The sequence below is a fragment of the Ranitomeya imitator genome, chromosome 1, assembly GCF_032444005.1.
Source record: "Ranitomeya imitator isolate aRanImi1 chromosome 1, aRanImi1.pri, whole genome shotgun sequence".
NCBI lineage: Eukaryota > Metazoa > Chordata > Amphibia > Anura > Dendrobatidae > Ranitomeya > Ranitomeya imitator.
The window spans coordinates 507,077,887-507,149,975 of record NC_091282.1 but is presented as its reverse complement, the minus strand read 5'-3'; positions in this window follow the sequence as shown (position 1 = coordinate 507,149,975).

The following is a 72,089-nucleotide window of genomic DNA, read 5'->3' as shown; positions in this document are numbered from 1 at the left end:
AAACCTGGGAAACACACATTCGCCAGAAGACTCGCTACACTCATCAGGAGGGCGTTAAACTAGAAGAAGAGGGGACGGGAAGAAAAACATTAGACTCGAACAAAGACGACCCAGGAAAACATACTCAGAAGGGAGGTAAGAACATTTCTAAAACAATCCACAGTGAGGAGATTGGAACAAAACAAAATCCTCTAAACTGCATGCTCGCAAACGCCAGAAGCCTGACAAACAAGATGGAAGAACTAGAAGCAGAAATATCTACAGGTAACTTTGACATAGTGGGAATAACCGAGACATGGTTAGATGAAAGCTATGACTGGGCAGTTAACTTACAGGGTTACAGTCTGTTTAGAAAGGATCGTAAAAATCGGAGAGGAGGAGGGGTTTGTCTCTATGTAAAGTCTTGTCTAAAGTCCACTTTAAGGGAGGATATTAGCGAAGGGAATGAGGATGTCGAGTCCATATGGGTTGAAATTCATGGAGGGAAAAATGGTAACAAAATTCTCATTGGGGTCTGTTACAAACCCCCAAATATAACAGAAAGCATGGAAAGTCTACTTCTAAAGCAGATAGATGAAGCTGCAACCCATAATGAGGTCCTGGTTATGGGGGACTTTAACTACCCGGATATTAACTGGGAAACAGAAACCTGTGAAACCCATAAAGGCAACAGGTTTCTGCTAATAACCAAGAAAAATTATCTTTCACAATTGGTGCAGAATCCAACCAGAGGAGCAGCACTTTTAGACCTAATACTATCTAATAGACCTGACAGAATAACAAATCTGCAGGTGGTTGGGCATTTAGGAAATAGCGACCACAATATTGTGCAGTTTCACCTGTCTTTCACTAGGGGGACTTGTCAGGGAGTCACAAAAACATTGAACTTTAGGAAGGCAAAGTTTGAACAGCTTAGAGATGCCCTTAATCTGGTAGACTGGGACAATATCCTCAGAAATGAGAATACAGATAATAAATGGGAAATGTTTAAGAACATCCTAAATAGGCAGTGTAAGCGGTTTATACCTTGTGGGAATAAAAGGACTAGAAATAGGAAAAACCCAATGTGGCTAAACAAAGAAGTAAGACAGGCAATTAACAGTAAAAAGAAAGCATTTGCACTACTAAAGCAGGATGGCACCATTGAAGCTCTAAAAAACTATAGGGAGAAAAATACTTTATCTAAAAAACTAATTAAAGCTGCCAAAAAGGAAACAGAGAAGCACATTGCTAAGGAGAGTAAAACTAATCCCAAACTGTTCTTCAACTATATCAATAGTAAAAGAATAAAAACTGAAAATGTAGGCCCCTTAAAAAATAGTGAGGAAAGAATGGTTGTAGATGACGAGGAAAAAGCTAACATATTAAACACCTTCTTCTCCACGGTATTCACGGTGGAAAATGAAATGCTAGGTGAAATCCCAAGAAACAATGAAAACCCTATATTAAGGGTCACCAATCTAACCCAAGAAGAGGTGCGAAACCAGCTAAATAAGATTAAAATAGATAAATCTCCGGGTCCGGATGGCATACACCCACGAGTACTAAGAGAACTAAGTAATGTAATAGATAAACCATTATTTCTTATTTTTAGTGACTCTATAGCGACAGGGTCTGTTCCGCAGGACTGGCGCATAGCAAATGTGGTGCCAATATTCAAAAAGGGCTCTAAAAGTGAACCTGGAAATTATAGGCCAGTAAGTCTAACCTCTATTGTTGGTAAAATATTTGAAGGGTTTCTGAGGGATGTTATTCTGGATTATCTCAATGAGAATAACTGTTTAACTCCATATCAGCATGGGTTTATGAGAAATCGCTCCTGTCAAACCAATCTAATCAGTTTTTATGAAGAGGTAAGCTATAGACTGGACCACGGTGAGTCATTGGACGTGGTATATCTCGATTTTTCCAAAGCGTTTGATACCGTGCCGCACAAGAGGTTGGTACACAAAATGAGAATGCTTGGTCTGGGGGAAAATGTGTGTAAATGGGTTAGTAACTGGCTTAGTGATAGAAAGCAGAGGGTGGTTATAAATGGTATAGTCTCTAACTGGGTCGCTGTGACCATTGGGGTACCGCAGGGGTCAGTATTGGGACCTGTTCTCTTCAACATATTCATTAATGATCTGGTAGAAGGTTTACACAGTAAAATATCGATATTTGCAGATGATACAAAACTATGTAAAGCAGTTAATACAAGAGAAGATAGTATTCTGCTACAGATGGATCTGGATAAGTTGGAAACTTGGGCTGAAAGGTGGCAGATGAGGTTTAACAATGATAAATGTAAGGTTATACACATGGGAAGAGGGAATCAATATCACCATTACACACTGAACGGGAAACCACTGGGTAAATCTGACAGGGAGAAGGACTTGGGGATCCTAGTTAATGATAAACTTACCTGGAGCAGCCAGTGCCAGGCAGCAGCTGCCAAGGCAAACAGGATCATGGGGTGCATTAAAAGAGGTCTGGATACACATGATGAGAGCATTATACTGCCTCTGTACAAATCCCTAGTTAGACCGCACATGGAGTACTGTGTCCAGTTTTGGGCACCGGTGCTCAGGAAGGATATAATGGAACTAGAGAGAGTACAAAGGAGGGCAACAAAATTAATAAAGGGGATGGGAGAACTACAATACCCAGATAGATTAGCGAAATTAGGATTATTTAGTCTAGAAAAAAGACGACTGAGGGGCGATCTAATAACCATGTATAAGTATATAAGGGGACAATACAAATATCTCGCTGAGGATCTGTTTATACCAAGGAAGGTGACGGGCACAAGGGGGCATTCTTTGCGTCTGGAGGAGAGAAGGTTTTTCCACCAACATAGAAGAGGATTCTTTACTGTTAGGGCAGTGAGAATCTGGAATTGCTTGCCTGAGGAGGTGGTGATGGCGAACTCAGTCGAGGGTTTCAAGAGAGGCCTGGATGTCTTCCTGGAGCAGAACAATATTGTATCATACAATTATTAGGTTCTGTAGAAGGACGTAGATCTGGGTATTTATTATGATGGAATATAGGCTGAACTGGATGGACAAATGTCTTTTTTCGGCCTTACTAACTATGTTACTATGTATGTTACTATGTATTTATGAAGGAGGGACTCAAAGTCACAAAGCCTATTTTTATAGGGTCATCAGGAGGCCTTTGCTGTTCATCCATCAACCGGCTATACTTCGTTGATCCCATTATTAAACAGTGGGTCTCCTATAATGTTATTAATGGTGTTCCCATTATTAGGAAGTTGGCTCTCCCATACTGTTTGCCTATGCAATGAATACAAGGCCTGTCCTTCTCCAAATTTAGACGCACCCCAATAACCCTTTGAAGCCATGAGTCTTCTGACACAAATGAAAGAAGATAGGCCGGGGTCAGACTTGCGTGTGCAATGTGAGAAACTCACGCAAGTCTCTCCTATCAATTCCTGGCACTGCCGCCGACATTCGGGACTGGAGGGGGCGGCTGCATGTATTTCTCGCATTGCAAAAGCAACTGTAACCCCTGCCATACAAGAATAATCTGCATCATCCAGGATGGCCACGAGTCTTCTGAACCAACTCAATAGTCTCATGTAACGGCTGGTCTGGACATTGCTTTCTGTCCCCAAGCTTTGGAAGTCGAAAGTGTCGGCCTAAGTAAGTAGCCTCAAGACAAGGATGTAATCGGAAGACATCCTGATTTTTTATGAATAATTTATGTAACATTACGAAACATTAAGTCTAGCAAAAATATAACATTACTCTGCAAAGTTTGGTGGCCGCAGCCAGAGTTAGTGTATGGTTATTTGGAATACTAGCATGTGAGCTTACTTTATATAGAGACAGCTATCACCGACCACATTGGTATTCCCAAAATACAATTTACATACCACAATACTACATCAGTTTGCCACAGTTTTGACAAGTGGTTAACCAAAGTTACTCTCAGCCTGGTAACATTCTTTGAGGAAAAAAAACAAATTCCTTAGCTTTAAAAATGTGAAATAATATTTGAATTTAGTGCATTGTAGCTAGGCATTTATGCTGGATTTATCTGTAGCTATAGCATAATATATCTTTAGGTGACTTAAACCCACTATTCATTAATGTCCAGTGAACTGCAGCTAATAAATAATATGACATGAAGGAAAATATCATTATTGCCATTAGTGTGATATGCCAGTGGGTCTTACTGAATTCCCTGGCATCTGGCTTTCATCAAACCACCCCTTGTGCATTCGCACCATTAAATGGATTGCTTGTATAAACTACATATTTACTTTCACTTCTGCTCTGAGCCTCCATTTTGCATTGCTGTACTGCATGTGCAATAATGAATGTTTCATTGTTCACAAATTCTGGAAAGATGTTTTAACTTTAGAAACAGCTTTGAAACTAAGGCACTGACGTAAGTCGGCTGCACTTTATACAATTACTTTGCTTTCTTGTTACATTTATGCAAATACATCCATTTTAGAAATCAGTTTTCTCGTTAAGCACTGTCATAATTGAAATCACTTGCGTTAAATTCTGTTTAATGAATATTGATGATATTTTCTTGATATAACTGTATATTATTTCAGGGCACATTAAGAAGCGCAGTTAAAATAGAATATGTTTATTTTCACATTTATATCCATTTATATAAAACTAGCTGAAGAGCACGGCGTTGCCTGGGCATAGTAAATATCTGTGGTTAGTTATAGCACCTCACGTCTCTTATTTTCCCATCATGCCTCTCATTTTCTCCCTTACACCTCTCATTTTCCCCTTCACTCCTCTCATTCCCCCCTAACACTTGTCATTTCGACCTCACATCTGTCATTTTCCGATCACTCCACTATTTTCCCTCACTCCTCTCATTTTGCACTCACACCATTTCATTTTCACCTCACACCCCTCATTTTCACCTCAGTATATACATGTTTGTCATCTCCCTTATATATAGTATACACCTGTATGTCTTCTCTTATATATAGTATATACCTGTATGTCATCTCCCCTGTAAATAGTATATACCTGCTGTATGCCATCTCCTCCTGTATATTGTATATACCCATGTGTCATCTCCTGTATAAAGTATATACCTGTATGTCATCTCTTCTGTATATACTATATACCTGTATGTCATCTCCTCCTATATATACTATATACCTGTATGTCGTCTCCTGTATATAGTATATACCTGTATGTCATCTCCCCTGTATATAGTATATACCTGCTGTATGTCATCTCCTCCTCTATATACCTATGTGTCATCTCCTCTTTTATATAGTATATACCTGTATGTCATCTCCTCCTGTATATAGTATATACGTGTGTCATCTCCTCCTGTAAATAGTATGGACCTGTAAGTCATCTCCTCCTGTATATAGTATATACCTGTGTATCATCTGCTCCTGTATATAGTATATACCTGTGTGTCATCTCCTCCTGTATATAGTATATACCTGTATGTCATCTCCTCCTGTATATAGTATATACCTGTATGTCATCTCCTCCTGTATATAGTATATAACTGTGTGTCATCTCCACTGTATATAATATATACCTGTGTGTCATCGCCCCTGTATATAGTATGTTGTTGTGAATTCTGTTGTTGAACTCCCTCCTGTGGTCGTGAATGGTACTTCGGCGAGTTCTGTCCATGGACTCCCTCTGGTGGCTGTGAGTGAAGCTGCTGCTTCTGAGGTTCCTTACACAGGTGACGTGGTTTATCCTTTGGTTGGCTGCTCTATTTAACTCCACTCAGATCGTTACTCCATGCCAGCTGTCAATGTTCCTGTGCTGGTTCAGTTCGCTCTTGGATCTTTCTGGAGACCTGTCTCTTCCTGCAAGAAGCTAAGTCCCCGTTTGTTATTTTCTGTTCATGGTTTTCTAGTCCAGCTTGCTTTCATGATTTTGTCTTGCTAGCTGGAAGCTCTGGGATGCAGGGTGGCGCCTCCGCACCGTGAGTCGGTGCGGGGGTCTTTTTGCACACTCTGCGTGGTCTTTTGTAGTTTTTGTGCTGACCGCAAAGATACCTTTCCTATCCTCTGTCTATTTAGTTAGTCTGGCCTCCCTTTGCTTAAACCTGTTTCATTTCTGTGTTTGTGACTTTCATCTTAACTCACAGTTGATATTTGTGGGGGGGCTGCCTTTTCCTTTGGGGAAATTTCTCTGAGGCAAGGTAGGCTTTATTTTCTATCTCAAGGGCTAGCTAGTTCTTAGGCTGTGCCGAGGCGTCTAGGCCTGTTAGGTACGCTCCACGGCTCTTTCTAGTATGTGTGATAGGATTAGGGATTGCGGTCAGCAAAGTTCCCCCTTCCCAGAGCTTGTCCTGTGAGTTTAACCATCAGGTCATTCCGGGTGCTCCTAACCACCAGGTCATAACAGTACAGCTGGCCCAAAGTATTAATGCATCTCAATAGAGGGATAAGAGAAGCACTGAGACCATTTTTTTTTCTTTGCACTGTGTTTTGTCTTTCTTTTCCCCTAGACCTTTGGGTGGTTCAGGACACAGGTGTAGAGATGGACATTCAAGGTCTGTCCTCTTGTGTGGATCATCTCACTGCAAGGGTACAAAACATTCAAGATTTTGTGGTTCAGAATCCTATGTTAGAGCCTAGAATTCCTATTCCTAATTTATTTTCTGGGGATAGATCTAAGTTTCTGAATTTCAAAAATAATTGTAAACTGTTTCTAGCTTTGAAACCCCGCTCCTCTGGTGACCCCGTTCAACAAGTAAAAATCATTATTTAGTTGTTGCGTGGTGACCCTCAAGACTGGGCATTTTCCCTTGCGCCAGGAGATCCTGCATTGCGTGATGTTGATGCGTTTTTTCTGGTGCTTGGATTGCTTTATGATGAACCAAATTCAGTGGATCAGGCAGAGAAAATCTTGCTGGCTTTGTGTCAGGGTCAGGATGAAGCGGAAGTGTGCTGTCAGAAGTTTAGAAAGTGGTCTGTGCTTACTCAGTGGAATGAGTGTGCCCTGGCGGCAATTTTCAGAAAGGGTCTTTCTGAAGCCCTTAAGGATGTCATGGTAGGATTTCCCACGCCTGCTGGTCTGAATGAGTCTATGTCCTTGGCCATTCAGATCGATCGGTGCTTACGTGAGCGCAAAGCTGTGCACCATCTGGCGGTATTCTCTGAGCATAGGCCTGAGCCTATGCAGTGTGATAGGACTTTGACCAGAGCTGAACGGCAAGATCACAGACGTCGGAATGGGCTGTGTTTTTACTGTGGTGAATCCACTCATGCTATTTCCGATTGTCCTAAGCACACTAAGTGGTTCGCTAGGTCTGCCACCATTGGTACGGTACAGTCTAAATTTCTTTTGTCCGTTACTCTGATTTGCTCTCTGTCATCCTATTCTGTTATGGCATTTGTGGATTCAGGCGCTGCCCTGAACTTGATGGACTTGGAGTTTGCCAGGCGCTGTGGTTTTCTCTTGGAGCCCTTGCAGTATCCTATTCCATTGAGAGGAATTGATGCTACGCCTTTGGCAAAGAATAAGCCTCAGTACTGGACTCATTTGACCATGTGTATGGCTCCTGCACATCAGGAGGATATTCGCTTTTTGGTGTTGCATAATCTGCATGATGTGGTCATTTTGGGGTTACCATAGCTACAGGTCCACAACCCAGTATTGGATTGGAAATCAATGTCTGTGTCCAGCTGGGGTTGTCAAGGGGTACATGGTGATGTTCCATTGCTGTCAATTTCGACTTCCACTCCTTCTGAAGTCCCTGAGTTTTTGTCGGATTACCGGGATGTATTTGATGAGCCCAAATCCGGTACCCTACCTCCTCATAGGGATTGTGATTGTGCTATTGATTTGATTCCTGGTAGCAAGTTTCCTAAGGGTCGACTGTTCAATTTATCGGTGCCAGAACACGCCGCTATGCGGAGTTATATAAAGGAGTCCTTGGAGAAGGGTCATATTCGCCCATCGTCGTCACCATTGGGAGCAGGGTTCTTTTTTGTGGCCAAGAAGGATGGCTCTTTGAGACCTTGTATTGATTACCGCCTTCTTAATAAGATCACAGTCAAATTTTAGTATCCTTTGCCGCTGCTGTCTGATTTGTTTGCTCGGATTAAGGGGGCTAGTTGGTTCACCAAGATAGATCTTCGAGGGGCGTATAATCTTGTGCGAATTAAACAGGGCGATGAATGGAAAACAGCATTTAATACGCCCGAGGGCCATTTTGAGTACCTGGTTATGCCATTCGGGCTTTCTAATGCTCCATCTGTGTTTCTGTCCTTTATGCATGACATCTTTCGAGAGTACCTGGATAGATTCATGATTGTATATTTGGATGACATTTTGGTCTTTTCGGATGATTGGGATTCTCATGTGAAGCAGGTCAGAATGGTGTTCCAGGTCCTTCGTACGAATTCCTTGTTTGTGAAGGGGTCAAAGTGTCTCTTTGGAGTTCAGAAGGTTTCATTTTTGGGTTTCATTTTTTCCCCTTCTACTATCGAGATGGACCCTGTTAAAGTTCAGGCCATTTATGATTGGACTCAGCCGACATCTGTGAAGAGCCTGCAGAAGTTCCTGGGCTTTGCTAATTTTTACCGTCGCTTCATCGCTAATTTTTCTAGTATTGCTAAACCGTTGACTGATTTGACCAAGAAAGGTGCTGATGTGGTTAATTGGTCCTCTGCTGCTGTAGAGCCTTTTCAGGAGTTGAAGCGTCGTTTTTCTTCTGCCCCTGTGTTGTGCCAGCCAGATGTTTCGCTCCCGTTTCAGGTCGAGGTTGATGCTTCTGAGATTGGAGCAGGGGCTGTTTTGTCGCAAAGAAGTTCTGATGGCTCGGTGATGAAACCATGTGCCTTATTTTCTAGAAAATTCTCGCCTGCTGAGTGCAATTATGATGTTGGAAATCGAGAGTTGTTGGCCATGAAGTGGGCATTCGAGGAGTGGCAACATTGGCTTGAAGGAGCTAAACATCGCGTGGTGGTCTTGACGGATCACAAGAATTTGACTTATCTCGAGTCTGCCAAACGGTTGAATCCTAGACAGGCTCGATGGTCACTCTTTTTCTCCCGTTTTGATTTTGTGGTTTCATACCTTCCGGGATCTAAGAATGTGAAGGCTGATGGCCTGTCAAGGAGTTTTGTGCCTGACTCTCCGGGTGTTCCGGAGCCGGCGGGTATTCTTAAAGAGGGGGTAATTTTGTCTGCCATCTCCCCTGATTTGCGGCGCGTGCTGCAGAAGTTTCAGGCTGATAGACCTGACCGTTGTCCAGCGGAGAGACTGTTTGTCCCTGATAGATGGACTAGTAGAGTTATCTCTGAGGTTCATTGTTCGGTGTTGGCTGGTCATCCTGGAATCTTTGGTACCAGAGATTTGGTGGCTAGATCCTTTTGGTGGCCTTCTTTGTCACGGGATGTGCGTTCTTTTGTGCAGTCCTGTGGGACTTGTGCTCGGGCTAAGCCCTGCTGTTCTCGTGCCAGTGGATTGCTTTTGCCCTTGCCGGTCCCGAAGAGGCCCTGGACGCATATTTTCATGGATTTTATTTCTGATCTCCCTGTTTCTCAAAGGATGTCGGTCATTTGGGTGGTTTGTGATCGCTTCTCTAAGATGGTCCATTTGGTACCCTTGTCTAAATTGCCTTCCTCCTCCGATTTGGTGCCATTGTTTTTCCAGCATGTGGTTCGTTTGCATGGCATTCCAGAGAACATCGTCTTGGACAGAGGTTCCCAGTTTGTTTCTAGGTTTTGGCGGTCTTATTGTGCTAAGATGGGCATTGATTTGTCTTTTTCTTCGGCTTTCCATCCTCAGACTAATGGCCAAACCGAACGAACTAATCAGACTTTGGAAACATATCTGAGATGCTTTGTTTCTGCTGATCAGGATGATTGGGTGTCCTTCTTGCTTTTGGCTGAGTTCGCCCTTAATAATCGGGCCAGCTCGGCTACTTTAGTTTCTCCTTTTTTCTGTAATTCTGGTTTCCATCCTCGTTTCTCTTCAGGGCAGGTTGAGACTTCGGACTGTCCTGGTGTGGATATGGTGGTGGACAGGTTGCAGCAGATTTGGACTCATGTGGTGGACAATTTGACATTGTCCCAGGAGAAGGCTCAACGTTTCGCTAACCACCGGCGCTGTGTTGGTCCCCGACTTCGTGTTGGGGATTTGGTTTGGTTGTCATCTTGTCATGTTCCTATGAAGGTTTCCTCTCCTAAGTTTAAGCCTCGTTTCATTGGGCCATATAAGATTTCTGAAGTTCTTTTGCCATCCATAATGTGTTCCATAGGTCGTTGTTGCGGAGATACGTGGCGCCTATGGTTCCCTCCGTTGATCCTCCTGCCCCAGTGTTGGTCGAGGGGGAGTTGGAGTATATGGTGGAGAAGATTTTGGATTCTCGTGTTTCGAGACGGAAACTCCAGTACCTGGTCAAGTGGAAGGGTTATGGTCAGGAAGATAATTCCTGGGTTTTTGCCTCTGATGTTCATGCTGCTGATCTAGTTCGTGCCTTTCATTTGGCTCATCCTGATCGGCCTGGGGGCTCTGGTGAGGGTTCGGTGACTCCTCCTCAAGGGGGGGGGTACTGTTGTGAATTCTGTTGTTGAACTCCCTCCTGTGGTCGTGAATGGTACTTCGGCGAGTTCTGTCCATGGACTCCCTCTGGTGGCTGTGAGTGAAGCTGCTGCTTCTGAGGTTTCTTACACAGGTGACGTGGTTTATCCTTTGGTTGGCTGCTCTATTTAACTCCACTCAGATCGTTACTCCATGCCAGCTGTCAATGTTCCTGTGCTGGTTCAGTTCGCTCTTGGATCTTTCTGGAGACCTGTCTCTTCCTGCAAGAAGCTAAGTCCCCGTTTGTTATTTTCTGTTCATGGTTTTCTAGTCCAGCTTGCTTTCATGATTTTGTCTTGCTAGCTGGAAGCTCTGGGATGCAGGGTGGCGCCTCCGCACCGTGAGTCGGTGCGGGGGTCTTTTTGCACACTTTGCGTGGTCTTTTGTAGTTTTTGTGCTGACCGCAAAGATACCTTTCCTATCCTCTGTCTATTTAGTTAGTCTGGCCTCCCTTTGCTTAAACCTGTTTCATTTCTGTGTTTGTGACTTTCATCTTAACTCACAGTTAATATTTGTGGGGGGCTGCCTTTTCCTTTGGGGAAATTTCTCTGAGGCAAGGTAGGCTTTATTTTCTATCTCTAGGGCTAGCTAGTTCTTAGGCTGTACCGAGGCGTCTAGGCCTGTTAGGTACGCTCCACGGCTATTTCTAGTGTGTGTGATAGGATTAGGGATTGCGGTCAGCAAAGTTCCCACTTCCCAGAGCTTGTCCTGTGAGTTTAACCATCAGGTCATACCGGGTGCTCCTAACCACCAGGTCATACCAGTATGTACCTGTATGTCATCCCCCTGTATATAGTATATACCAGGTTGTCCATCTCCTCCTGTATATAGTATATACCTGTATGTCATCTCCTCCTGTATAGAGTATACACCAGGTTGTCCATCTCCTCCTGTGTATAGTATATACCTGTATGTCATCTCCTCCTGTATATAGTATATACTTGTGTGTCATCTCCTCCTGTATATAGTATATACCTGTAAGTCATCTCCTCCTGTATATAGTATATACCTGTGTGTCATCTCCTCCTGTAAATAGTATATACCTGTGTCATCTCTCCTGTATATGGTATATACCTGTGTGTCATCTCCTCCTGTATATAGTATATATTTGTGTGTCATCTCCTCCTGTATTAGACCGCGTTCACACGTTATTTGGTCAGTATTTTTACCTCAGTATTTGTAAGCTAAATTGGCAGCCTGATAAATCCCCAGCCAACAGTAAGCCCTCCCCCCTGGCACTATATATTAGCTCACACATACACATAATAGACCGGTCATGTGACTGACAGCTGCCGTATTTCCTATATGGTACATTTGTTGCTCTTGTAGTTTGTCTGCTCATTAATCAGATTTTTATTTTTGAAGGATAATTCCAGACTTGTGTGTGTTTTAGGGCGAGTTTCATGTGTCAAGTTGTGTGTGTTGAGTTGCATGTGGCGACATGCATGTAGCGACTTTTGTGAGATGAGGTTTGTGTGGCGACATGTGTGTAGCAACTTTTTGTGTGTCGAGTTGCATGTGACAGGTTAGTGTAGCAAGTTGTGTGCAGCAAGCTTTGCGCATGGCGAGTTTTGCGCATGGCGAGTTTTATGTGTGGTGCATTTTGAGTATGTGCAAGTTTTGTGTGAGGCAACTTTTGCATGTGTTGCAACTTTTGTGCATGTGGCAATTTTTCCGCGTGTGCAAGTTTTGCGTGTGGCGAGTTTTCCATGAGGTGAGTTTTGCACGTGTGGTGAGTTTTGCGTGAGCCTAGTTTTGCATGTGGCGAGTTTTGCGCATGGCGAGTTTTGAGCGGCGACTTTTGTGCTTTGATTTATATGTGGCGAGGTTGGTGTATGTGTGGTGAAATGTGTGCTGAGGGTGGTATATGTGTTCAAGCACGTGGTAGTTTGTGGCGCATTTTGTGTGTGTGTTCATATCCCCGTGTGTGGTGAGTATCCCATGTCGGGGCCCCACCTTAGCAACTGTACGGTATATACTCTTTGGCACCATCGCTCTCACTCTTCAAGTCCCCCTTGTTTATATCTGGCAGCTGTCAATTTGCCTCCAACTCTTTTCCTTTCACTTTTTCCCCATTATGTAGATAGGGGCAAAATTGTTTGGTGAATTGGAAAGTGCGGGGTTAAAATTTCACCTCACAACATAGCCTATGACGCTCTCAGGGTCCAGACGTGTGACTGTGCAAAATTTTGTGGCTGTAGCTGCGGCGCCTCCAACACTTTTCCTTTCACTTTTTCCCCATTATGTAGATAGGGGCAAAATTGTTTGGTGAATTGGAACGCGCGGGGTTAAAATTTCGCCTCACAACATAGCCTATGACGCTCTCGGGGTCCAGACGTGTGACTGTGTAAAATTTTGTGGCTGTAGCTGCGACAGTGGAAATGCCAATCCCGGACATACACACATACATACATACATACATACATACATACATACATACACACACACATTCAGCTTTATATATTAGATGACTAGCTGAATCCGTGTAATCTTTATGTAGAACAGGAGATCAATATTATTTGCAGTAGTCATGAGTCAGTGCAAAGTCCCTGGCAGGGGGGAAGGGAGCAGATGGGTCAAGAACTGAAGAGGGGGAAGATAAATGCATGGACAAGATACTTCCTGTTTCTACATAGAGCAGAGAAAACAAAAGAATTAACTGTGTAGAAAGGCAAAATAAGCAATTGTAAGTAAACAGTGCTGTATAAAATGATGATTTCAATATATTAAGAGGATGAAAACTTTGATGTGAGTGCGTCTTAAATGAAACTATCACAGTTTCATAATTGACTGTGGCCTAGGAATGCTTTGACAGGTCAGCCACCTTATGAAATCTGAAGTGTGCTGAACTGTCAGTTTTGTGAGTGACAGTGAAGTCATCCATTCTGATCCTGGGGTGTGCTGAGCTGTCAGCATTTTAATTGACAGCCCTGCTGCTCAATATGGTCTGATCATTTGCGGGTGTTTTCCCAGGTGCCTCCTGTCCTCAGATGCTTTGCTAGGTATTTAACTGAATTGCTCCGAGCAGCAGATTGTCAGTTGTAGCTTTGCTTTAAGTAGGTGTGTGTTTTGTTCTGTGTCTGACTTCTAATCTTGTTTATGACCTTGGATCTGTTGTGACTAGGGTTGAGCGAAACGGGTCGTTCATTTTCAAAAGTCGCCGACTTTTGGCAAAGTCGGGTTTCATGAAACCCGATCCGACCCCTGTGCGGGGTCGGCCATGCGGTACGCAACTTTCGCGCCAAAGTCGCGTTTCAATGACGCGAAAAGCGCCATTTCTCAGCCAATGAAGGTAAACGCAGAGTGTGGGCAGCGTGATGACATAGGTCCTGGTCCCCACCATCTTAGAGAAGGGCATTGCAGTGATTGGCTTGCTGTCTGCGGCGTCACAGGGGCTATAAAGGGGCGTTCCCGCCGACCGCCATGTTACTGCTGCTGATCTGAGCTTAGGGAGAGGTCGCTGCCGCTTCGTCAGAAGCAGGAATAGCGTTAGGCAGGGTCCATTAACCACCAAACCGCTTGTGCTGTAGCGATTTCCACTGCCCAACACCACCTTGGGTGTGCAGGGACAGTGGAAGCTACATTTTTTTTTTCCACCCTCAGCGCTGTAGCTCATTGGGCTGCCCTAGAAGGCTCCCTGATAGCTGCATTGCTGTGTGTACGCCGCTGTGCAAACCAACTGCTTTTTTCAAAGCACAAATCCTCTTGTTCCTTCCTTTCTGCACAGCTATCTTTTTGGTTTGTACACACTTTTTATTTAATTTGTGCATCAGTCCACTCCTTATTGCTGCCTGCCATACCTGGCTGAGATTACTGCAGGGAGATAGTAATTGAAGGACACTCCCTGTTTTTTTTTTTTTGTGGGAGATTAAGATTGACATTTCTGCTAGAGTGCCATCCCTGTCTGTGTCATCTCTCACTCAGTGGGCCATAGAAAGCCTATTTATTTTTTTGCTTGATTTGGGTTATAAAATCTACCTGAAAAATTCACTACATCAATCAGTGGGAGAAAAATATTGGCCTCAGGGCTTGTGTGCCACTCTTGACTCCTGTGTGCATCATCACTCACTCAGTGGGCCATAGAAAGCCTATTTATTTTTTTGCTTGATTTGGGTTATAAAATCTACCTGAAAAAATCACTACATCAATCAGTGGGAGAAAAATATTGGCTTCAGGGCTTGTGTGCCACTCTTGACTCCTGTCTGTGTCATCTCGCACTCAGTGGGCCATAGAAAGCCTATTATTTTTTTGCTTGATTTGGGTTATAAAATCTACCTGAAAAAATCACTACATCAATCAGTGGGAGAAAAATATTGGCCTCAGGGCTTGTGTGCCACTCCTGACTCCTGTGTGCATCATCACTCACTCAGTGGGCCATAGAAAGCCCTTTTTTTTTTTTTTGCTTTATTTGGGTTATAAATTCTACCTGAAAAAATCAATAAATCAATCAGTGGGAGATTAATATTGGCCTTTGGGCTTGTGTGCCAGTCCTAAGCGTGCCATCTCTCTCTGTCTCTCAGATAGTGGGCCATAGAAAGCCTATTTATTATTTTTTTTATTGGGTTTATAAATTTTCCCTCTAACAAAAAAAAAAAAGTGGGAGATAAATATTGGCCTCTGGGCTTGTGTGCCACTCCTGACTCCTGTGTGCGTCATCTCTCACTCAGTGGGCCATAGAAAGTCTTTTTTTGTTTTATTTGTTTTCTAAATTCTCCCTGAAAAAATCATTTTAGTTTCTTTGGTTTCTAAATTCTTCCTGAAAAAATCATTTTATTCTATTTTTTTTTTCCTAAAATCTCCCTGAAAAAAAAACAAAAAAAAACAAATCAGTGGGAGATTAATATTGCCCTTTCTGCTTGTGTGCCAGTCTTGACTCCTGGGTGTGCCATCTCTCTCTCTCTCTCCAATTGTGGGCCATAGAAAGCCTATTATTTTTTTAGCTTGATTTGGGTTCCAAAATCTACCTGAAAAAATCACTACATCAATCAGTGGGAGATAAATATTGGCCTCTGGGCTTGTGTGCCACTCCTGACTCCTGTGTGCGTCATCTCTCACTCAGTGGGCCATAGAAAGCCTTTTTTTGTTTTATTTGTTTTCTAAATTCTCCCTGAAAAAATCATTTTATTTTATTTGGTTTCTAAATTCTTCCTGAAAAAATCATTTTATTCTAATATTTTTTTTCCTAAAGTCTCCCTTAAAAAAAAAAAAATCAAATCAGTGGGAGATTAATATTTACATTTGTGCTTCAGTGACAGTCCTGCGTGTGTGGCATCTCTCTCATTTGTTGCCACCAACAACAGAGTGTGTAACATTGTGCCTGATTTTCGTTGTGGTCTCACTCACCTGTAAAGGGGTAGCTAAATCATACTGAAGTTATAGCTCACCGTGTAAGTTGTGTGACAGCAACAAATACCGTTAGTTTGTTTACGTTTTTAAAACAATGAGGAAGTATGGTGGAAGAGGTCGTGGCCGGGGGCGTTCATTGTCAGCTGGTAATGAGGGTAGTGGTAGTGGTGGAGCATCAGCTGGTCGTGGGAAAAAAAATATTGCACCTAAGTCTGGAGCTGTGGAGCCAGGTTCGTCGTCTGGCTACACAAGGCCTCGAACGCTCCCTTTTCTGGGAGTAGGAAAACCGCTTTTAATGCCGGAGCAGCAAGAGCAAGTTTTGGCTTATCTTGCTGACTCAGCCTCTAGCTCTTTTGCCTCCTCTCGTGAAACTGGTAAATGTCAAAGCAGCGCGTCGTTAGTGGATGTTCACGGTCAGGGACAAGTCGCTTCCTTGTCCTCTTCAGCAAAAACAACAACAGAGAAGAATGCAGCAGGCGACACAACGGGTTACTCCATGGAGCTATTTACACATACCGTCCCTGGCTTAGAAAGTGAAGCATTTAACAGTCCATGCCCATTACAAGTTGAATCTGACATGGAGTGCACTGATGCACAGCCACAGCCAGACTACTATGCTGGTCCTTTGACTCAGACCACAACATTGCCCTCGCAGGGTGCTGATCAAGAATCAGACCCTGATGAGACTATGTTGCCCCATCACGAACGCTATACCACCGACCAACACGGTGACACAGACGAAGTTGCACACGAGCTACAAGAAGAGGTAATAGATGACCCAGTTCTTGACCCCGATTGGCAGCCATTGGGGGAACAGGGTGCAGGCGGCAGCAGTTCTGAAGCGGAGGAGGAGGGGCCGCAGCAGGCATCAACATCGCAACAGGTTCCGTCTGCCGGGCCCGTATCTTGCCCGAAACGCGTGGCAAAGCCAAAACCTGTTGGAGGACAGCGTGGCCATCCGGTTAAAGCTCAGTCTGCAATGCCTGAAAAGGTATCCGATGCTAGAAAGAGTGCAGTCTGGCATTTTTTTAAACAACATCCAATTGATCAGCGCAAAGTCATCTGTCAAAAATGTTCAACTACCTTAAGCAGAGGACAGAATCTGAAAAGTCTCAATACAAGTTGCATGCATAGACATTTAACCACCATGCATTTTCAAGCCTGGACTAACTACCAAACGTCCCTTAAGGTTGTAGCACCCTCGGCCAATGAAGCTAGTCAGCAACGCAACATCCCTTCCGGCAGTGTAGGGCCACCATTTTCCGCACCACCTGCAGTATCTGTGCAGGTTTCTTTGCCAGGCCAAAGCAGTCAGGGTCAGGGAATCACCAGTTTCGTAGTAGGAAACACTGCATCTAGGGCACCGATGGCAACAATACCATCTCCCACCGTCTCTCAGTCTGCCATGTCCACCGGCACCCCCGCTAGTTCCACGATCTCCAGCTCTCCAGTCCAGCTCACCCTACATGAGACTATGGTTAGAAAAAGGAAGTACTTAGCCTCGCATCCGCGTACACAGGGTTTGAACGCACACATTGCTAGAATAATCTCGTTAGAGATGATGCCCTACCGGTGAGTTGAAAGCGAAGCTTTTAATGCCCTGATGGACTACGCTGCACCACGCTACGAGCTACCCAGTCGACACTTTTTTTCCAGAAAAGCCATCCCAGCCCTCCACCAGCATGTTAAAGAGCGCATCGTCCATGCACTCAGGCAATCTGTGAGCACAAAGGTGCACCTGACAACAGATGCATGGACCAGTAGGCATGGCCAGGGACGTTACGTGTCCATCACGGCACACTGGGTAAATGTGGTGGATGCAGGGTCCACAGGGGACAGCAAGTTTGGGACAGTTCTGCCTAGCCCACGGTCTAGGAAACAATTGGCTGTAGCCGTTCGCACCCCCTCCTCCTCCTCTTCGTCCTCCTGCAGAAGCGAGAGCTCGTCCACAGACCGCAGTCGCACAACCACTCCATCCGCAGCTGCCACTGTTGCACACCAGGTCTCCCATTATGGGGCAGCTACTGGCAAACGTCAGCAGGCTGTATTGGCTATGAAGTGTTTGGGCGACAACAGACACACCGCTGAAGTTCTGTCCGAGTTCTTGCAGAAAGAAACGCAGTCGTGGCTGGGCACTGTAGATCTTGAGGCAGGCAAGGTAGTGAGTGATAACGGAAGGAATTTCATGGCTGCCATCTCCCTTTCCCAACTGAAACACATTCCTTGCCTGGCTCACACCTTAAACCTGGTGGTGCAGTGCTTCCTGAAAAGTTATCCGGGGTTATCCGACCTGCTCCTCAAAGTGCGTGGACTTTGCTCACATATCCGCCGTTCGCCCGTACACTCCAGCCGTATGCAGACCTATCAGCGTTCTTTGAACCTTCCCCAGCATCGCCTAATCATAGACGTTGCAACAAGGTGGAACTCAACACTGCACATGCTTCAGAGACTGTGTGAACAGAGGCGGGCTGTTATGTTTTTGTGGGAGGATACACATACACGGGCAGGCAGTAGGATGGCAGACATGGAGTTGTCAGGTGTGCAGTGGTCGAAGATTCAAGACATGTGTCAAGTCCTTCAGTGTTTTGAGGAATGCACACGGCTGGTTAGTGCAGACAATGCCATAATAAGCATGAGCATCCCCCTAATGCGTCTGCTGATGCAAAGTTTGACGCACATAAAGGATCAGGCGTCTGCAGCTGAGGAAGAGGAAAGCCTTGATGACAGTCAGCCATTGTCTGGCCAGGGCAGTGTACAGGACGAGGTAGCGGGCGAAGAGGAGGAGGAGGACGAGGAGGATGATGGGGATGATTATATTTTTAATGAGGAAGCTTTTCCGGGGCCACTGGAAATTGGTGGCGCGGCAAGGCCGGGTTCTGGTTTTTTGAGGGACACAAGTGACGTGGATTTGCCTGAAACTGCCCCTCAACCAAGCACAACCGCAGATTTGAGAACTGGAACTTTGGCCCACATGGCGGATTATGCCTTACGTATCCTCAAAAGGGACACACGCATAACTAAAGTGATGAATGATGACGATTACTGGTTGGCCTGCCTCCTTGATCCTCGCTATAAAGGCAAATTGCAAAATATAATGCCACATGAGAACTTGGAACTAATATTAGCAACCAAACAATCAACTCTTGTTGACCGTTTGCTTCTGGCATTCCCTGCACACAGCGCCCGTGATCGTTCTCACACGAGCTGCAGGGGCCAGCAGACCAGAGGAGTTAGAGGGGCAGAAATCAGAAGTGGCGTTGGCCAGAGGGGTTTTCTGACCAGGTTGTGGAGTGATTTTGCTATGACCGCAGACAGGACAGGTACTGCAGCATCAATTCAAAGTGACAGGAGACAACATTTGTCCAGTATGGTTACAAACTATTTTTCATCCCTTATCGATGTTCTCCCTCAACCGTCATTCCCATTTGATTACTGGGCATCAAAATTAGACACCTGGCCAGAATTGGCAGAATATGCATTGCAGGAGCTTGCTTGCCCGGCAGCTAGTGTCCTATCAGAAAGAGTATTCAGTGCTGCAGGTTCAATACTAACAGAAAAAAGGACTCGTCTGGCTACCCAAAATGTAGATGATCTAACCTTCATTAAAATGAACCACAACTGGATTTCGAAATCTTTTGCCCTACCTTGCCTAGCTGACACCTAGCTTTCCTATGAAAAGGTCTTGCGTGTGGACTATTCTGAATGCCTTTTCCAATCTCGTAATTTTCTGCACCTGATTGTCCAGCATACGACATGTTTACACCTCACTAAATGGCCAAACTCCCCACACGGGGCCGTGGTATCGACACTTAGCGACAGCACCCGTGAGAGTGCAGTTTGTCTGAAGAGGTGGGTGAGCCCGCTTTTGGTCGATGGCACTGCCACTGGGTCCCTCCTAGTACAATAAAGTGTCTCTGGCGGTGGTGGTGCGCACCCAACGTCAGACACACCGTTGTAATATGAGGGGCCCTGGGCCTGTACCGCCGGCCACAAGACAGTTTCCCCCCACCCCAGCTCAAACAGTGCTCTACCACTTGCAAAATTATCTCACAGCTCCACCAATGTTTAGTCTATGCGCTGACATCCTTCAATGCCTGCCACTGACAATACCATTGTATTGACATTTTTGTTATGTTAGGCCTTCGATGCCTGTCTGTGGTCACTCCTTCCACTAGGCCTCCACTGACCACACCACTGCTGCCCGTGTACCCCTGTAACCAATTTAAAATTGCCTACAGCCATGTGTTATTATTTTAGGCCTTCGATGCCTGTCTGCGGTCACTCCTTCCACTAGGCCTACACTGACCACACCACTGCTGCCCGTGTACCCCTGGAACCAATTTAAAATTGCCTACAGCCATGTGTTATTATTTTAGGCCTTCGATGCCTGTCTGCGGTGACTCCTTCCACTAGGCCTCCACTGACCACACCACTGCTGCCCGTGTACCCCTGGAACCAATTTAAAATTGCCTACAGCCATGTGTTATTATTTTAGGCCTTCGATGCCTGTCTGCGGTGACTCCTTCCACTAGGCCTCCACTGACCACACCACTGCTGCCCGTGTACCCCTGGAACCAATTTAAAATTGCCTACAGCCATGTGTTATTATTTTAGGCCTTCGATGCCTGTCTGCGGTCACTCCTTCCACTAGGCCTACACTGACCACACCACTGCTGCCCGTGTACCCCTGGAACCAATTTAAAATTGCCTACAGCCATGTGTTATTATTTTAGGCCTTCGATGCCTGTCTGCGGTGACTCCTTCCACTAGGCCTCCACTGACCACACCACTGCTGCCCGTGTACCCCTGGAACCAATTTAAAATTGCCTACAGCCATGTGTTATTTTTTTAGGCCTTCGATGCCTGTCTGCGGTGACTCCTTCCACTAGGCCTCCACTGACCACACCACTGCTGCCCGTGTACCCCTGGAACCAATTTAAAATTGCCTACAGCCATGTGTTATTATTTTAGGCCTTCGATGCCTGTCTGCGGTGACTCCTTCCACTAGGCCTCCACTGACCACACCACTGCTGCCCGTGTACCCCTGGAACCAATTTAAAATTGCCTACAGCCATGTGTTATTATTTTAGGCCTTCGATGCCTGTCTGCGGTCACTCCTTCCACTAGGCCTCCACTGACCACACCACTGCTGCCCGTGTACCCCTGTAACCAATTTAAAATTGCCTACAGCCATGTGTTATTATTTTAGGCCTTCGATGCCTGTCTGCGGTGACTCCTTCCACTAGGCCTCCACTGACCACACCACTGCTGCCCGTGTACCCCTGGAACCAATTTAAAATTGCCTACAGCCATGTGTTATTATTTTAGGCCTTCGATGCCTGTCTGCGGTGACTCCTTCCACTAGGCCTCCACTGACCACACCACTGCTGCCCGTGTACCCCTGGAACCAATTTAAAATTGCCTACAGCCATGTGTTATTATTTTAGGCCTTCGATGCCTGTCTGCGGTCACTCCTTCCACTAGGCCTCCACTGACCACACCACTGCTGCCCGTGTACCGCTGGAACCAATTTAAAATTGCCTACAGCCATGTGTTATTATTTTAGGCCTTCGATGCCTGTCTGCGGTGACTCCTTCCACTAGGCCTCCACTGACCACACCACTGCTGCCCGTGTACCCCTGGAACCAATTTAAAATTGCCTACAGCCATGTGTTATTATTTTAGGCCTTCGATGCCTGTCTGCGGTGACTCCTTCCACTAGGCCTCCACTGACCACACCACTGCTGCCCGTGTACCCCTGGAACCAATTTAAAATTGCCTACAGCCATGTGTTATTATTTTAGGCCTTCGATGCCTGTCTGCGGTGACTCCTTCCACTAGGCCTCCACTGACCACACCACTGCTGCCCGTGTACCCCTGGAACCAATTTAAAATTGCCTACAGCCATGTGTTATTATTTTAGGCCTTCGATGCCTGTCTGCGGTCACTCCTTCCACTAGGCCTCCACTGACCACACCACTGCTGCCCGTGTACCGCTGGAACCAATTTAAAATTGCCTACAGCCATGTGTTATTATTTTAGGCCTTCGATGCCTGTCTGCAGTGACTCCTTCCACTAGGCCTCCACTGACCACACCACTGCTGCCCGTGTACCCCTGGAACCAATTTAAAATTGCCTACAGCCATGTGTTATTATTTTAGGCCTTGGATGCCTGTCTGCGGTGACTCCTTCCACTAGGCCTCCACTGACCACACCACTGCTGCCCGTGTACCCCTGGAACCAATTTAAAATTGCCTACAGCCATGTGTTATTATTTTAGGCCTTCGATGCCTGTCTGCGGTGACTCCTTCCACTAGGCCTCCACTGACCACACCACTGCTGCCCGTGTACCCCTGTAACCAATTTAAAATTGCCTACAGCCATGTGTTATTATTTTAGGCCTTCGATGCCTGTCTGCGGTGACTCCTTCCAGTAGGCCTCCACTGACCACACCACTGCTGCCCGTGTACCCCTGTAACCAATTTAAAATTGCCTACAGCCATATGTTATTATTTTAGGCCTTCGATGCCTGTCTGCGGTGACTCCTTCCACTAGGCCTCCACTGACCACACCACTGCTGCCCGTGTACCCCTGGAACCAATTTAAAATTGCCTACAGCCATGTGTTATTATTTTAGGCCTTCGATGCCTGTCTGCGGTCACTCCTTCCACTAGGCCTCCACTGACCACACCACTGCTGCCCGTGTACCCCTGGAACCAATTTAAAATTGCCTACAGCCATGTGTTATTATTTTAGGCCTTCGATGCCTGTCTGCGGTGACTCCTTCCACTAGGCCTCCACTGACCACACCACTGCTGCCCGTGTACCCCTGGAACCAATTTAAAATTGCCTACAGCCATGTGTTATTATTTTAGGCCTTCGATGCCTGTCTGCGGTGACTCCTTCCACTAGGCCTCCACTGACCACATCACTGCTGCCCGTGTACCCCTGGAACCAACATCAGAAAATATAAAAATAAGTATGTTGCTTATAAAAAAGAAAATACTGGAGAGATATCAAATGCAGACATTTTAACATTAAAAACAAACACATACAACAAAAATCTGGTACAGTACTAAAAATGGCCACCAGCTACAATAACTTTCTCCTGCAAGTAGTTAACTGAAAGGTTTTTTCAATTTTAAACACACATATGGCATCCACCGAGTGTTGTCCTGTCGCGTCTTCTTTATATTATTGCCAAGAAGATGCAAAACAATGAAAATAATAAAATCATTATTTACCAAAAAAATAGAGTAAGTCAAAACCACATTGCAAATAAACATTCATTACAAATAAAGAAGCAGGGCGCGTCCGAGGGTGAGTATATACCTAATAAGAATATAATCACCCTCGGACGCGCCCTGCTTCTTTCCGACAGCCTTCCTTCCTAAGAATCAGCCCTTCCGTGGTGTAGAGAGAGGGTTTGTTACACTCCAAGGTGTTCCCCAGGTTGCCTTTCCTGAGCTTCGATCTTCCGGCTCTCGTTTAGTAGTTGTTGGAAACTACGCTGCATTGGGCCTACAAATTGGGTATGGGGTGTAGAGGGATGGTGTGTTCCACTCCAAGGTGTTCCCCAGGTTGCCTTTCCTGAGCTTCGATCTTCCGGCTCTCGTTTAGTAGTTGTTGGAAACTACGCTGCATTAGGCCTACAAATTGGGTATGGGGTGTAGAGAGATGGTGTGTTCCACTGTAGAGAGATGGTGTGTTCCACTCCAAGGTGTTCCCCAGGTTTCCTCGCCAATGCTTCGATCATCATGCTCTCGTTTAGTAGTTGTTGGAAACTACGCTGCATTAGGCCTACAAATTGGGTATGGGGTGTAGAGAGATGGTGTGTTCCACTCCAAGGTGTTCCCCAGGTTTCCTCTCCATTGCTTCGATCTTCATGCTCTCGTTTAGTAGTTGTTGGAAACTACGCTGCATTAGGCCTACAAATTGGGTATGGGGTGTAGAGAGATGGTGTGTTACACTCCAAGGTGTTCCCCAGGTTTCCTCTCCATTGCTTCGATCTTCCGGCTCTCGTTTAGTAGTTGTTGGAAACTACGCTGCATTAGGCCTACAAATTGGGTATGGGGTGTAGAGAGATGGTGTGTTACACTCCAAGGTGTTCCCCAGGTTTCCTCTCCATTGCTTCGATCTTCATGCTCTCGTTTAGTAGTTGTTGGAAACTACGCTGCATTAGGCCTACAAATTGGGTATGGGGTGTAGAGAGATGGTGTGTTACACTCCAAGGTGTTCCCCAGGTTTCCTCTCCATTGCTTCGATCTTCCGGCTCTCGTTTAGTAGTTGTTGGAAACTACGCTGCATTAGGCCTACAAATTGGGTATGGGGTGTAGAGAGATGGTGTGTTACACTCCAAGGTGTTCCCCAGGTTTCCTCTCCATTGCTTCGATCTTCCGGCTCTCGTTTAGTAGTTGTTGGAAACTACGCTGCATTAGGCCTACAAATTGGGTATGGGGTGTAGAGAGATGGTGTGTTACACTCCAAGGTGTTCCCCAGGTTTCCTCTCCATTGCTTCGATCTTTCGGCTCTCGTTTAGTAGTTGTTGGAAACTACGCTGCATTAGATCTACAAATTGGGTATGGGGTGTAGAGAGATGGTGTGTTCCACTCCAAGGTGTTCTCCAGGTTGCCTTTCCTGAACTTCTATCTTCAGGCTCTCATTAAATTGTGGTTAAACGGAACAACTGCATTTGGCGTACTAGTTGGTTTGGGGCCTACTATCGGTGTCTGCCGCTCCTTGCTGTTCTCCTGGTTTCCTGTCCTGAAATTCCGTTTTCAGGCGCTCGTTAAGTAGTTGTTAATGTTAGACTGCATTTGGCCTACTAGTTGGGTTGGGGCCTACTATCGGTGTCTGCCACTCCTTGCTGTTCTCCTCCACTGAACAAAGCTGTGCCGCCTGTTTACTACTGTTGCCAATTTTGAACTGCATTTCGACTACTTACTGATTTGGGCCTACTCTCTGTGTCAGCCTCTCATTCCAGTTGTCCTCCACTGCAATGCCCCCTGATTAGTCCTGTGTTACCAATTTTGAACTGCATTTAGCCCACTTTATTCTTTGGGCCTATATCTGTGTTTCCTCCTCATCCTGCCCATTGCCCAGCCAGTGATAGATGAGTCTGCTGGTACATTGACCCATAACGCAAAATTTCCCGTGCACGCTACACTGCAAGATTGTGACCCTGCAGAAAGTCAGGTCCCCCTTCCCGCATACCATACCACCTTACACGGGGACAAACAGGAAGGTGCAGATGAAAGTGCAGGTTCCTTCATCAGGTGGGGGGAGGAATACTAGTTGGCGACGTCACTGGCACAGGGCCTCTCATGGTACGCAAAAGTGTTGCAGCCGGTGGGAGGCGCCCCCGCCGTGCAAACACACCGCTGTACTTTGAGGGGCCCTGTGCCAGTGCCAATGCCAACGAGTGGGCCCCCCCTGCTTGCTCAGGTTCACAGCACTTGCAAAGTTGAAATACTTACCTCTCCCTGCTCCACTGCCGTGACGTGGTCCAGATTTCCTGGGCCCACTAATTACTTGAACCAGCCCTACCCACCACAACTTTAGCCAAATGACCCCCAATTTCAAATGCCTTCCAATTATTATAAGGTAAATTACGCTTGACAAGCTTCATTAAGAAGAATGGATGGTTTTGACATTAAAATGGGCACTCTAGGTGTTTTCCTGGCCCCCACTCACTGCCGACTATGCTGCCCCATTGACTTGCATTGGGTTTCGTGTTTCGGTCGATCCCGACTTTACGTCATAATCGGCCGATTTCACTCGACCTGACTTTTGAGATAGTCGGGTTTCGCGAAACCCGGCTCGACTCTAAAAAGGTCAAGGTCGCTCAACTCTAGTTGTGACAATTCTTGTGGATCATCCATTCTTCTTTTCAGGCTCTCTGACTTTAGAAATCTGACCTTGCACTTGGCCTCTGACTATCCGTTTTTTGTACTCCCTTTTTTTGATATACCTTCTGGCATTTGACCCCTGACTGTTTCCGGACCAAGCCTTTGACTTACCCCTCTATGCTCCTGATATCTGACCTCGAATCTCCTGACTAGCCTGTCTCATGGCTTGCCAGTGAATATTGACTCAGTGCCACAGAAACTCTATGTTGTCTTAAAGAAACAAAACAAAACTGATAGCACTAGGACATGTCACATAGATATGGGAATGTAGCTTGTAGCTTTAGGCTGGAATCACAGTAGCGTATGGCATCCCATGCTAGAGTATAGGATGTGACATGCTAAAGACACTAAGTTCCAGCTCTGCTAGAACATTGTATAGCGCTTGGCCGTGTAACGTGTTATATGCTAGTGTGACCCTGGCCTAAGAATTTGTTTACATGTACCAAATGACAGCATTACATGACCACCAACTTGAGAATATTTACTGATATGCAGCCATTTATTATTTATTTGAATAAAATGATTTGTATTAGATCATTCATTGTCTTTGACAGTGTGACACCTGATCATCTTTTATGCAAACCAAGCGATTATTTCACTGATGAGAGAGCGTTTTAATAGTTCATAGGGTGATTGGCAACCTGTTTTACATACTCTGGCTATGTACCTGACGAAGTGGTGCGGACATCCACGAAACACATAGTTTTATAGCCCTGAATAAAGTATGCAACTCTTCTGAACTCTGTGACTCCCTTGCCTGATTTTGGAGGAACGCGGAATTGTCGGCATCTTGAATATCCTATCCAGAATTTCTTGAAGATCCTTCACAGGTCCAGTGCCATCTGCAGTCCTCCTATCATACTTACTAGATGTGTTGTGCATACTCACAACATGTAAAGGTGAGAATTTTACCTTACAGTAAACTAATTGTTATTTTGGTAACTGCGCTATTGCTCCCCTCTCATTACCCTTTCAAGGTTAGCTTCTAATGAGCATAAAAAAGTTGTCTGAGTTTCATTCAGAAACCTAGGACAATTTTTTTCTCACTTGTCATCAATGTACAATCTGTTTTCTTTACAACAGCAGCTAGACTGGCCCTATACAATATATCATTTTTTTCTCTGGGTTGGCACTCTATCCCCAAAGCCACATTAATAGACAAAAGAGAATAGAAATAGAATAAAACTGACAGAGTATCATTCCATATTCTAACACTCTGAACCAATGCACTATAATGAACTGTCAATCACATCATTATAATAGATCAATCATCCATCAATCTGGATACAAAGTGCATTAGCAATAACAAATGCAGACAATGGCAGTCCTCCTAACGAGATAAAGTGTTTGTTCCGGAACCATCTAGCACAAACACCTGTCTGTGATGTTGGGTGGACTACTAGTTCCAGATACTCTAAGCAAGGGCTACTGAGTTGAGAGAGAACTGTGTTTAAATCCGAGACTGAGGATAAGTCCATAGTTAAACACAATATCATAGTTGAGCAGAAGAACATAGTTTGGTGTTTTTTTTTTGCTCTTATCTTTATGGTTTATCCCCATTAGTGTGTGATCCATGGCCAATGCTACCAGGTGTGCACCTTGTGATATGTATGCATGCCTTGAACAAATGTTTGAGGGTGAATATGTCTGCCCTCAATGCCAGCGAGTTACATGTTTGAAAGCCCAAGTAATGGATCTAAATATCCAGCTTGCAACACTCAGGAACATTGCAAGCTTGGAGAGGATTTTAGAGCACACTGAGCTTGTGCTGGCTGGGGCCAGTGATATGGAGGAGGGTGGATGTGAGGAAGATCAGGACCCAGAAGTGGGCAGCTAGATAACAGTTAAAAGAAGGGGTAGGGAAAAAGTGCCAGGGAGCCCAGTCCTGATCTGGCACAACCTGTTTGGCTGAAATTAGGAATACAAGCCCAGGACTGGGATCACTACAGCAGGACATTGCACCTGGCAACCAGGAAAATGACTGCTGTAGGAAGGAGGGAAATAGGAGTGCAGCAAAGGCCAGACAAATGTTGTTGGTAGGGGACTCTATAAATAGGTGGACAAACAGGGCCATCTTCCATCGAGACCATGAATGCCCAACAGTGTTTTGTGTGCCATGTGCTCAAGTTGGACATATTGCTAATTGGATGGGCAGATTTCTGGGTGGGGCTGGGGAAAACTCAGTCATCATGGTACACATCGGTACCAATTACAAAGTTATAGGGAGGTGGGCGATCCTTAAAAATGATTACAGGGAAGTAGGAGAGAAGCTGAAGGCCAGGACCTCCAAGGTGGTGTTTTCGGGAAATACTGCAAGTGCCATGAGCATCATTAGATAGGCAGCAGGAGCTTAGGGAAATAAATAAGTGTCTTATAAATTGGTGCAGGAATGAAGTGTCTGGGCTCTTGAATAACTGTGTCGACATCTCTGTCGGCTACACACTCTATGGTAGGGACAGGCTGCACCTCATTGGGGAAGGTGCAGCTGTGCTTGTGGAAAAAAATGGTAAAATAGATAGAGTAGACAGAAAAAGGGAGGCAGTAGGAATAAAATGAGGATTTACGGGGCTAGGATAAGCAAGGAAAGCTGGGAGCTGAGTAGGAGTAACATGTGCTGAAAATATTAACTGTCTGCTGGCAAATGCAATAAGTCTATTAAAGAAAATGTATGTCGGTCACAGAATGGGATGAGATGGGCATTGCAGAAACCTGGCTTCTCGAGGGCCATGACTGGGTAACAAATGTAGAGAGTTACACTATATTTAGAAAGGACAGGAAAAATAAAAAAGGTGGAGGAGTGAGCACCTTTGTAAAATCTACATTAAAACTTGTGCTCAATGAAGACTTTGTGGGGAAATACAGCAATATAAAGTCATTATGGGTAAATGTACATGGGGATGGCAATAATGGAAAGCTGCTAACTGGAGTTCACTACAAGCCTCCCAATATAGCTGAAAAGGTAGAGGATGAAATTCTGCAACATATTAAAGAGGCAGCAAACAGTAATAGGGTCCTTATAATGGGGGATTTTAGCTATCCAGTCATTCAATGGGACATAGAATCTTCTGGTTGTGCTAAACGCTACAATTTCTTACCCACAGTTCAGGACAATTACCTCTCTCAGCTGATAGATGAACTGACCAGGGGAGGTAATCTGCTGGATCTGGTTCTGTCAAATAGACGAGATACAATTTCAGATCTACAGGTCAGGGAGCATTTGGGAAGCAGTGACCATAACATGGTAAGTTTCAATGCAATTTTCAATCAAACATTGAAAAGGGGAAATGCCAAAACCTGGAACCTTAGGAAAGCTGATTTTGGCAAATTAAGGGAAGAGCTTAATCATATAAACTAGGACCATGTCATGGTTACAAGGGATACCGAATATAAATGGGGCATTTTTAAGAAAATAGTACTAGAATTCTGCATCAAACTTATACTCTCTTTTTAATAAAATGTCAAGGAATAAAAAGAAACCATTATGGATAAATAAAACAGTATAAAGTTTAATAAGACAAAAACAAAGGGCATTCAAAATCTTGAAAGCCGAGAATACTTAAATAGCATTTCAGGAGAATAAAGATCTAAATAAGAAATGTAAAAAAGAAATCAAGCTAGCAAAGTTATCTACAGAGAAACAAATCGCCGATGACATTAAAATAAATCCCACCATTTTTTATAAATACATCAATGCCAAAAAGAAAAAAACATGGTATCGGCCCTTAAAAGACTACAGTAACAAAATAATTACAAACGATACAGAAAAGGCTGAGATATTAAACAGGCACATTTCATCTGTGTTCACCAATGAACTGTTCATTACAGGGATCATTCAACAAAGCAAGAATCAAACTTTACCACCTGATATAACTAATTTAACACAAAAAGAAGTACTGTTGCATCTGAGCAATTTAAACATTGACAAATCCCCTGGCCCAGATGGCATTCATCCACGGATACTGAGGGAATTGAGCTCAATAATTGACAGACTGCTCGCTGTATCTCATATTCCTAGACTCTCATGTAACAGAGGTGGTGCCATTGGAGGATGGCTCAGGTGGTACCGATATTTAAGAAAGGTAAGAAGGTAGATTCAGGTAACTACCGTCCGGTAAGCCTGACATCAGTAGTGCGCAGTTTTTCTAAGTTTTTTGAGAGCATCATATGAGATGATCTGCATAGATGTATTGTAGAGAATAATATAATAAATGACAGCCAGGAGGGATTCATGAAGGAAAGGTCATGTCTAAGTAACATGTTGGGTTTCCATGAGGAGATAGGTGCAAGTCTGGCTGTTGGTAATGCAGCTGATATTTATCTGGACTTTGAAATGGCATTTGATACTGTACCACATAACAACCTTATACTGGAGCTACAGAAGCAAGGACTGGGGGAAACTATATGCAGATGGGTAAGGGATAGTGATGAGCGAATATACTCGTTACTTGAGATTCCCGAGCACGCTCGGGTGTCCTCTGAGTATTTTTTAGTGCTCAGAGATTTAGTTTTTTTTGCCGCAGCTGGATGATTTACAGCTACTAGCCAGCTTGATTACATGTGAGGATTCCCTAGCAACCAGGCAACCCCCAAATGTACTTATGCTGGCTAAAAGCTGTAAATCATTCAACTGAGGCGATGAAAACGAAATCTTCCAGCACTAAGAAATACTCGTAGGACACCCAAGCATGCTCGGGAAATCTCGAGTAACGAGTATATTCACTTATCACTAGTAAGGAATTGGCTGTTAGGAGTCGAGTTTCCTCTGCTGCACAGGGGGAATCTCGATCCGTCTCCACTGCGGTCTCCCATTCTCCTCCAGCCGCAGTGGAGTCTGCTCAGCAGGGACGTCGATCCCAGCGTCTCGCTCAGTCTGACTCTGTGAGAAGAGTTACTGCTGCTTCTCCAGCTTCTGCCTGTAAAGCCTATACTGGTCAGCAGCGAGTGGACTTCTCTGGGACTAAGTCCTTGTCTGCGCACACTGAGCATGCCCAGGGCAAGATCTCCCGTTGGAGATCGAGGGTCATGTGCTCAGACTCTGCAGCGCATTCTATTGGTCCTCTTGGCAGGTCTTGGAAGGGCAAAGTTTCTGTGGCCGCTTCCTGTCCTGCAACTATATAAACTGCGCATGACCGCACGGCCATGCGCTAGTGTACAATTTAATACGTGTGTTTGTTGTGAGTGCAAGTCGTTCTTTAAATACCCCTACCCTATTGTATGATTGTTCGCGTATGGAGTATGGCTGCTATCTAGCGCCCGACTTATCACTCAACGTGTCACACACGTGTCAGCGTCTACTGCTGTGACCGCCAGTGCGGTGCCACGCGCCAGTGTGCGCTTCCTGACCCACGTCTGGGTGCTTAGTGGTGCCTGCCAGCACGGCACAGTTCGCACTTCGGTGCCTTAGTTATATAATTCCTTTCACACCCAGTAGCGGTGTAGTGCCAGCAAGGGTCTAATCGGACTACAATCCCTGTTGGGGTTTAGTTCGCTGACCACTTGCTCGCGCTCTATGTGCGGTACCGCGGTCCTGTGACTTAACAGGATCGCTTCCTTCACGCTGGGTGAGGTTTAACCCACGCGTGTATACTTTTGAATACCGCCATATTGTCTGTCATTTCCTAGCAGCAGGTTTCACCTGCACGGTGGACCCCGGACTGCGAACGCATCTATATCATCTCTCTTGGTGCGTTCCGCCAGTCCTAACATTGGCTAAATGACAGGATACAAAGAGTTGTAGTAAATGGTATGTTCTCTAAATGGGATATAGTCAGCAGTGGGGTACCACAGGGATCTATCCTAGGACTGATTCTTTTTAAACTCTCTATTAATGACCTTGTGAATGGGATTGAGAGTAAAGTGGCAGTCTTTGCTGATGACACCAAACTATGTGGGATATTAAAATCTGACCTTGACATTACAATATTGCAAACCGATCTGAATTAGATGCCTGAATGGGCAAACACTTGGCAAATGAGGTTAAATGTAGATAAATGTAGTGTAGTGCACCTGGGACAGAGTAATCCCCCATTGCTGCATGTACATTACACAAGAGTATACTCAGGACTACAGAACAGGAGAAGGACTTGGATATTCTGGTTACAACAGTAAGCTGAGCAGCAGTACTCAATGATAAGCAGCAGCCACAAAAGGAAACCAGATTTTAGGGTATATAAAAAGAGAGAGAAAATCCCACGATCCCAACGTATTATTACCCCTTTACAAATCACTCGTGAGTCGTGAGGCCACATCTAGAATATGGGATCCAGTTTTGGGCTTCATTTGAAAAAGGAAATTCATAAGCAGAGGACAGGTCTAGAATGAACAATACTCTGTACTCCTCCTTCTAGACCTGTCTTCTGCTTTCTACACAGTTGACCACTGCCTCCTACTACAGATCCTCTCCTCTTTTGGCATCAAAGACCTCGCACTATCCTGGATCTCCTCATACCTTTGCAACTGCACATCCAGCGTCTCCCACTCCCACACTACCTCCTCATCCCACCCTTTCTCTGTTGGAGTTCTCAAGGCTCTGTTCTAGGACCCCTACTCTTCTTAATCTATAAACTTGTCTGGGACAACTCATAAAGTCCCATGGATTCCAGTACCACCTTTATGCTGATGACACTCAGATCTACCTTTCTGGCCCAGACGTCACCTCTCTGCTGTCCAGAATCCCAGAGTGTCTATCAACCATATCCTCCTTCTTCTCCTCTCGCTTCCTCAAACTCAATGTGGACAAATCTGAACTCATCATCTTTCCTCTATCTCATAGATCTTCCTTACTTGACCTATCTATCACAATTAACGACATCACGCTTTCCCCCGTTCCGGAAGTCGGCCCTGTCCTTCAAACCACAAATCCAAGCTCTTTCCACCTTCTGTCACCTCCAGTTCAAATATGTCTCCAGAATCACCGTCAATCACTAAAATGCTTCCCCTGACATCACCCCTACCCTAATTCAAAATACCAAGGATTGCCTGTCTGCTGTCTCTATCATCATGTCCTCCCTCTTTCTGAAACTAAATCTCTCCAAAACTGATCTTCTTGTGTTTCTCCCCTCTACTAACCTCTCTTTACCTAACATCGAAATAACCCTGGAGGGTTCAACCATAACTACCAAGCAGCATGCCCGCTGTTTTGGGGTCATATTCGACACTGAACTTTCCTTTCCTCCCTATATACGATCACTCACTCGCTCTTGTCACCTGCATCTTAAAAACATCTCCAGAATCCAACCTTTTCTCCCCTGAAACTCCTAATACTCTTACTGTCGCTCTTATTCATTCTCGTCTGGACTACTGCAACTTTCTTGTGATCGGTCTCCCTCTTACCAAACTTTCTCCTCTCAAATCCATCTTGAATGCGGCAGCCAGGGTCATATTTCTGTCCATCTGCTTCACTGATGCCTCCATCTTGTGCCAGTCATTACACTGGCTACCCATTTGCTACAGGGTCCAGTATAAACTCATCTCTCTCACCCACAAAGCTCTCCACAGTTCTGCACCGCCTTATATCTCCTCTCTCATACTGTATCTGTCTATCGCCCTACACGTGCCCTCCGCTCTACAAATGAAATAAGACTAACATCCCCGGTAATCCGAACCTCGTATCTCCATCTCGAAGACTTCTTTCGTGCTGCGCCAGCTCTCTGGAATGCACTTCCCCAAACGATCAGGCTGATACCTAGCCTCGACCTATTCAAGCTCGCTTTGAAAACCCATCTCTTCAAACAAGCCTACCACATCAACTGCTCAGCAAACTAACTTTGCCCTGTTCCCTCCTTCCAAATATTATTCTGAATCTGCACCCTACTATTCATCTGTCTCAACACCCTCCATACACACGATAACTGCACTTGATACTTTACTATTGCACTTAAACACACGGGCTGATGACCGGATCGTGCAGCTTTATATGAAAATCCCTATTTACTATAATTGCCAGACCAGAAATAACAAGCACTTTTCACCTATTGTGTCCCCCCCATTTCCTTGTAGATTGTAAGCTTGCGAGCTGGGACCTCACTCCTAATGTCATTGTTTAAATTGTCTTAACTTGTATTGAATTTATTGTCTGTACATGTCCACGCTTTATTGTAAAGTGCTGCAGAATATGTTGGCGCTATATGAATAAAAATTATTATTATTAATGTGCATGCCCTCATCATCTCCCGCCTTGACTACTGCAAGATCTGTTATGAATAGGTAATTCAGAACCACAATGGACCTTGAAGTTCAGAGCACACAAGTGACCTGACAAAAACCACAAAACATAGGACGAGCTCTGAGACGTGGAAACTCTGCTGACCGCAATCCCTAAACTTATCAAACCACACTAGAGGTAGCCGTGGATTGCGCCTAACGCTCCCTATGCAACTCGGCACAGCCTGAGAAACTAGCTAGTCCTGAAGATAGAAAAATAAGCCTACCTTGCCTCAGAGAAATTCCCCAAAGGAAAAGGCAGCCCCCCACATGTAATGACTGTGAGTTAAGATGAAAATACAAACTCAGAGATGAAATAGATTTAGCAAAGTGAGGCCCGACTTACTGAATAGACCGAGGATAGGAAAGATAGCTTTGCGGTCAACACAAAACCTACAAACAACCACGCAGAAGGGAAAAACACCCTCCGCACCGACTAACGGTACGGAGGTGCTCCCTCTGCGTCTCAGAGCTTCCAGCAAGCAAGCAGAACCAAAAAAGCAAGCTGGACAGAAAATATAGCAACAAAAAGTAACACAAGCAGAACTTAGCTTATGCTGAGCAGACAGGCCACAGGAACGATCCAGGAGGAAGCAAGACCAATACTAGAACATTGATTGAAGGCCAGGATCAAAGCACTAGGTGGAGTTAAATAGAGCAGCACCTAACGACTTAACCTCATCACCTGAGGAAGGAAACTCAGAAGCCGCAGTACCACTCGTGACCACAAGAGGGAGCTTGATCACAGAATTCACAACAGTACCCCCCCTTGGGGGGTCACTGAACCCTCACCAGAGCCCCCAGGCCGACCAGGATGAGCCATATGAAAGGCACGAACAAGATCGGCAGCATGGACATCAGAGGCAAAGACCCAGGAATTATCTTGCTGACCATAACCCTTCCACTTAACCAGATACTGGAGTTTCCGTCTCGAAACACGAGAATCCAAAATCTTCTCCACTATATACTCCAACTCCCCCTCCAAAACCGGGGCAGGAGGATCAACAGATGGAACCACAGGTGCCACGTATCTCCGCAACAATGACCTATGGAATACGTTATGGATGGAAAAAGAATCTGGAAGGGTCAAACGAAAAGACACAGGATTAAGAACCTCAGAAATCCTATACGGGCCAATGAAACGAGGCTTAAACTTAGGAGAGGAAACCTTCATAGGAATATAACGAGATGACAACCAAACCAAATCCCCAACACGAAGTCGGGGACCCACACAGCGTCTGCGATTAGCGAAACTTTGAGCCTTCTCCTGGGACAAGGTCAAATTGTCCACTACATGAGTCCAAATCCGCTGCAACCTGTCCACCACAGTATCCACACCAGGACAGTCCGAAGACTCAACCTGCCCTGAAGAGAAACGAGGATGGAACCCAGAATTGCAGAAAAACGGTGAAACCAAGGTAGCAGAGCTGGCCCGATTATTAAGAGCGAACTCAGCCAACGGCAAAAAGGACACCCAATCATCCTGATCAGCAGAAACAAAACATCTCAGATATGTTTCCAAGGTCTGATTGGTTCGTTCAGTCTGGCCATTTGTCTGAGGATGGAAAGCCGAGGAAAAAGACAAATCAATGCCCATCCTAGCACAAAAGGCTCGCCAAAACCTCGAAACAAACTGGGAACCTCTGTCAGAAACGATGTTCTCTGGAATGCCATGTAAACGAACCACATGCTGGAAGAACAATGGCACCAAATCAGAGGAGGAAGGTAATTTAGACAAGGGTACCAAATGGATCATCTCAGAGAAGCGATCACAAACTACCCAAATAACCGACATTTTTTGAGAGACGGGGAGATCCGAAATAAAATCCATAGAGATATGTGTCCAAGGCCTCTTCGGGATCGGCAAGGGCAAAAGCAACCCACTGGCACGAGAACAGCAGGGCTTAGCCCAAGCACAAATCCCACAGGACTGCACAAAAGAACGCACATCCCGCGACAGAGACGGCCACCAAAAGGATCTAGCCACCAAATCTCTGGTACCAAAGATTCCAGGATGACCAGCCAACACCGAACAATGAACCTCAGAGATAACTTTATTCGTCCACCTATCAGGGACAAACAGTTTCTCTGCTGGGCAACGATCAGGTTTATTAGCCTGAAATTTTTGCAGCACCCGCCGCTGCGGCCACGAAACTCCTAGACAGGGCATCCGCCTTCACATTTTTAGAGCCCGGAAGGTACGAAACCACAAGGTCAAAACGGGAGAAAAACAGCGACCAACGAGCCTGTCTAGGATTCAACCGTTTGGATGACTCGAGATAAGTCAAGTTCTTGTGATCAGTCAAGACCACCACGCGATGCTTAGCTCCTTCAAGCCAATGACGCCACTCCTCGAATGCCCAGTTCATGGCCAGCAACTCTCGATTGCCAACATCATAATTTCGCTCAGCAGGCGAAAACTTCCTGGAAAAGAAGGCGCATGGCTTCATCACTGAGCAATCAGCACCTCTTTGTGACAAAACAGCCCCCGCTCCAATTTCAGAAGCATCAACCTCAACCTGGAACGGAAGCGAAACATCTGGTTGACACAACACAGGGGCAGAAGAAAAATGACGCTTTAACTCTTGAAAAGCTTCCACAGCAGCAGAAAACGAATTGACCACATCAGCACCCTTCTTGGTCAAATCGGTCAATGGTTTAGCAATACTAGAAAAATTACAGATGAAGCGACGATAAAATTTAGCAAAGCCAAGGAACTTTTGCAGACTCTTCAGAGATGTCGGCTGAGTCCAATCATAAATGGCCTGGACCTTAACAGGGTCCATCTCGATGGTAGAAGGGGAAAAAATGAACCCCAAAAATGAAACCTTCTGAACACCAAAGAGACACTTTGATCCCTTCACAAACAAAGAATTAGCACGCAGGACATGGAACACCATTCTAACCTGCTTCACATGAGACTCCCAATCATCCGAGAAGACCAAAATATCATCCAAGTATACAATCAGGAATTTATCCAGGTACTCTCGGAAGATGTCATGCATAAAGGACTGAAATACTGATGGAGCATTGGCAAGTCCGAATGGCATAACTAGGTACTCAAAATGGCCCTCGGGCGTATTAAATGCAGTTTTCCATTCATCGCCCCGTTTAAAACGCACAAGATTATATGCACCACGAAGATCTATCTTGGTGAACCAACTAGCCCCCTTAATCCGAGCAAACAAATCAGATAGCAGCAGCCAGGGGTACTGAAATTTGACCGTGATTTTATTTAGAAGGCGGTAATCAATACAAGGTCTCAGCGAATCATCCTTCTTGGCCACAAAAAAGAACCCTGCTCCTAATGGCGATGACGACGGCCGAATATGACCCTTCTCCAAGGATTCTTTTACGTAACTCTGCATAGCGGTGTGCTCAGGTACAGATAAATTAATACCTTACTACCAGGAATCAAATCGATAGCGCAATCACAATCCCTATGCGGAGGTAGGGCATTGGACTTGGGCTCATCGAATACATCCCGGTAATCAGACAAGAATTCTGGGACCTCAGAAGGGGTGGATGATGAGATAGACAGAAATGGAACATCACCATGTACCCCCTGACAACCCCAGCTGGACACAGACATTGATTTCCAATCTAATACTGGGTTATGGACTTGTAGCCATGGCAACCCCAAAACGACCACATCATGCAGATTTTGCAACACCAGAAAGCGAATATCCTCCTGGTGCGCAGGAGCCATGCACATGGTCAGCTGGGTCCAATACTGAGGCTTATTCTTGGCCAAAGGCGTAGCATCAATTCCTCTCAATGGAATAAGACACTGCAAGGGCTCCAAGACAAACCCACAGCGCCTAGCAAACTCTAAGTCCATCAAATTCAGGGCAGCGCCTGAATCCACAAATGCCATGACAGAATAGGAAGACAAAGAGCAGATCAAAGTAACGGACAAAAGAAATTTCGACTGTACCGTACCAATGGTGGCAGACTTAGCGAACCGCTTAGTGCGCTTAGGACAATCGGAGATAGCATGAGTGGAATCACCACAGTAGAAACACAGCCCATTCTGACGTCTGTGTTCCTGCCTTTCAGCTCTGGTCAAAGTCCTATCGCACTGCATAGGCTCAGGTTTATGCTCAGATAATACTGCCAAATGGTGCACAGATTTACGCTCACGCAAGCGTCGACCGATCTGAATGGCCAAAGACATAGACTCATTCAGACCAGCAGGCATAGGAAATCCCACCATGACATCCCTATGGGCTTTAGAGAGACCCTTTCTGAAGATTGCTGCCAAAGCACATTCATTCCATTGAGTGAGCACATACCACTTTCTAAACTTCTGACAATAAATCTCTATCTCATCCTGACCCTGACACAGAGCCAGCAAATTTTTCTCTGCCTGATCCACTGAATTAGGTTCATCGTACAGTAATCCGAGCGCCAGAAAAAACGCATCAATATTACATAATGCAGGATCTCCTGGCGCAAGGGAAAATGCCCAGTCTTGAGGGTCGCCACGTAATAAAGAAATAATAATCTTAACTTGTTGTACTGGGTCACCAGAGGAGCGAGGTTTCAACGCCAGAAACAGTTTGCAATTATTTTTGAAACTCAGAAATTTAGCTCTATCTCCAGAAAACAAATCAGGAATAGGAATTCTTGGTTCTAACATAGAATTCTGAGCCACAAAGTCTTGAATATTTTGTACTCTTGCAGTGAGAAGATCCACACATGAAGACAGACCTTTAATGTCCATCACCACACCTTGAAGTTCAGAGCACACAAGTGACCTGACAAAAACCACAAAACATAGGACGAGCTCTGAGACGTGGAAACTCTGCTGACAGCAATCCCTAAACCTATCAAACCACACTAGAGGTAGCCGTGGATTGCGCCTAACGCTCCCTACTTACTGAATAGACCGAGGATAGGAAAGATAGCTTTGCGGTCAACACAAAACCTACAAACAACCACGCAGAGGGGCAAAAAGACCCTCCGCACCGACTAATGGTACGGAGGTGCTCCCTCTGCGTCTCAGAGATTCCAGCAAGCAAGCAGAACCAAAAAAGTAGGCTGGACAGAAAATATAGCAACAAAAAGTAACACAAGCAGAACTTAGCTTATGCTGAGCAGACAGGCCACTGGAACGATCCAGGAGGAAGCAAGACCAATACTAGAACATTGACTGGAGGCCAGGATCAAAGCACTAGGTGGAGTTAAATAGAGCAGCACCTAACGACTTAACCTCATCACCTGAGGAAGGAAACTCAGAAGCCACAGTACCACTCGTGACCACAGGAGGGAACTTGATCACAGAATTCACAACAAAGATCCTTTTCTGTGGCCTCCCTGCTAACACCCTTGCACCTCTCCAGTCCATCGTTAACTCTGCTGCCTGACTAATTCATCTCTCTCCTCGCTACTCCTCCGCTTCCCCCCTCTGCAAATCTCTTCACTGGCTCCCATTCAATCAGCATTTCCAGTTCAAATTTCTAATACTAAACTACAAAGCCATCCATAACCTGTCTCCTCCGTATATCTCTGAAATAATCTCCCGATATCTTCCCTCACGTAATCTCCGGTTCTCCCAAGACATCCTTCTCTCCTCCACACTTATTCGCTCCTCATCCAACCGCCTCCAAGACTTCTCCCGAATATACCCCATCCTCTGGAATTCTTTACCTCAACACGTCCAACTATCAATCACATTTGGATCTTTCAGATGGAACCTGAAAACCCACCTCTTCAGGGAAGCCTACAGCCTGCACTGACCCTGCTGCCTCCTCACCACTACCGAAACTACCGCCTTACCAACACCGGAGCTCCTACAGCCCTCAAACTATTGTCCTCTTACCCATAATCCTGTAGAATATAAGCCCACAAGGGCAGGGTCCTCGCTCCTCTGTATCAGTCTGTAATTGTTAGTTTGCTTACTGTAAGTGATATCTGTAATTGTATGTAACCCCTTCTCATGTAAAGCACCATGGAATGAATGGTGCTATATAAATAAATAATAATAATAAGTTATAATCAGTTGGAAGACAAGCAACTTGATTATTACAAGGGATAGAAGGCCTTTCATATGATGAAAGGTTGGAAACGTTGAGCTTGTTTAGAAGAAAGACGCCTCAGAGAAAATCTCATTTACATGTGTAAATACATGTTTGGTCAGTACAAAACACTGGCACATGACTTATTCCTTGCAATGACCATACTAAGGACTAGGGGGCACTCATTACGGGTTGAAGAAGGCGATTCCGACAGCTAAATAGGAAAGGGTTCTTTACAGTTAGAGCACAGGAGGTAGTAATGGCAGACATTATAACAGCTTTTAAAAACGGACTGGACGATTTCCTTGATACACATAACATTACGGGCTATAGTTAAATTAGTAATGAAAAGTACTATTGGCGGAGAAATGTTGAACTTGATGGACCTACGTCTTTTTTCAACCTATGTAACTATGTAACTATGTAAAGAAATACTCTTCAGCAACTATATGTTAGAACAAAAAATGTTTTGCCTAGCACCAAAGTAACAAAAATATGTCTCAAGTAAATTTAGTTTTGTAAGTGTTTGGTGTTCTGCAGAGCATCCGAATCTTTTCATTAATAAATGTATAAATAAATTAGGATTTGTTTTATATTTCCGCCAAAATGTTGATTGTAACTTAGAAAGTGGAGAAAATATTTCCTTACCAGACACATCTTTCAAGTACAATGATTTCCTCATTAATGATGACAGTTGTATCCTGAATATGAGGCAGAATCGTTAACTCATCTGGCAGAATAGTATTTTCTTACATATGTTTTCTTACTCTTTGCCACATGTCTTATTGTGCAAGATCAGACGTGACTTATGCGTGTTATTGTTCTGAGAAGTTCACAAACTTTAGACAGGACACTCCAGATATTATTGCTTTTTCTACTTACATATTAGAAAAATAGTAATGATGCCAAGCACCATCTATGCATGGTAAATCGCTATTGTTATACCAAGTCACAGGGGGTCTTCATCATTTGAGTGCTGTGACCATGATGCATTTATAAATCATTGAAATTATGTATTTGTTTTCATTACAGTTTATCAACTTATTCTATAATGCCTGGTACATTTTAAAAATAATTTATCATGCATTTTCTTTGTTGGAATTAGTATCTATGGTCTGCAGACAGCACCAAGAGTTTACTCTCAGCTCAGCCCCCCTCGGTCCTAATGTGGGGCAGTGTACTAACCACATCACAACCACCTTAGTCCAATTGGCTTTTGTGGAACATGATGGCCTACAGCAGCAGAAGAACATTATTGGGGTATTTTATTTATTGTTTTTCATCACTTTAATGGCTCGCTCTCACAAGTGTATTACACGGCTGAGTGCTATGCATTAAAACATCGCATAGCACTGGGACCAGTTTTATTCTATGGGGCAGCTCATATCTGCAATTTTTCTCTCATGCCAATTTAGCATGTCATCTGAGCGCAGTCCGATTAGCGAGGATGTCTGCAATGGAGTGGCAGTTTGAGCCCAGTGTCATTTGCATAATCGGCCCTGATTCTCTCACACAAGGCCCTCGTGTGACCCCTGCCTAATAATAAATACATTTATATTTGTACTATGATTTATAACTACTCTTTCATCTCTCACAAGAGCCACTTAATAAAGTTTACTCCAATGCAAATCAAGCGAATGACATGTGAAACAGTGATCAAGAAACGGATACAGAGCCTACATGTATTTACGATCTGAATACATAGATGTCATCATGTATCCACATGTCAATAATCTGCCCAGTTATCTGAGAGATTCCACTCAGCTTATTGAAATTCTGAAAGACACTAGAAGGAACTTATCTTTATTGTTTTATCTTTGGATGTAAAATCTTTATATTCCAATATTCTCCATGAGATTGATTTATCATGTTTTGAAAAAGTTTTACCATTAGATAACAGGCTATCGGCTCTACACAAAGAAAAGGGAGTAGCAACAAACCACAATTAATAAATGAACATGTAATATTTATTGAAAAAATAACAATAAAAACAGATTAGACAAAATACATGTAAATACAGTACATACAAATGGAGGAGAGATGAAGGTAGGCAAGGGATAGATGTAGGGTCAAAGAATGATAAGACCGTGGAAAGCTGGGCGGATAGATAATATAAATGCACATGGATAACGTCAAATGAAGATCACAACAACTCCCAGTGAAGTATATCCATATGTCAATACCATGACCATCCACATCACCAGTTCCAAAGCTTACCTTTGAGAAAGCAAACACACGAAACGAATGTCAGGGGCTGCCAGGGGGGCTGAAGCAGTCAGGAATCACTATGGATAAGCTTTTGAATGACCCTATACCTATTCCTGTATATTTTGATTATATTGTAGGAGAGCCTGATACGAGTATGCTTTTAGCCCCATTATATGCATTGTTTTTTGATTACTTGCTTACGAAGAATTTATTTTAGAAAGAATTTCCTTCATATTGAAAACATTTTTTTTAATGTTTTTATTTTTTTTTTACCATCAAACGAAAGGAACGGCTATGGGTTCTAAGGAGGCACCAACCTACCCAAACCTTTTTATGGGGATTTTAGAGGAACTTTTCACTACTAGAGATTCCTACAGGAACAACATTGCCCTTTACAAAAGATACATTGATGACTTTTTTATTATTTGAGATCTCTCAGACCAACGTTGAGGTCTTCATTTAGGAACTTAATTCCAACAACTGGGGATTATCATTTTCCCCAAAGGTCAGTTACCAGTCCATTGATTTTTTAGACTTACTCGTCTTTATTTCCAAACATCAGATTTGAACTAGGAATTTTAAAAAAAAGTAGATGCTAAAAGCTATATTCATTTTAAGAGAGGGCACTATTCTAAATGGCTGCTGAATTTCCCCCAAAACAAGTTTAAAAGGATAAGAAAAAATTGTACCTTAGAATCAGATTTCATAGATCAAGCAGAAATTATCAAACATAAATTTAAGGAAGAAAGGTATCTGTAAAAGCTCAATACACTTGCCTATAACATTTCTAAATCAAGGACCAAGAATCCCTATTGAAAAAGCAGATAAAAAGAGCGACAATAAATTTGAATCCAATTTCATCACCACTTTCAATAATTAACATGAAAACATACGGAAAATTGTTCAGGATCATTGGTACATATTATGAAATGATCCAGTTTTAGTAAAAATATTTCCAAAAAATCCAGTTTTAACCTTCAGGAGGGCTCCTACTCTTAAAAATGTTCCGGTCCCCATCAGAGTCAGGGAAAAGAGTGACCATCCTATAACAATGTTACAGCAAGAGAATAAGATCACCAAATGTCAGGTGAGAAACTGCCTTCGCTGCCATGCCATCTGGGGTGGCCTTTCCGTATTCACTCTAGCACAGACTGGTGAAACCTTCCCAATAAAAAGACCCATGTCCTGCAGCACTAGTTTCACTATATACTGTATGTCATCATCTGTTCCTGCCATAAACTACAAGTGGGTAGGACCACCCAACCTCCTTAATTCACACTGTTCCAATAGCCAAAAAGATTTTTTAAAACACAGTCTATCACGACTTTGTGCAAGTGCAGCTCCCCAGGGTCCTGGTCGTTGCATTAATGTCATTCTTCCACCAGGGGGAGTGATGTTACGTCTGAAGGCAATAAAGGAGATCACCTTACCAGGTATCACAAACTACACAACACACTTCACACTCCAGGCTGCCAGGGGGAGCCATGCTTCTATCTATTAGGGCACTCCTCACAACTAGGTAAAACTGGTAATCTGGATAGGAAGTGAGAGAGAAGCTGGCTGGAGTGAGAGGGAGCCAGATGCAGACTGAGGTCTGTGGAGAACGAGGATTCACGGAGCTGCGCCTGCCCCAAGTGTGGCAGCATCCTAAGAAAAGACACAAAGGGAATTGCGTTGCTGAGAGTGAGAAATGAAGTCATAGCACAAGGAAAGGAATCCAGAGGGAGTTAATTCCACATTGGCTGCCCGACCTTATACCCAGGAGGCACGGTGGCAACTTGTGGGGGCTGGGGCGTCGTAGGGTCCCTGTAAAAAGCCTCAGGCCATCAGTCATATGGGTTTGTCCTATCCTATCCATCAGGGGGACAGAAAGAAAGAGACATTACATCTACGATAGTTATGAGGACCTCACCGGGAAGCTCAGCAGGAAGGCACTACATCACTCAGACGCTAGAGGAAGGCTACTGATTTCCACCTGGATAAGGGGGACTCTGGATTTGCCTTCGGACCGGCCGGACTCTGCCTGCCCTGTGGTCTGGTGCTCTGGACTGTGGATGCTGAAGTCTTCAGTAAAGGTAAAGAGACTGCAACCTTGTGTCCTCTTTCTTTACTGCGCCTCACACCATCCATCATCTATACACTGTGAAGCCCTGGGGACATACTTCCCCTGTGGGAAGGTATACCATCTAGCTGCCATAACATCACCCCAGCGGACCCCTAAGCAGCGTCTGTCACCCTGACCGAATACCACAGGTGGCGTCACGAACATTTCCCCTTTAAAGACCTTTCCCCCATTTATTAACGGACGTCCCCTAGGGCCACGGACCGGGTCAGCCACCGTGACATCCCCACTGAGAACCGAAGGACCCGGTACCAAGTACCCCATTGCTCAAAGGGGGGGGGGGGTGATCCACAACCATCCACAATAAAGATTTTAAACAATTAAGAACTTTTCAATAGAGGAAATCCCACCGCATACTTACAACCGAGTTGAACAATTAAATCGCAAGGAAATATATTGGCTTTATAAACTGAACACTCTTACTTCTAACGGTCTTAAAGAAACCACGGACACCTTCTTATAAATTAGCCTCACAATAAGTTTTTCTACTCACCCATCGTCCATGATAGTTTTTTTCCCTTCTTTATTACTTATGGAGTCTCGATCCCGATTGGGGGCTGGCTGCATTACATTCTATGGGGCTGGCTGCATTACATTCTATGGGGGCTGGCTGCATTACATTCTATGGGGACTGGCTACATTACATTCTATGGGGTCTGTGCTGCATTACCTTCTATGGGGCCTGTGCTGCATTACATTCTATGGGGGCTGGCTGCATTACATTCTATGGAGCTGGGCTGCATTACATTCCATGGGGCTGTGCTGCATTACATTCTATGGGGACTGGCTGCATTGCATTCTATGGGGACTGGCTACATTACATTCTATGGGGCTGTGCTGCATTACATTCTATGAGGGCTGGCTGCATTACATTCAATGGGGACTGGCTGCATTACATTAGTAACATAGTAACATAGTAACATAGTTAGTAAGGCCGAAAAAAGACATTTGTCCATCCAGTTCAGCCTATATTCCTTCATAATAAATACCCAGATCTACGTCCTTCTACAGAACCTAATAATTGTATGATACAATATTGTTCTGCTCCAGGAAGACATCCAGGCCTCTCTTGAACCCCTCGACATTCTATGGGGACTGGCTACATTACATTCTATGGGGCTGTGCTGCATTACATTCTATGGGGGCTGTGCTGCATTACATTCTATGGGGCTGTGCTGCATTACATTCTATGGGGGCTGTGCTGCATTACATTCTATGGGGCCTGTGCTGCATTACATTCTATGGGGGCTGGCTGCATTAGATTCTATGGGGCTGGGCTGCATTACATTCTATGGGGACTGGCTGCATTACATTCTATGGGGTCTGGCTGCATTACATTCTATGAGGACTGGCTACATTAGATTCTATGGGGCTGTGCTGCATTACATTCTATGGGGGCTGTGCTGCATTACATTCTATGGGGCTGTGCTGCATTACATTCTATGGGGTCTGTGCTGCATTACATTTTATGGGGCCTGTGCTGCATTACATTCTATGGGGATTGGCTGCATTACATTCTATGGGGCCTGTGCTGCATTACATTCTATGGGGACTGGCTACATTACATTCTATGGGGCTGTGCTGCATTACATTCTATGGGGGCTGTGCTGCATTACATTCTATGGGGCTGTGATGCATTACATTATATGGGGCTGTGCTGCGTTACATTCTATGGGGCCTGAGCTGCATTACATTCTATGGGGGCTGGCTGCATTACATTCTATGGGGGCTGTGCTGCATTACATTCTATGGGGCTGTGCTGCATTACATTCTATGGGGACTGGCTGCATTACATTCTATGGGGACTGGCTGCATTACATTTTATGGGGGCTGGCTGCATTACATTCTATGGGGGCTGGCTGCATTACATTCTATGGGGACTGGCTACATTACATTCTATGGGGCTGTGCTGCATTACATTCTATGGGGCTGTGCTGCATTACATTCTATGGGGGCTGGCTGCATTACATTCTATGGGACTGGGCTGCATTACATTCTATGGGGCTGTGCTGCATTACATTCTATGGGGACTGGCTGCATTACATTCTATGGGGACTGGCTGCATTACATTCTATGGGGGCTGGCTGCATTACATTCTATGGGGGCTGGCTGCATTACATTCTATGGGGACTGGCTATATTACATTCTATGGGGCTGTGCTGCATTACATTCTATGGGGGCTGTGCTGGATTACATTCTATTGGGACTGGCTGCATTACATTCTATTGGGGCTGAGCTGTAATGCTGGATACAGATGTAATTATATGTTATATAGTCGTGTTACACTTCCCTCACTTCATGTAACCTACAAGTGTACAAAGATATTATACAGTCACCATGTGACAAATGGGCCTGTGTGACTTCAAATGCCAGGGCTGAATTTTAGTCCCAGTCCGGCCCTGGCTGTGGGAATTACAAAGGTGGGGGGTGGACAAAAGGGGAATATCGTGTCCCCTCTGCCCAGGGGCGCAGCCTGTGGGCTGATGCATTAGGGACATGCATCTCACATGGAACCTCTTATACATACATATAACTGCACAACATATTCTGGGTGCTGAGTGGTTCCGTAACACGTAACAAGGTGCTTCACGAAAACTAAAGCAATGTGGAAGGAAAAAATAAACATTTTACTTTTTTCACAAAAATTTTTCTTTTCAACCAATTTTTTTATTTTCACAAGAGTATCAGGAGAAAATGGACCACAACATTTGGTGTGCAATTTCTCCTGAGTATGCAAATGCCCCGTATGTGGGGGAAAGCCACTGTTTGGGTGCATGGCAGGGCTCAGAAGGGAGGGAGCACAATTGACTTTTTGAATGCAAAAATGGCTGGAATCAATGGTGGGCGCAATGTCGCATTTGGAGACACTATATTGTACCTAAACGGTGGAACCCCCAAATCTAACTTCAACCCTAACCCCAACACACCTCTATCTATAATCCCAACCCTAACCATAACACTAACCACAACCCTAACCCTAATACACCCCAACCCTAATCCACACCCCAACCGTAATCCCAAACATAACCACAATCATAATCCCAACCACAACCCTAACCCCAACACAAACCTAACCCTAACCCTATCCCCAACGCTAACCCTAGCCCAACCCTAACCCTAGCTCCAACACTAACCCTAGCCCAACTCTAACCCTAGCCCAACCCTACCCCTTATCCTACCCTAACCCTAGCTCTAGCCCTAACCCAACTCTAACCCTAGCTCTAGAGGGGACTTGTAAAGACAATAATAGACATTACAGAATAAAAATAATCACATAAACAACAGATATCAAGAGGAATGAGGTAAGCCTACAATCTAAGAGGAAGTAGAGGAGACACAAAAGGTGGATGTTACCCATTGCTTTCATTGTTCTGACAAGCCATAATGTAATAAATCGGGTGTTCATGTAATGCTGCACAAACTGGTTACCAACAAGTATGTGTTTAAAAATACAGACACTGAGGGCTATTAAATGTGTAAAGCATGTGAAAACAAGATACAAGAATCCTGTGTATGAAGAAAATTTTGAATGGGTAACACAGGGATAGTGGGATAAATGTGTTTAGGCGGTAGGCGGTTCATGTGTTGGCAGGGCTTAGTGAGCAGCAGAAGAGCATTGTCTGAATTCTAGCTTCTCAGTGCCCATCAGAATAACACTCAGCCCCCACACATAACAACTGCCAAATGAGAGTGGATTGATGACATTTGTGAGGTTATTCAAAACTTTGAGTACTGCACCAAGATGATGAGCACTGATGACGCTATTGTCAGCGTAACCATCCCACTACTCTGTCTATTAAAACATTTTCTGCAGGATCTAAAAAAGGAAACTTTGTATGCCAAGCAGGTGGCTGATACCACACAGCCCAGTCTCACACAATATTCTTAAGCCACATTGGGCGATGATGAGGGACAATGGAAGGTGGAGGAGGATGAGGAGAAACAGGAGTTTTTGGTCTGCACTACAGAGGGGACTCCCAATCCCAGCTTCATGCCTGCCCAAATGGATGGCCTGAACAGGAGGAGGAGGCTATGAGTCATGAGGAGAGAATGGTTAGTGTTCTTCCTGGTGAGGACACTGAACGTTTGACGTTGTAGTCTGCCACACATGGATGAGTTCATGTCCAGGTGCCTTTCCCAAGACCCTTGCATGAAAGACATTTTGTCCACCATGTAATACTGGCTGTGCAACTTTCTTGACCCACGATACAAGAAGAGATTTGCTTCTCATGTCGGAGGCAGACGGGACATTTTCAATGCATGCATACCAGAGGGCCTTTGTGGAAGACTTGTTAAATGATTACCCTCAGACAACGCTGCTGGCAGAGTTGCCGACTCTATTCCCCCACAGTGATTACAGGGGAGGGCCAAGCACACCATGTGCAGCTCAGGGGGTGGAAATGTCCACCAATTGGGCCATTTTCAAGAGACCGTTACATCAGTAAAGGCTATCTGTGGGTATAACTATGATGAGGAGGGAGAAGCTGACCAATATGGCAAAGGACTACTTAATTTATTATTCCGGCATTCTTCCTTATTCTTCAGTATCCTTTAACTATTGATTGTCCAAGCTCCACATTTGTCCTGATCTCTCCTTCTACACCTTGGAGATGCTGCCATGCCCTGCTACAAGTGTGTTTTCTGAGTGGGTTTTTATTTTGGCTGGTGCAATCATAACGGATAGGCGCACATGTCTGTCAACGAAAAATGCAGACAGGCTAAAATTGAACAAGGGCTGGATTTATTGCGACTTTGTAAGCCCTATGGATGACAGTACCATAATGTAAAAGCTGCCCAAATATTTTTTTGGGGAAGTTGTCTTAACATCCATCCCTTACCATCCAAACCCATTTTGTTCATGAAATCACTTCCTCCTCCTCCTCCTGCTACTGCAACAAATACTTAGTGGTCATTTATGTATACTCCAAGTGGCTAATGTTTTGTACTTTGTTAAAACTTGGCACATTGTGCAATGGTGAAACTTGTACTCCCTATAGATTGCCTTGCTAACAGTGGAGTAATGAAGATTATTGCCCCTGCTAAATTGCCACGTAAGATTATCTGTACCCAGATTGCGCCAGTCGCACAACTGCTAGATAAAGAAAAGTAGTTTTTTAAGGCAAGAGAAAATTATAATTTTTTTTGCAATTGCCATGCTGACACACTCCAAATGTGGAGTAATGAAGATTATTGCCCCTGATAAATTGTCACGTAATATAATCTCTACCCAGATTGCGCCAGATTGCTAGATAAAGAAACGCTATTTTTTAAACAAATATTTTTAGGTTTTTTTTTTTAAATCACCTTTAGGCCGGCGTCACACTAGGCGTATAAAAATACGGTCCTTTTTTTACGGCCGTAATACGCAGAAATGTTCCCAAAATAGTGATCCATATGTCATCCATAGGCAGGGTGTGGCAGCATATTTTGCGCATGTCATCCTCCGTATGTAATCCGTATGTAATCCGTATGGCATCCGTACTGCGAGATTTTCTCATCGGCTTGCAAAACGGACATACAATAGATCCATGGGCTCAAATATTCATTAAAACATATATACAGTCATATATATATATATATATATATCTAATATATAAAGCTGAATGTGTGTATGTGTGTGTGTGTGTGTATGTGTGTGTGTGTGTATGTCCGGGATTGGCATCTGCACCGTCGCAGCTACAGCCACAAAATTTTGCACAGTCACACGTCTGGACCCCGAGAGCGTCATAGGCTATATTGTGAGGCGAAATTTTAACCCCGCGCGTTCCAATTCACCAAACTATTTTTCCCCTATCTACATAATGGGGAAAAGTGAAAGGAAAAGTGTTGGAGGCAAATTGACAGCTGCCAGATGTGAACAAGGGGGACTTAAAGAATGAGAGCGATGGCGCAAAAGAGTATATACCGTACAGTTGCTAAGGTGGGACCCCGACATGAGATACTCACCACACATGGGGATATGAACACACACAGAATGCGCCACACACTACCACGTGCTTGAACACATATTACCCTCAGCACACATTTCACCACAAATACACCAACCTCGCCACATAAAAGTCGAAACACAAAAGTCGCCGCTCAAAACTCGCCACGCGCAAAACTCGCCACATGCAAAAACTAGGCTCACGCAAAACTCGCCACAAGTGCAAAACTCACCTCATGGAAAACTCGCCACACGCAAAACTTGCACACGCGGAAAAATTGCCACATGCACAAAATTTGAAACACATGCAAAATTTGCCTCACACAAAACTTGCACATACTCAAAAGGCACCAGACATAAAACTCACCACGCGCAAAACTCGCCATGCGCAAAACTTGCTGCACACAACTTGCTACACTAACCTGTTACATGCAACTCGACACACAAAAAGTTGCTACACGCATGTTGCCACACAAAACTCATCTCACAAAAGTTGCTACATGCATGTCGCCACACACAACTCAACACACACAACTTGACAAACGAAACTCGCCCTAAAACACACACAAGTCTGGTATTAGCCTTCAAAAATAAAAATCTGATTAATAAGCAGACAAACTACAAGAGCAACAAATGTACCATATAGGAAATACAGCAGCTGTCAGTCACATGACCTGTCTATTATGTGTATGTGTGAGCTAATATATACTGCCAGGGGGAGGGCTTCCTGTTGGCTGGGGATTTATAAGGCTGCCAATTTATCTTACAAATACTGAGGTAAAAATACTGAGCAAATAACGTGTTAACGAGGTCTAATACAGGAGATCACACAGGTATATACTATATACAGGGGAGATGACACACAGATATATACTATATACAGGAGAGATAACACACAGGTATATACTATATAGAGGAGGAGATGACATACAGGTACATACTATATACAGGAGGAGATGACATACAGGTATATACTAAATACAGGAGGAGATGACACACAGGTATATACTATATACAGGAGCAGATTACCTACAGGTATATACTATATACAGGAGGAGATGACATACAGGTATATGCTATATATAGAAGATGACATACAGGTATATACTATATACAGGAGGAGATGACACACAGATATATACTATATACAGGGGAGATGACATACAGGTATATACTATATATAGAAGGAGATGACATACAGGTATATACTATATATAGGAGGAGATGACATACAGGTATATACTATATATAGGAGGAGATGACATACAGGTATATACTATATACAGGGGAGATGACACACAGCAGGTATATACTATATACAGGGGAGATGACATACAGGTATATACTATATACAGGAGATGACATACAGGTGTATACTATATATAAGGGAGATGACAAACATGTATATACTGAGGTGAAAATGAGAGGTGTGAGGTGAAAATGAAAAGGTGTGAGTACAAAATGAGAGGAGTGAGGGAAAATAGTGGAGTGATCAGAAAATGACACATGTGAGGTCGAAATGACAAGTGTTAGGGGGGAATGAGAGGAGTGTGGGTGAAAATGAGAGGTGTGAGGGAGAAAATGAGAGATGTGAGGGGGAAAATGAAAGATGCGATTGGGGAAATTAGAGGCGTGATGGGAAAATAAGAGACGTGAGGTGCTATAACTAACCACAGATATTTACTATGCCCAGGCAACGCCGGGCTCTTCAGCTAGTATATATATATAATGTCAGTGAGACACATATATATATATATAAATATATATATATATATATATATATATATATTTCATACAGTGCTAGATAGCAGAAAAGCCGGTAATTCAATTGCCAACTTTTGCTATCTCCTTCCCAAACCCGACAGGATATGAGACATGGTTTACATACAGTAAACCTTTTCATATCCCTTTTTTTTTTGCATATTTCTCACTAGTCACTACTAATGTTAGTAGTGTGTATGTGCAAAATTTGGGGACTCTAGCTGGTAAAATAAAGGGTTAAATCGCGGAAAAAAAATGGCGTGGGCCCCTGCGCAATTTTCTCCACCAGAATGGTAAAGCCAGTGACTGAGGGCAGATATTACAGATATTAATAGCCTAGAGATGGACCATGGTTATTGCTCCCCCCCGGCTAAAAACATCTGCCCCCAGCCACACCAGAAAAGGCACATCTGTAAGGTGTGCCTATTCTGGCACTTGGCCACTCTCTTCCCACTCCTGTGTAGTGGTGGGATATGGGGTAATAAAGGGTTAATGTCACCTTGCTATTGTAAGGTGACATTAAGCTAGGTTAATAATGGAGAGGTGTCAATAAGACATGTGTCCATTATTAATCCAATCATAGTAAATGGTTAATAAAACACAAACATTATGGAAAAAGTATTTTAATGAAATAAAGACACAGGGTGTTGTAATAGTTTATTATACTCTCAATCCAATTGAAGACCCTTGTCACCTGAAACAAAAAAAACAACAATATCCAATACCTTCCGTCATTCAGTCTTGTCCCACGCTGAAAATCCATCTGAAGGGGTTAAATAGTTTTACAAGCAGGAGCCTGCTAATGCTGCCGCCCCTGCCTGAAAAAACCTGGGGTATGAATGGAAAGCAGGGGAACGTAGCTACCTAGACTTGCGGTGCTGCGCCCCCTGCTGGCATAACCTCAGATTAACTCGAGCGTGAGAAAATAATTCAGAAAAATTCACATACTTCCGAGGTCAGATCCCTTGCTTTGATGCGGGCTCCGGCCTTGAGCCCGCATCAAAGTCGGGAAATGTCAGCTGTTTTGTACAGCTGACATGTGCCTGCAATAACGGCAGGTGGAATCGTGATTGACCCGCCGCTATTAACTAATTAAATGCCACTCTCAAACACTGACAGCATCATTTAACTAGCGCTTCCGGCCATCCGGCTGGAAATGAGCGCATCGCTGACCCCCATCATGTGATTGGGGTCAGCGATGTGTTGGCATGACAACCAGAGGTCTCCTTGAGACCTCTATGTTTGTTGATGCTGGATTGCTATGAGCACCACCCTGTGGTCAGTGCTCATAGCAATGCAACAATTCTACTACATAGGAGCGATCTGGCCTTCACTCCTATGTAGCAGAGGCAATCGAGTAGTGCATGCTTCTAGCCTCCCATGAAGGCCATTGAGGCATGCCAAAATTTTAAAAAAAGTGTTTAAAAATATTAAAAAAATTAAAATATATAAAAGTTCAAATCACCCCCTTTCGCCCCAATCAAAATAAAATGAAAATAAAAATCAAACCTACACATATTTGGCATCACGGCGTTCAGAATTGCCTGATCTATCAATAAAAAAGGATTAACCTGATCGCTAAACAGCGTAGCAAGAAAAAAATCAAACTGCCAAAATTATGTTTTTTGGTCACCTTGACATTGCATTAAAATGCAATGACGGACGATTAAAAGAATGTATCTGCACAAAAGTGATATAATTAAAAACAGCAGCTCGACATGCAAAAAATAAGCCCTCACCCGACACCAGACCACGAAAAATGGAGACGCTACCGGTATCGGAAAGTTGCGAACATTTTTTTTGTTTTAGCAATCTTTGGAATTTTTGTTTGCCACTTAGCTAAAAGAGAACCTAGACATGTTTGGTGCCTATGAACTCATAATGACCTGGAGAATCATATTGGCAGTTTTAGCATTTAGTGAACCCAGCAAAAAAGCTAAACAAAAAACAAGTGTGGGATTGCACTTTCTTTTGCAATTTCATCACACTTGGACTTTTTTGGGGGTTTTCTGTTACACGCCATGGTAAAACCAATGGTATCGGTCAAAATTACAACTCGTCCCGCAATAAATAAGCTCTTTCATGGCCATGTTGATGGAAAAATAAAAAAGTTATGGCTCTGGAAAGAAGAAGAGCAAAAAATGAAAACAAAAAAACAAAATAAGCTCCGGGGGTTAAACAATTACTCTACATGAACTTGGAGGTTGACTCACTAAAAAGCACACAAGATTGGTGCGCCCAATCTGTGGCATCTTACCACAGGATAACCTAGAGGAACCCTATACCACAACATTCACCCTGTTATAAGGGATTTCAGTAGTGTTGAGCCACCTACATAGTGTTCGAGTTCGGTTCGTCGAAAAGGGACGTGTTCGAAATGTTCCTAGAACATTCGACAAACACCGTCGAACCCAATTGAAACCAATGGCAGGCAAACACAAACAAGTACAAACACATGGAAAACACATAGAAAACACCTTAAAAGGTGTCCAAAAGCTGACAAACTGCTCAGAAGACACAACAAACACATGGAAAAGTCACAACTACATATAGTCATGCGAAAAGAAAAGAGGTGGAGGAGTAAAAGGAGGAGGAGACACAGATATATTCATGTCATGCCCTTCTAAAATCAAGAAAGGCTGGAGTAAAAATCTAAAATCACTCTACCAACACCCAGACGTCTTGACAAAAAAAAGAAAAAAAGAAATATCTTTAGGTATAATGGCAGCTGGTCCATTCAGAACACTTTCCTTAGAAGACGTAGTGGTTTCCCCGTTGGGCGTTGTGCCAAAAAATGAACCCAATACATTCAGACTAATCCACCATTTGTCATATCCAAAGGGCAGGTCAGTAAACGACAACATCGACGCGGAACCTCCTTTGACGATTTAATCAGGCGGGTCAAGGAGTTGGTAAGGGGCACCCTAATGGCCAAAACAGACATTGAGGGGGCGTTCCGGTTACTACCTGTGCCTCCGAATACTGTCGTCCCATTGGGCTGCTTCTGTGAAGGAGCATACTACATAGATCGCTGTTTGCCCATGTGGTGCTCCATATCCTGCTCACTGCGTTTAGTTGCTTCCTCGAATGTGTCGTCATGGACGTTTGTAAGGCGGCACATATTATCCATTACCTCGACGACTTCTTATGCCTGGGCCCAAAAGATTCGCCACAGTGTGAAAACATGTGGTAGTCCACCTGTGAGAAGGAGAGAGCTGGAGGGAGAGTGCACACCCAAGAGCCGAGGGGTTAGATTGAGAAAGGAAGAAGGCGGTGTAGCTTGCTTCATGGGTGGGGTACTCTGCTGAGTAGCAGAAATTGCTACTAGGCCCAAAGGGATTTCCTGGGCCAGATGCCGTTAAAAAATAGTACTTAGGTAAACAGGCGGTGTAGCTTGCTTCATGGGTGGGATACGCTGCTGAGTATCACTAAATTCTACTGGGCCCAAAAGGATTTCCTGGGCCAGATGCCATTAAAAATAGTACTTAGGTAGACAGGCGGTGTAGCTTGCTTCATTGGTGGGGAATGCTGCTGAGTAGCACTAAATTCTACTAGGCCCAAAAGGATTTCCTGGGCTAGATGCCGTTACAAAATAGTATTTAGGTAAGCAGGCGGTGTAGCTTGCTTCATGGGTGGGGTACGCTGCAGAGTAGCACCAAATTCTACTAGGCCCAAAAGGATTTCCTGGGCCAGATGCCGTTACAAAATAGTATTTAGGTAAACAGGCGGTGTAGCTTGCTTCATGGGTGGGGTACGCTGCTGAGTAGCACCAAATTCTACTAGGCCCAAAAGGATTTCCTGGGCCAGATGCTGTTACAAAATAGTATTTAGGTAAACAGGCGGTGTAGCTTGCTTCATGGGTGGGGTACGCTGCTGAGTAGCACCAAATTCTACTAGGCCCAAAAGGATTTCCTGGGCTAGATGCCATTACAAAATAGTAGTTAGGTAAACAGGCGGTGTAGTTAGTTTCACAGGCGGGCTACTCTGCTGACGTGCAGACACTGCTCCTAGGCCCTAAACTATTAACTGGATTAGATGCAGTGAAAATAGATATACACAGGCGATGTAGTTAGTTTCACAGGCGGGCTACTCTGCTGACGTGCAGACACTGCTCCTAGGCCCTAAACTATTAACTGGATTAGATGCAGTGAAAATTGAGATACACAGGCGGTGTAGCTAGCTTCACAGGTGGGCTACTCAGATGACTATCAGACAATGCTACTAGCCCAAAGGGATTTGCTGAGCTAGATTACACCAAATGCTGTGACAAACACTTAAGGTACCTTCACACATAACGATATCATTAACGATATCGTTGCTTTTTGTGACGTAGCAACGATATCGTTAAGGAAATCGTTATGTGTGACAGCGACCAACGATCAGGCCCCTGCTGGGAGATCGTTGGTCGCTGAACAAAGTCCAGAACTTTATCTCCCGTGGACATCGCTGGATCGGCGTGTGTGACACCGATCCAGCGATGTCTTCACTGGTAACCAGGGTAAACATCGGGTAACTAAGCGCAGGGCCGCGCTTAGTAACCCGATGTTTACCCTGGTTACCAGCGTAAAAGTAAAAAAAAAAAAACACTACATACTTACCTACCGCTGTCTGTCCCCGGCGCTGTGCTCTGCACTTCTCCTGTACCGGCTGTGAGCGTCGGTCAGCCGGAAAGCAGAGCGGTGACGTCACCGCTCTGCTTTCCGGCCTCTGTGCTCACAGCCAGTACAGGAGGAGTGCAGAGAAGCACAGCGCCGGGGACAGACAGCGGTAGGTAAGTATGTAGTGTTTTTTTTTTACATTTACGCTGGTAACCAGGGTAAACATCGGGTTACTAAGCGTGGCCCGGCGCTTAGTAACCCGATGTTTACCCTGGTTACCGGGGACTTCGGGATCGTTGGTCGCTGGAGAGCTGTCTGTGTGAGAGCTCTCCAGCGACGCTGCAGCGATCCGGATCGTTGTCGGTATCGCTGCAGCGTCGCTTAATGTGAAGGGGCCTTTACACAGCACTGGCACAGACCTGCCTGGCAAACAGTGCTATGAACTGCTGTAACCTAATCTGAAAAGGGCTGATATTACAACTTGTCGCGTCTCCTTACTAACTCCCTAAACCTATCTCTCTGACAATTCACTCCAAAAAAACACTCTTAGTCTGTATAGCGCCCACAGCAGCAGCTGTGCCGTCTAACAATAAGCTGCAGCAGTGAGGAAATGGTGGCGACGGGGCAAATGGCTGGTTCATACACAGCCAATGACACATGCCCTTGCTTGTGTGCATTACATGCACATTGCAGTGTGTGCGTGCACTGCTGATAGACTGAGAGACTGCACCGCCCCACTGTACATGCGGGAAAGAAAAAAAATGGAGATCGGCGTTATTTCAGCACATATCTATCCCCCGCCCCCCCGCCCACTATACACTGAAACAGTCTATTAACAATGATGAACAGTTTTAATGTGCAAATCAAGCTAGGCTTTTGGTGAACGAACAGTTATCGAACAGAAACTCGAACAGCCGAATTTTAAGCAAATTGTTCGGGTTCGTCGAACGACTCGAACACTGCCCAAAACAGCTCTAATTTGAAATTGGCGAACAGTTCGACTCGAACACCGCTCATCTCTAGATATCAGCACTGGAGATATTCAAACGAATGGTCATCAGACAGGAAGTAGATAAAAAAAAATTCAAAAGCAGTAAGATAGTGTAGTTGTGGAACTAGCTTAGATTATGGGACTAAATAGACAGGGAAAAATTATTTGCCTTCAGACCACCCCTTTAAATCTTCTGTCCCTTCATTTATCATTCCTCTCTTCAACGTCTGACCCAGTTGCTCCCTCCTCCCTCTTCCATTGACTTTTGCAGTGACTTATGACTCATACAGGGAAAAGTGACCTCTTGTTTCTAATAGAACTCACAAGGATTCAGCTAGTCAGTTTTTAATCATGTGATGTCATAGACCTAATGAAAAACAGAAAAATTGATAGGGTAGAAGGGCAAAATGAGCAATTGTAAGTAATTGTAAGACTACAATATATTAAGAGGATAACAACTTTGATGGGAGTGCTTTTTAAAGAAATAAAAATCTATCTGCTTGTAGCTGCCCTTGGTAGAGAGCTTATGTGCATATGGCATATGAACTCAACAGTAGCATATTTCTGGTGATGTAACCATCTCCTTATGAATAGGGCTACATGGCAACTTTGGCCACAACAGCAATCACATGACTGAAGTCCGGTCATTGCCAATTCAGTCGCTTGATGGCTGTTTTGTTCAAAGTTGCCGTGTATCCCTAGCTGAATTCTTAATAAAGTGCTCTGGGGCGTGTCTTTTGCATGCTCGAATAATATGTACGAGTCCCCACAGTTGCATGTCTCACGGCAAAAAATCATCTGGTACGGGCAGATGTAGGCTCATCTAAAGAACTAAAACAGAATTTTTTTTCCACTCCACGTAATGGCACCTTCCTGTGTCTGAGTTGTCGGAAGATGTCATTCACGAATTCTTAGAACACAGCTGGGGCGTTGCTGAGCGCAAATGGCAAAAAAGATACACATAATGATCATTCTGGGGGTTGAAAGCAGTTTTCCATTCATCTCGCTGGTCAACTTTTAACCCTTATAACATCCTACACATACCATCAGCTATGGAGGGTTACCATTGTTAAAACTTAACCTTTAATGGGGATAGCCTAAAATATAAGAACCCAACAAACAACCACATATACATATACAAAGTGCTCAAAATAACCAGTGCTCAAAAAATATAAAAGAATGGAACGGTCTCACCACTCGGGACGGACACTTGGATCTTTTTCAGCCAATGGGGCTATGATGAGTAACGGTCCAGGGGAAAAAGCAGCGGGCTGTAGGACAGGAGCTACACAGGGATTACAGGGTAGACAGGATTTTTGTGCCCCAGCCCGCTGCTTTTTCCCCTGGACCGTTACTCATCATAGCCCCACTGGCTGAAAAAGATCCAAGTGTCTGTCCCGAGTGGTGAGACCGTTCCATTCTTTTATATTTTTTGAGCACTGGTTATTTTGAGCACTTTGTATATGTATATGTGGTTGTTTGTTGGGTTCTTATATTTTAGGCTATCCCCATTAAAGGTTAAGTTTTAACAATGGTAACCCTCCATAGCTGATGGTATCTGTTTCCCCTGAGGGTGTTGTACAGTGTAGACTAGTCTACACTATTGCTTTTTGCTTATAACATCCTAACAAAAATAAATTATGCTTCAAAATTGTGGTGATATAAAGTAGACATGTGGGAAATGTTATTTATTAACCATTTTGTGTGATATCACTCTCTGATTTAAGGGCATAAAAATTTAAAATGTGAAAGTTGCAAAATTTTCTAAATGTTCGCCAAATTTCCATTTTTTTAACAAATAAATGCAAGTCATATCAAAGACATTTTACCACTATCATAAAGTACAATATGTCACAAGAAAACATTCTCAGAATCACCAGGATGCGCTGAAGCGTTCTAGAGTTTTGACCTCATAAATTGACACTTGTCAGAATTGAAAAAATTGGCCCTAGGCAAAAACAGGCTCGGGCATGAAAGGGTTAAGTAATTTTTTCTTCTACTTTTTACTTGTTTAGAAACCCTGGAATGGTTAAATGAAGTAGCATGATAGTTTTTCAGTTTCTTAATATAAGACACGGTAAATAGACATCAACAGCAAAGCTGCGGTGAAAACGACAACAGAGCCGGCAGAGGAGCTGCTTCAGGTAAAAAGCTGCCTATTTTGCCTGGGAAAAGTCGGCTAGCTACACAGCAGCTGCCATCAAGTAGAAACTCTCTAAATCCTCCTGAAAAAAATTAAAACTGACTACAAATTTGGAGGTTTTGCTCTTTGGCTATGAAAAGACAAAGTATTTTTGCTGAGTTTTTGGAGCAGAAACTCCAAGATTTGAAGGAGTTTTACATATTTTGAGAAGGATTTGAAGAGTTTCCTCTCATTTTGTGTTTCAAAAACTCTACAGAAAGACTCCATGTGCACATAGCCACTAAGGTGAAACTCTGCAACTCCTCTATATAAAAAAAAATCTAAATTCCATAAAAATACTCACCCGGCTCCCTCGCAGCGTCCTGTCCTCGCCGCACCTTCTCCTGTATGAGTGTATGAGCGGTCACGTGGGGCTGCCCATTACAGTCATGAATATGCGGCTCCACCTCCCATAGGGGTGGAGCCGCATATTCATTACTGTAATAAGCAGTGCCAGTGACCGCTCATACAGGAGAAGGTGCGGCGAGGACAGGACGCTGCGAAGGAGCCGGGTGAGTATTTTAGTAACAGCGCGGGGGGGGGGGGGGCGCACAGGGGGTGGGAGGGGGATGGCAACAGGGATCTTTATTTTAAACACCAGGACAAAATAAAAGGATTTTTCATATCTTCTTTCCAGCGAACGCTGCTGGAGAGAAGATATGAATGGTTGCTTCAGCACCAGATGCAGGGGACAGCGCTTATCTCTAGCGCTGTCTTCTGCACGCTCCGTGTGGTACCCAGTCGGCACACGGGCAGCACACGTGTGCCGCACGTGTGCCACACTGATGTACCACGGGAGCACACGGACACACGGACACGGATAATTCCGGTACCGATTTTTCTGGTACCGGAATTATCTGGACGTGTGAGACTGGCCTTAAGAACTGACGTGCATTTTCTTTTGTTCCAAAAGGCATTTTTTAAAACCTGAAAGTGGAAAAAAGGCTAAAAAGATTGAACATATCACATATCCTTATTGTTTTGTAAGGAATTCTCTGTACACAGCAAATAAAAATACCAAATGGAATTCCACTTTGGGGCTTGACAAGGCTTTAAAGAGCATCGTTGAGATATAAACCTAAGATCAATTGCTGCAATACATGTAATGATGAATTAGGTTCTCTGCTAATGGATCACTTGGTTTACAAATTAAAAATAAACATGTGGTAAAGACTGAAAGTGCTATTAAGTAAGTAGTCAGATGGATCTAACATTATTATAAAGGATGCAGATGGAAGGGCATGCATTACTTAATGGTTTATAAGATATTATTCTGGTTTGTCTGGGAATAGGATAGGCTGACCTGCGGTAGACTGTTACAGTATGTCCCCAGCTGCGCTCATAGAGACTAAAAGCATAAAACAGAACAAACATATCTGACAATAACAATAATACACAGGAGGCTGTAAAAAAGGAGCCTGCAATTCTAAATAAATGGTTGAAAAGGAGACAGCCTGTCTGCACAAGGCACCAAGAAATGCAATTAAAAATCTCACAACACGTTCAGTTGATGAATTGCATTAATAATGTCCTAACAATATAATATAGATGTATGTATTTACATGGGAAACACTGGAAACATATGGACCTAACTGTTCATTTGTGCCCAGGGCTGCATTTGTGGACGGGGGTTCAGGAGCCACATACCATAGATGGATTGTTATAAATAAAAGAACCAGCTCGCCATGTAAAAATGAGCCTTATTACAGTTCCATTGACAGAAATGTAAAAAAGATACAGGTCTCACAAAAGTGAAATGAAAATTCACAATTCACATTTTATTTTTACAAATAAAATAATAAAAAATATTATTTACAAGCTTGACATTATCATATTCGTACTGACCTGAAAAACCATATTGCCAAGCCATTTTTACCTCCAAATAAACATTCTAAATAAATAGCTAAAAACAGCAATATTGGTATTGCATTTTCTACCATTTCTAAGCCATGGAGTTTTTCTTTCTGTTTTTATGTACATTAAGTGGCAAAGTAAATGGTGTAATTCAAAACTAGTGCACGGTGGCGCAGTGGTTAGCACTGAAGCCTTGCAGCACTGTGGTCAAGGGTTCAAATCTCACCCAGGACAACATCTACAAAGACTTTGTATGTTCTCCCAGTGTTTCCTCCAGTTTCCTCCCACCCGCCAAAGATATTGGAGGGAATATGCATTGTGGAATATGATGGTGCTATTTAAGCAAAGCATAATGAAATATAATAACTTGTGCCATAAAAAACACCCCTCATATGGGTATGACAGTAGAAAAACAAATTTGGCTCTTGAAAGAGATAAAACGAAGAAAAATTAAAGTGCAAAAAATGAAAACCAGGAGAGAAACTTGCGAGGCAGTCTATTAAGCAGAATCTTAACAGTGTATAGTATACACACTGTTTGGACATTACTCTGTTTCAGAGGTCCAACCCAGATCACATAAGAACATGTGACTGTTCTTATGTGATCTGCATACTTGTAATCACATGCCGACAAGAGATGAGCAAACGCGCTCGGTGATTACACATCCAGTAAGCATGCAGGGATTGTCTAACAATCACTGTAATGTCGCAGCCATCTTGGTAGTGACTAGGGTTGAGCGAAACGGGTCGGTAATTTTCAGAAGTCGCCAACTTTTGGCAAGGTCGGATTTCATGAAACTCGACCCGACCCCTGTGTGGGGTCGGCCATGAAGTCGGCGATCTTCTGAATCTGGAATCGGAATTCCGATACCGATTCCCGATATGTTTAAGATATCGGGAATTGGTATCGGAATTCAGATTTAAGTGTAAAATAAAGAATAAAAATAAAAAATATCGCTATACTTACCCTCTGACGCGCCCTGGTACTAACCGGGAACCTTCCTCCTTCGAATCAGCGCTTCTAGGACCTTGCGGTGACATCGCTGTGACGTCGAGGCTTGTGATTAGTCGCGCGACCGCCCATGTGACCGCTCGCGCGACCAATCAGAAGCCGTGACATCACCGCAAGGTCCTGCAAGCGCTGATTCTTAGGAAGGAAGGCTGCCGGAAAGAAGCAGGGCGCGTCCGAGGGTGAGTATATACCTAATAGGAATATACTCACCCTCGGACGCGCCCTGCTTCTTTCCGGCAGCCTTCCTTCCTAAGAATCAGCGCTTACAGGACCTTGCGGTGACGTCACGGCTTCTGATTGGTCGCGCGAGCGGTCACATGGGCGGTCGCGCGACCAATCACAAGCCGCGACGTCACCGCGACGTCACCGCAAGGTCCTGGAAGCGCTGATTCGAAGGAGGAAGGTTCCCGGTTAGTACCAGGGCGCGTCAGAGGGTAAGTATAGCGATATTTTTTATTTTAATTCTTTATTTTACACTTAAATATGGATCGCAGGGCCTGAAGGAGAGTTTCCTCTCCTTCAGACCCTGGGAACCATGGAAACCCAATGCACGGCATTGGGTTTCGAGTTTCGACCGACCCCGGCCCTGACTTTTTTATAGGATCGGCCGATTTCACTCGACCCAACTTTTGAAAAAGTCGGGTTTCGTGAAACCCGACCCGATCCTATAAAAGTAAAAGTCGCTCAACACTAGTAGTGACATTACTGTGATTGGCTGGCCACATTACATCAGAGGTTATAAAAGGACTAGTGCTGCTGTTCTCGGCTCACAGATGTCATTACACAACTTAGGGACAGTTCTGTCTGCTGTAAACCACCTGGACAGACTGAAGATATGGATGAACTCTTTTTGCATCAGGTGTCTCTGTTCTCAAAAAAAGTATGATATAGTGATCATGGGAGATTTTAACTATCCAGATATTTGTTGGGAATCTCTCTCAGACAAAGTAATAGGTCCAAAAAGTTCTTTTTTTCTCTTGCTGACAACTTTATCTTTCAAAAGGTAGAAGAGAGAGAACAAGAGGAACTGGAATCTTGGATCTAATCCTTACCAAAACGAATGAAATGGTTGAGGAAGTAAAGGTGGCCTAGAATTTAGAAGGCAGTGATCATGCTATCCTCGAATTTGGGATTACAAGAGGAGGAAGACCAGTGAGGACTCATATTTTAAAGTTGGATTTCTGAAAGCAGATTTTAATGGACTCAGAAAGAGGATAGGAAAGGTCCAATGGCTGGATGTTCTACAGGACAAAAATGTCCAAGAAGGATCGAAGATTTTACTAAATGAAATTCTTACTGCACAATCTGTAACAATCTCAAAAAGAAGGAATCATTTGAAATCATTTAAAGAGACCAGGATGGATCAACACAGGACTTGTTAAAAAGGAAAACAAGAAATGTAGATTAAATGGAAAAAGGGATGGCATATTTAAAGAAAAATATAATGCTGTTTGCAGGAAATGCGGGGCAATCGTGAGGCTATGTGCCCACGTTGTGGATTTGTGTGTGGATTTTTCCATGCAGATTTTGAAAAATCCACAGGTAAAACGCACCGCGTTTTACCCGCAGATTACCCGCGGATTTACCGCAGATTTCCAGCATTTTTTGTGGGGAATTCACATGCGTTTTAACACCTACGGATTCCTATTGAGGAGCAGATGTAAAATGCTGCAGAATCCTCGCAAAGAATTGGCATGCTGCGGAAATTAAACTGCAGTGTTTCCGCGCAGTATTTTCCGCAGCATTTGCACTGCGGACTTTGTTTTCCATAGGTTTACATGGTACTGTAAACCGGATGGAAAACTGCTGCAAATCTGCAGCGTTCAATCCGATGCGAATCCGCAGGCAAATCTGCAATGTGTGCACATACCCTTAGAAGAGACAAAACCTGTAGTGAATTGAGGCTTGCAAGGGAGACCAAAAGCAGTAAAAAGGGATTTTGGGGGTATGTTAAGGCAAAAGGAAGGTAAAAGATGCTATAGGATTTTTACAGGATAAAAATGGAGAAATTGTCAAAAATAATGTTGAGAAAGACGAACTTTTAAATTCCTGTTTTGCATGTGTTCTCTAAGAAAGCAATTGTAACATTAACTGATCTTCACAGTGACATTGAAAGAATAAAAGAATCCACACTATCTATAAATAGAGAGATATTGAGGCAGCACTTAGCTAATTTAAATCAATTTAAATCTCCTGGTCCAGATGAATTACATTCTAGGGTACTGAAAGAGAAGCACTAGCCAGAATCTTTGAAAAATCCTAGAGAACAAGAGAATTTCCAGAAGATTGGAGAAGGGCAAATGTTTTCCCCATCTTTAAAAACAGGAAAGAATATGGAGCAAGGAAATTGCAGGCCAGTTCTATACCAGAAAAGATCTTTGAACAAATTATTAAACAGAATGCATGTAAGTACTTGGTTAAGAATACAGTAATTAACCAGAGCCTGCATGGGTTTGTAGCAAACAAGTCATGCCAAACTAATCTAATTTCCTTCTACGATAGAATCATTGACTGGGTAGATCAGGGAAATGTGGTAGATAAGATATTTCTCAACTTTTTCTGCAAAGCATTTCATAAAGTATCTCATACTATCCTTATTGAAAAAATGATCAAGTATGAGATTGACAAGGCTACGGTTAGGTGGATTCTTAACTGGCTCAGTGATCGCACTCAGAGTGGTAGTAAATGGTTGCACATCCAATTGGAAGAGTGCTTCAAGTGCTCTGTCCTCCTGTCCCCAGTATTGTTCAACATCTTTATATATGATCTAGATAAGGGAACTGAAGGTAACCTAATCAAGTTTGCAGATGATGCAAAGCTATGAGGGATAGCTAACACTAGATAAGAAAGAGAAAGAATTCAGAAGGAACTAGATAATCTTGAACAATGGGCAGCGATTAATAGAATGGGATATAACAGAGAGAAATAGAAGATTTTACATATTGGCAAGAAAAATGAAAATAGCATTTCCAGAATGTGAGGAATAGAACTAAGCAACAGCACGTGTGAAAAAGACTTGGGTATACTAATAGATCAGCAGCAGCAAAAAAGGCAAACACAGTTCTAGGATGTATTAAGAGAAACATAGATAATACTGGCACCTCCGGTGAGGATTTGTATGAGTGTATTCAGGGCCTTGGCTGAAATAAGCCGCTAGAATACCGGCACCTCCGGTGAGGAGTTTTTTGTCTGTTTTCTCTGACTGCATGACCACAGTTTGCTCTGGTTAGTCGCTGTGTACCTCTGTGAGGTTAACAGGGCACAGCGTCTTGTTCCTAGTGACGCTGTGGAGTTAACAGAGTTCGCTTATGCCGCCATATAACGCCACCATTTGCCTGAAGCGGGTTCCTCTCCTGCACGGTGGACCCCGGGTTGCGAATGCACCTAATAATACATATATATACTCGGTGTGTTCCGCCAACCCTAACAGAGAGTCAATAAATGTTATCCTGTAAAAACCATAGAAAAATCAGGGTTTTGCTTTTCAGGTGCATGAACAGGAAAACAAGAATGACCACCGCCAATTGCCACTTCTCTCTCCCATCATAGCCAACATTATTCCCTGTTTTCGGATTTTAAGCTAATTTTGGCAGGTCTTCTCATATAATGAAATATGTGTGCTGTATAAATAAGTACAGTGGTGTTCAAAAGTCCTGCATAGGGTAAATTGATTGATTTTTCAAGTTTTAAACGTTTTCTGTCGAATATCTTCAATGCTAATATGACATATTATATATGGTTTTGTTCAGAATACAATTTTGCATTCTCTCCCTGTAATATTTTTCGCTTTTGAAGCAGTTTTGCCTGAAATTATTGCAACAATATGGGAATTGAAAGCAGAACTAAATATTGTACAGCTTCAGATCCAAAATTAGCCAATCACAGATGAGGTTCTTGTGACCAATCATAACCTGGATATGGCAGCCAATCACATTTCATTACATTGCATCACATCTGCTGCTTTGTTTGTTTGTTTTATCTGTTGGTCTACCTAGTGAATCATACTGTAGAGTTTTATGATGGGAGCCTTCAGATTTTTGTCAGCAGAGGGTCGTGTGCGAGTTGTGGTGCTACATGAAGAGGGTTATACTGGCCCCCAGATCACAAGGAAGGTCGGCTGTAATCAGAGTACAGTCGTAAGAATTTTGCAGAACATAAGCAGCTTTGAATTACCCAGGATCGGCCCAGATCTGGTCGGACCAGAAAGTCAACTAAAAGGGAGGATAGAGTACTGATAAGAACATCCCTTGCCAATCGAAAGCTCACCTCTCCTCAGCTTCTGCGAGAATGGCAAGAAAAGTGCAATATTGAGGTAGCAACATCAACTGTTAGGAAGAGATGTTTGGAAGCAGGATTGAGAGGGTGCAAGGCCCGAAAGAAGCCATTGATGACAGCCATACAAAGACAAAGGCGAAAACTGTGGGCATTGAAATATTTAAAATGGAGGAAGGAGGAGTGGGGAAAAGTGCTATTTAGTGATGAAAGCACTTTTTGCATTTTAGGAAATGATGGCAAGTCTTATGTGAGAAGGTTCCCACATGAAGAGTACAAGCCAGAGTGTTTGAGCTTCTCTGTGAAACATCCGATGAAAGTAATGGTCTGGGGCTGTATGGCAGCCAATGGTGTTGGAAGGCTTCATATTGTGGAGGGTATGGTCAATGCAAAAAAATACATAGACATCCTTAATAAGAAAATACTGCCTTCTGCTCAACACTCTGAATTAAATAAAAAATAATAAATCTTAAAAAGTAAAATTTAAGTCTGGGGGAACTTGCATTGGAAGTTAATGAACTTAGAAACCTGTTCACCATTCTACACACTGTACTGGTGTAGGTATGGTTATGCTGTAAAAAAAAATCAAAAATGCACATACCATAACAATTTATACACTTGGGATATTCAAAAATGAGTATGGCATACAATGAGGGATTACAAAAACATATATGTTCCACCACTTTCACTGTAGACATGCAGAAGAAGGAAACATATAGTTTCCTTCACGCCTATGCAGGACTTTTGAACACCATTTGTAATTATAACACATTAATTTTTATATCAATGCAGTCTGTGACTAGTGGTATGTAGTAATAGTGGTATGACTGTGTATGTCTTTTGCTGGAACTCTTGATTTGCGTTATACATTATATGAGATAATGCAATATAAAAACTCCTAAAATTCCTGACTAGAGAATATTTTTTACTTTTTTAATTTTTCAAAATGTAACTTTATTTGCCAGTTAGTCTTTTAATTGTATTACATTGCTGGTCTACTGGTTTTACAGTAGCTTGTAACCACACTACCTATATTCATCATGGATTTCTAAATGATGCATTAAATTAAATATCCAGGTTTTGGATTTTATTAACCCCTTTTCGACATCGGGCATAATAATACGCTGATGTCGGATACCCTCCCTTTGATGCGGGCTCCGGCAGTAAGCCCAAATCTTCCTGGCACATGTCAGCTGTCAGCTAACATGTGCTGCTGACAGCCGCAGAAGGAATCGCGATCCTCCCATGGCTGTTAACCCATTAAATGCCGCTGTGAAACTCTGACAGCGGCATTTGACATACGCTTCGGCAAACGCTCCGGAAATCTGCCGATCGGTGACCCCCGTCACATGATTGTAGGTCACCGATGGGTTGGCTTGACAACCAGAGATTTCCTGCAGACCTCTATCACTGCCACTGCCGGTTTGCTATGAGCGCCACCTTGTGGTCAACTATCATAGCACGTGAGTAATTCTGCTACATACAAGCGATCTGATCATCGCCTGTATGTAGCAGAGCTGATCGGGTTATGGCAGCTTTTGGTCTCCCAGATTATTGAAGCATGCCAAAAGCAAAAAAAAGTTTTTAAAAATATAAAAAAGTATAAAAGTTCAAATCATCTCCCTTTCAAAATAAATCAACAAAAAAAGTCAAACATACACATATTTGGTATTGCCGAGTTAAGAATCATCTGATCTATCAATAAGAAAAAAGGATTAACCTGATCGCTAAACGGCGTAGCGATAAAAAGTCAAAACGCCAGAATTATGTTTTTTTGTTGCCATGACATTGCATTAAAATGCAATAATAGGTAATCTAAAGATTGTATCTGAACCAAAATGGTATCATTAAAATCATCAGCTTGGCCTGCAAAAAGTAAGCCCTCACCCAACCTGAGATCATGAAAAATGGAGACGCTACCGGTATCGGAAAATGGCACAATTTTTCTTTTTTTATTAACCCCTTTACCCCCAAGGGTGGTTTGCACGTTAATGACCAGGCCAATTTTTACAATTCTGACCACTGTCCCTTTATGAGGTTATAACTCCGAAACGCTTCAACGGATCCTGGTGATTCTGACATTGTTTTCTCGTGACTTATTGTACTTCATGATAGTGGTAAAATTTCTTTGATAGTACCTGCGTTTATTTGTGAAAAAAACGGAAATTTGGCGAAAATTTTGAAAATTTCGCAATTTTCAAACTTTGAATTTTTATGCAATTAAATCACAGAGATATGTCACACAAAATACTTAATAAGTAACATTTCCCACATGTCTCCTTTACATCAGCATAATTTTGGAACCAATTTTTTTTTTTGTTAGGGAGTTATAAGGGTTAAAAGTTGACCAGCAATTTCTCATTTTTACAACACCATTTTTTTTTAGGGACCACGTCTCATTTGAAGTCATTTTGAGGGGTCTATATGATAGAAAATGCCCAAGTGTGACACCATTCTAAAAACTGCACCCCTCAAGGTGCTCAAAACCACATTCAAGAAGTTTATTAACCCTTCAGGTGTTTAATAGGAATTTTTGGAATGTTTAAATAAAAATGAACATTTAACTTTTTTACACAAAAAATTTACTTCAGCTCCAATTTGTTTTATTTTACCAAGGGTAACAGGAGAAATTGGACCCAAAAAGTTATTGTCCAATTTGTCCTGAGTACGCTGATACCCCATATGTGGCAGTAAACCACTGTTTGGGCGCATGGGAGAGCTCGGAAGGGAAGGAGCGCCGTTTGACTTTTCAATGCAAAATTGACAGGAATTGAGATGGGACGCCATGTTGCGTTTGGAGAGCCACTGATGTGCCTAAACATTGAAACCCCCCACAAGTGACACCATTTTGGAAAGTAGACCCCCTAAGGAACTTATCTGGATGTGTGGTGAGCACTTTGACCCACCAAGGGCTTCACAGAAGTTTATAATGCAGAGCCATAAAAATAAAACAAAATTTTTTTCCCACAAAAATTATTTTTTAGCCCCCAGTTTTGTATTTTCCCTAGGGTAACAGGAGAAATTGGACCCCAAAAGTTGTTGTCCAATTTGTCCTGAGTACGCTGATACCCCATATGTGGGGGTAACCACCGTTTGGGCGCATGGGAGGGTTCGGAAGGGAAGGAGCGCCATTTGGAATGCAGACTTAGATGGAATGGTCTGCAGGCGTCACATTGCGTTTGCAGAGCCCCTAATGTACCTAAACAGTAGAAACCCCCCACAAGTGACACCATTTTGGAAAGTAGACCCCCTAAGGAACTCATCTTGATGTGTTGTGAGAGCTTTGAACCCCCAAGTATTTCACTACAGTTTATAACGCAGAGCCATGCAAATAAAAAATATTTTTTTTTCCACAAAAATTATATTTTAGCCCCCAGTTTTGTATTTTTCCAAGGTTAGCAGGAGAAATTGGACCCTAAATGTTGTTGTCCAATTTGTCCTGAGTACGCTGATACCCGATATGTTGGGGGGAACCACCGTTTGGGCGCATGGGAGGGCTCGGAAGGGAAGGAGCATCATTTGGAATGCAGACTTAGATGGATTGGTCTGCAGGCGTCACATTGCGTTTGCAGAGCCCCTAATGTACCTAAACAGTAGAAACCCCCCACAAGTGACCCCATATTGGAAACTAGACCCCTCAATGAACTTATCTAGATGTGTTGTGAGAACTTTGAACCCCCAAGTGTTTCACTACAGTTTATAACGCAGAGCCGTGAAAATAAAAAATCTTTTTGTTTTCCCACAAAAATTATTTTTTAGCCCCCAGTTTTGTATTTTCCCAAGGGTAACAGGAGAAATTGGTCCACAAAAGTTGTTGTCCAATTTGTCCTGAGTACGCTGATACCCCATATGTTGGGGTAAACCCCTGTTTGGGCACACAGGAGAGCTCGGAAGGGAAGGAGCACTGTTTTACTTTTTCAACGCAGAATTGGCTGGAATTGAGATCGGACGCCATGTCGTGTTTGGAGAGCCCCTGATGTGCCGAAACAGTGGAAACCCCCCAATTATAACTGAAACCCTAATCTAAACACACCCCTAACCCTAATTCCAACGGTAACCCTAACCACACCTCTAACCCTGACACACCCCTAACCCTAATCCCAACCCTATTCCCAACTGTAAATGTAATCTAAACCCTAACCCTAACTTTAGCCCCAACCCTAACTGTAGCCCCAACCCTAACCCTAACCCTAACCCTAGCCCTAACCCTAACCCTAGCCCTAACCCTAACCCTAGCCCTAACCCTAGCCCTAACCCTAACCCTAACCCTAGCCCTAACCCTAGCCCTAACCCTAGCCCTAACCCTAGCCCTAACCCTAGCCCTAACCCTAACCCTAACCCTAGCCCTAACCCTAGCCCTAACCCTAGCCCTAACCCTAGCCCTAACCCTAACCCTAACCCTAGCCCTAACCCTAGCCCTAGCCCTAACCCTAGCCCTAACCCTAACCCTAATCCTAGCTCTAACCCTAGCCCGAATGGGAAAATGGAAATAAATACATTTTTTTTTATTTTTCCCTAACTAAGGGGGTGATGAAGGGGGGTTTGATTTACTTTTATAGCGAGTTTTTTAGCGGATTTTTATGATTGGCAGCCGTCACACACTGAAAGACCTATTTTATTGCAAAAAATATTTTTTGCAATACCACATTTTGAGAGCTATAATTTTTCCATATTTTGGTCCACAGAGTCATGTGAGGTCTTGTTTTTTGCGGGACGAGTTGACGTTTTTATTGAAAACATTTTTGGGCACGTGACATTTTTTTATCGCTTTTTATTCCGATTTTTGTGAGGAAGAATGACCAAAAGCCAGCTATTCATGAATTTCTATTGGGGGAGGCGTTTATACCGTTCCGCGTTTGGTAAAATTGATAAATCAGTTTTATTCTTCGGGTCAGTACGATTACAGCGATACCTCATTTATATCATTTTTTTATGGTTTGGTGCTTTTATACGATAAAAACTATTTTACAGAAAAAATAATTATTTTTGCATCGCTTTATTCTCAGGACTATAACTTTTTTATTTTTTTGCTGATGATGCTGTATGGCAGCTCTTTTTTTGCGGGACAATATGACGCTTTCAGCGGTACCATGGTTATTTATATCTGTCCTTTTGATCGCGTGTTATTCCACTTTTTG